General features: G+C 42.9%; 3 protein-coding genes and 1 pseudogene across 4 annotated transcripts; 3 read left to right on the top strand and 1 right to left on the bottom strand.

The window, feature by feature from the left end:
* Positions 1–1,373: 1,373 nt before the first annotated feature.
* LOC133898925 (uncharacterized protein At4g37920) lies at positions 1,374–6,715 on the top strand. Of its 2 annotated transcripts, none has more exons than XM_062339743.1 (6): positions 1,374–1,660; positions 2,567–2,838; positions 3,046–3,211; positions 3,633–3,874; positions 4,974–5,161; positions 6,141–6,715. In XM_062339743.1, exons 1-6 carry the CDS (start codon positions 1,468–1,470, stop codon positions 6,355–6,357), a joined length of 1,278 nt encoding a protein of 425 aa, XP_062195727.1. In that variant the 5' UTR covers positions 1,374–1,467; the 3' UTR covers positions 6,358–6,715. The 2 variants fall into 2 exon arrangements, with proteins under 2 accessions (XP_062195727.1, XP_062195728.1); XM_062339744.1 differs by lacking the exon at positions 1,374–1,660 and adding an exon at positions 1,678–2,030.
* An 847-nt stretch (positions 6,716–7,562) lies between these two features.
* LOC133898360 (proline-rich receptor-like protein kinase PERK2) lies at positions 7,563–8,013 on the top strand. The gene has a single exon (XM_062339029.1). The coding sequence runs from the start codon at positions 7,579–7,581 to the stop codon at positions 8,011–8,013; it is 435 nt and encodes a 144-aa protein (XP_062195013.1). The 5' UTR covers positions 7,563–7,578.
* Positions 8,014–29,504: 21,491 nt separating this feature from the next.
* Positions 29,505–30,035, bottom strand: LOC133898540 (uncharacterized). Its single transcript, XM_062339254.1, has one exon. It carries the CDS (start codon positions 30,033–30,035, stop codon positions 29,505–29,507), a length of 531 nt encoding a protein of 176 aa, XP_062195238.1.
* Positions 30,036–30,968: 933 nt separating this feature from the next.
* On the top strand, positions 30,969–38,737 carry LOC133899332 (protein phosphatase PP2A regulatory subunit A-like; annotated as a pseudogene).
* The last annotated feature ends 33,352 nt before the right edge of the window (positions 38,738–72,089 follow it).

The raw sequence follows: 72,089 nt of genomic DNA on the forward strand, positions 1-72,089 counted from the left end.
TACCGGTCAATTGCATCAATTGTTATGCTAATTAGGTTCACTCGAGTTGATCGAATGATTACTGTGCAAAGTTAGATCTCATTCCTCCATGTGACCGTCCAGGACGACGTCGGCTTCATGGCGCACATTAGCCCTGGCCTCCTCTCGCCGCCGCACACCACAAATGTGGACTCCTCACCAAATGATCTTCTAATTGAGTGTTCAATTGTTACTTAGGATAAAATATTTCCCACACGGTCATCGCTAGTGCAAATTCATTGGTGGACAAGTCAGTTCAGCGGCTCGTAGTTGTCTATGTCGGTGGCGGTCGTGATCGTTGACGGCATCGACCCTTCACCCTCATAAATGTGGAACACCATCCAAGTACACCAACCAGGTGTGAGGTGACCAGTGCGGCGAGGTGCCTATGATATTAACAGAATATGGGAGACACAACACATATTCAATGCAAGCTTGATTTCCTGAGATCGCCTTGGAGCCGATGGCGGCGTTACCAAAATCCAGTCTTCATAATACTGACTTGAAGTATTCCACTTGCTTTCTATTTGCTTTTTTGTCGTATCTTTAGGTGCTACAATATACTAATGTTTTAATTTAGGTAGAAGTAACTGATTAGCTACAAAAAGTTGAGCGTTGGTCATAAAAACCCAAGTTCTTTCATTAGGCGAGTTCGTGTTTTCCTCTTCTTTCACTTCTCAGAGGTTTTTGTAGTAGTATGTAAACAAAGCATCTATGCCATAAAATTTTTACATCCCTAGATGGTTCTCTGAAGCCTCTCTCATCCGATTGATTTTGTTCCTTTGTAGAAAAAGGTGAAAGGTCAAAGGATTTTAATATGAAGAATGACAACTGGGATCTTATAAGTAGTCACTACTTGTACGTGCTCATCCTGTTCATCCAATTGATGCTGCTTGTTTAGTATTTGAGGCTAACGAGCTGAGCAATCACGGTGGCCGTGTGATGGATCAGAAGAAGTATGAGCAGACATGAGGTGTATGGATGCTAACTGGTATAAGCTCACACAGGCAGTAATACGTTTTGTCAGTAGCAGTATAACAGACATACTTTGCCTTTACATGTGTATAGCACAAGTGCATGGTTACTTAGTAATTGACCAACAACATCACTAGATTTGTCACGTAAAGTACTTTAAACATGTTATACACTTATAATTATTTTCACATGTATTTGCTAAATATTAAGGTCCCTTTAGTTCACGGGAATTTCAAAGGAAAAGCAGAGGAATCATCGATCCTATGGAATGGACACTGTAGCACCCTTTGGCTCCTAGGACTCGATCACAGGAAAAGGAGGTAGTATAGACAGTCATCGGCTCCTAAACCCGCCCGCTGCATCCCTGCCGTTAACCGTGTACCACGTTGCCCTTAGATTCCTGTTTGCTTCTATCCTTGCGATAAACATCCCAAACCCGCAGTCCCCACCGCTCGTTCTACCGCGCTGCCGCCGATGGGGAGCCCAGCCATCCTCCTCTGCCGCGCGCCGCGCCCCCCGCCCGCGCCTACCGCCGCCGCCCTCTCGCAACCCCTCTCCTCCTCCTTCTCCGCCACCCCTTCGTGCCCCGCTTCCACGGCTTGTAATGCGACCCGCCTCGGCACGTCGGGCCGCCGCTGCCTCGTCGCAGCAGTGCAACCACCAACAAGTAAGGCACGACTCCTTTTCCTTTTTTCCTTGTTTTAAGTGGGTCTCTTCGGTGGGCTAGGAACCCCGGGTGGGTTCCGTTTTGGGAGGTATTTGCGCCTGCACGTGAGGTGTTCAATGGATTGCGCTTGTGCTTTGCTTTTGTGGGGAGATAGAGGCAGCCTGGGGTGAAGAGCTAGGAAGCGACTATTCGGTAGGATGCAGGCCGTTGCATTTCTTGGACAATTAATGTTCAGTTCCTGGGGCTAGGCCAATTGTTGATGTAGGTTCTCGAGAGGAGTTTGTGTTGCCTTACAGGTGCTCGATGAATTGCCGTAACGTGGCCTTTGGATGTTGCGGAGCAGGGCATGCCGTCGGATTTCGCCTACGAGGTGCATATTTCCGGAGGCTGATTGTCATAATCCTTTAAGTTATATTCGGAATGTTTGAAGGCCTGTTTGAATTCACTGGACAATCAGACCCCTTGGAAATTTGAACCGCTGCCCAAATCTGGTAACAGTAAGAAAGGACCAGAACCTTCCATAGATTACCTAACTGGCTTTATTTCTTGGAACTTATTTTCCTAGATTACCTAAGTGTGGCTTGAGGTCATGTAGTTCTAACTAGAATGAGAAAGTTCAAAATAATCAGGGTACATGCTTTACTAAGAAAATACTTTATATGGACTGAGCTGTATACGATTCTATCGGTAATTTTTTTCTTATGATAAATTAATGTTTTTTAAAGGGACCTTTGTTAAAATGAACTCTTTCTTTTGTATCACTTATAATTGATGTCTTCTTTTGCAATAACAATTTTGATCTGCTAGGGTCACGTACCTTGTACGTGCCCATACTTTCGGATGCTCACGCTAACATTGTATAACATAAAAAATGTGTCTTACATCGTGAGCTACATGTAATTGCAGGCTTAGCTAGTCCAACTATTGCTAATGCGAAAGACCAAACTGAGAGTGAAGTTGCAATGGGGTACACAATGACCAAAATTTGTGACAAGTTCATTGAGTTCTTCATGCATAAGAAACCTGAAACAAAGGACTGGAGAAAAGTGTTGGTGTTTAGAGAGGAGTGGAGAAGATATAGAGAACACTTCTACAAGCGTTGTCAAGTGCGCATAGATATGGAGACTGATTCTTCAATGAAGCAAAAGTTGGTTGTACTTGCTAGGAAAGTTAAGAAGGTATGTCCTGATTTTGATATGCAGTATCACCTTTTAAAGTAGGTTTTGTCAATATAGTCTTTGTTACAAGCAATCTAAGGAACTTCAGATATTTTGATTACACAATATTATTACGGATTAGGTGCACTATAATCAAACAATAGAAGTGTCCAGATGCATTATGTTATAAATTTGCGAATATTCTTCATGTTTTTATTATTTTCTCAGATCGATGATGAAATAGAGAAGCACATGGGACTCTTCACAGAACTCAGGGAGAATCCTACTGATATTAATGCTGTTGTTGCAAGACGACGAAAGGATTTTACTGGGGAGTTCTTCCGCCATCTTAATTTCCTTTTAAATGCGTATAATGGCCTTGATGAGCGAGATGGTAATTATTTACCTTATATCATTTTTGACACACAAGTTACACTTTATTACTTGATTCATGTCGAGGTGATTAACTACTAACATATATCCACACTATGATAAGGATATAGAACTTGATTCATTGTTTCCTGAGAATATGGAGAATGTTTCTAGTTTCCAATAGTACGAAAAGGAGAACAAAAAGTTACACGTAGAACATAGAAGTTATGGCCAGTTTGTCTTTATTTAGTCTATGTTTATTGCTTCAGCTGGCTGGTTTGTTGACCAGGTCAGCATATTCTATTGAGCATGTGAGTCTAGTTAGAACTTAGTACCAACTTCTTGTGGCTTGAATTGGCAAACAAATGTGTCTATTTCACTATACCTTTGTTCTGAATATTACATTTTATTTCGTGGGCTGATTAGATCTCAACATTATGCAGGAGTAGTCAGACTTGGGGCTAAATGCCTATCTGCAATTCGTGCATATGATTGCACATTGGAACAATTGGACATCGAATATGCTCAGTCGAAGTTTGATGATATACTGAATTCTTCTTCGCTGGATGATGCCTGTGACAAGATCAAAAGCTTAGCTAAAGCGAAAGAACTTGATTCATCTTTAATTCTTCTCATTAACAGAGCTTGGGCTGCTGCAAAAGACTCTAAAACTATGAAGGATAAGGTTGGTCTCAATGAAATATAAACAAAGTTGTATAAGTTTTCCATTGTTTAATCTTGATTTGTTGCTGCATTCTTGCCCATCCATACTGTTAGTACAGTAGATCAATCAACACATTCTGTGACGATTGCGCCATTACGCTATCAAACAACGTAGATCATTGAGGCTAGAAATATAATCCTCAGGTTGGTTTGTGCTTCAGCAGAAGTGAGATAGCAAGTAATGAAAAATATAGGATATGGTATTTATGTATAAGAAAGATAAAATAGCAGTTTGGCCTCTTGAGATAGTATGTTAATACACCAGGTTTAATTGTTTAGTAAGTTTACATGAAGTTTCATTTTCATTCTTTCATTATTTCCTTAATGCATTCTTATTTTTAGTTCTATGTAAATCTTGAATATTAGCAAATGTTCAATGATTTCCCTGTGGTGAAACAATGTAATTTATCATTATGCAAATTCAGATTTAGTGTGGCAGGACTTGGGTTTCCTTGGCTAATATTACCTGACGAAAAATGTAGACGAGATTTGGAGCTGAAAAAACTAGCTTCCCCTGATTCACTTTCCCAATAGAATCACTTTTAGCTACAGAATCATTTTCACTAGAGAATCACTTCCCCAGAAAATTTGGATCAGGAGGAGTTATACCAAACAGGCCCTTAGACTAGATGGCTCAATTAGTTCCACACATCTCCCTTTTAAACTACATAAAATTGTTGTCTGTGCTGTCAGGATCCAGTACCTATACAAAGTTTTACCTTGAATCATTGTAATATATATGTACCAGACCAGTACTATTCATATAATGTACAAAGTAGGATAATGTGATTAAATAAAGCATTCCTTTTAACAAATTAACATGCATGAATACGCGGTACAGGATAAGATTTCCGAACTCATGTTAGGCGTGTTCTATTTGCAATTTAATATTTGACTTCTGGATCACCAAGATATTATAAACCACGGACTAAATTGGCACTTACTAATTGTATGGTGTAATAAGTGTTGGTTAAGATTTTGAATAGGCAAATGAGTACTGTTACAGAATTAGTGGCTAAATAATTGTAGATAATGTTTGCTTATGCATATTCATGTCGTAGGTCAAGGACATAATGTACCATATTTATACATCTACAAAGCAAAGCCTCAAGAGCATCTCACCTCCAGAAATGAAGCTTCTGAAGTATCTGCTGAATATTGAAGATCCTGAGAAGAGATTTGGTGCTCTTGCAACTGCTTTCTCTCCAGGAGATGAGCGTGAAGCTAAGGATGAAGATGCTCTTTACACGTAAGAATTTATTGATAAAGATATTTATGCGGCAGTTCTATTGATTTCATTACCTGCAAAAAGATTTCATAATATGACATATCAATTTCGTTGCGGACATATGGTTTTATTTTAGTTGATTGGATCGATCCATCGGTAATGTTAATTCCTTTATTCTTAAAATTAAGGATTATCTGGTGTTAACATGCTCCACTGAACTATCACTTAGTGTTATGCCAGTGTTAAGCTGACTTGTCTCATCATTACCCCATCTGGTCGGAAAAAATACTCCCATGTAATAGTCAATTTTTTTAATGTATCTGTACAATATTAAGATTGGCTGCATGAATCTGTACTAGTAAATCTGTTATCTAAACACTTCCATATATCATAGTTTATCAGGTTTTTAAATCTGTTATCTAAGCACTTGCATGAATCTTGAGAACTGAAAATAAAAAAAATTGTCATTTTTTCTTTTTGCAAATGAGGAGGAAATTCTTATGTTTCACTTAAACAAATGACAATTCACAGTTATTGGTGGCCTTTCCTCTTTTGTTTTGCTGAAATAGTTATTGTTCAGGACTGCTTAAGTGCTTAATTGTTTTTCTGGATTCCTGTCTATCCAGGAAAAGTGAAGAATCCAGCACTGCATACACTATGCATGGTAAATGGTTTAGGGAGACATCTTTTATGCTCTAGATTTGCAAAAGAAAATAAATAGTGCTATCACATCATATGACATTCACACTTCGAACCGAGATTGAAATTTGAAGCTCCTGAATAAAGTGAATCCGTTATGTTAGAAAACAAGCTGTTGAGCAAGGCTATCACATGGGAGCTTTTATATTAATGAAATGGTACTCCATATGTTCAATAAATGGGTACCATTTTATTTTTGAACAGATCTTATTTGTTTGAGCTAAGGTGACAGTTCTTGTGTGATAACATATTTCTATGCATTGGCATAGCTTATTAGGCATGACCTGTTCTTTGCATGCAGAACTCCAAATGAACTCCACAAATGGATCAAAATGATGCTAGATTCATACCATCTCAATAAGGAGGAGACAGATTTTATGGATGCCAGAAAGATGAGCGACCCAGTAATCATCCAGAGATTAGTTTTGCTAAAAGAGACGATTGAGGAAGAATACATGAAGCAGTACATACATCCTGATGAGCAAGAATCCATGGACGACGAAGAATCAGAAGAATGAGCCTGCATATGTAATCTATGATTTTGAAGGAACCCATCCGGTCAAGATTCAGAGGACGTAATTCGTTCTGGTTGCTGATACTGCTGACGATCCACAGAAGTAGATAGCTGATGCCCTGCTGCTTTTAACGAAAGATGGATCATAATTTGTAGTATCATACTAGTATGCTAGTGGCATTATTTTACAGGTATCTTCTGTTAAAGTACACATTTATTTCTATTTTCAGGCTTAATTCTGCCGTGTGAAATGAAACTGTTCAGTAGAGCGATAACTGTAAGTGAGGCAAGTGTTAATTTTTGTTCATACATAAAGGTAACAAGGTTCCTTCATCTTGGTATATATTGCAATTTGCAAGTCATCACAAGGTTGCTGATGTATGTATATATAGGGGTGTAATTAGAACGGATACAGACGGATATAGCTTATTTTTTATTTTATCTTATATTTTTTCTTGAGTCGGATACAGATAGTATCGGATAATTATTTTTTTATTCTGTATTTTATCATTTTTTTTCGGAGTTAGAGTCTAGATGAAAAGTGCTGGAAGTTTTTGTCAGTCGAATAGATAAAAAAATTTCACTTTATTTATATCTTCATGTAGCACATTAAATAATATAAGTGTGCAATTAAATTGAGCATAAAGAGAATGATTGTTGAGATATGAAAATAAAAAGTATTTAGTATTATCTGTCTACAGATATGTGATAATATCTATTTATATGTTATTATGTTTTTAAGTGAAATTACATAAGAATTTCTTGTAACACCTAATATATAGATATTTTGAACGGATATTAGTTATCTTGTATCTTATATTTATTTTTTTTAGTTTAAAGTCTAATATTGAATAGTATTAGATAGCTGTTATTGCAGATATTTGCTTGTCAGGCTTTTAGACAGGCGAGCGGACGGAAAATATTCGTTTTGTTTTAACTCCTATGTATACACGGCCAGAACTTTCCCCTCTGGAAACACTGCTCGCGTCTATCCTGAAGGCTTGACCACGAGACGGGAACAAAGCGGCGAGAGTGTATCATCTTCCCTAGCGTGGCAAGCCTCCAACACATGGCTCCCCATGTGTCATGCTGCATGCACACCTTGCATTTACTCGGAGACGACCATATATATACTCCATCGTCCCAACGTCATGACATCTCCATCTCTCTGCCCCCCCCCCCCCTCTCTCTCTAGTTACCTCTCACACACAGAAGAGGCAGCGCCATGGCGCTTCTCTTGCTCCACGCCTTGCTGTTGGCAAACGCAACTGCGGCAATAGCCGCGGACAACGCAACAGGCGACGGCGGCAACTCCACCACGTCTCCGGTTCTGTGCGACGGCGCGGAGTGCGAGCCGCCGGCGCAGCCGCTGCCGATCTACGGCTACCCTCCGCCTGCGCCGTCGCTGCCGTCTGCACCACCGGCACCGCCATCGGCCCCAGGCTCGCAGACGCCGTGCCCGCCGGTGGCCGTTGTCTGCTGCGGCGGCGCCGGGGCCACTGGGGGGCAATACATGCCCCAGCAACCGAACTACGCGCCTCCGACCGGCTACCTGCCTTACTACAACCCCTCTGCTTCGGCGCATGTGCTACTTTCTCCTGTTACTGCTGGTTACTACGTGACGGTAGCTTGTCTCGTGTTCCTATGGGTTGTGGTGTAGTAGTTGCTAGACTAGATATTGAAGAGAAAATCATTTCCCTTGGGCTGGCATATAGCAATTAAATGAATATATATACTTGAAATCAATATGTCATGGAGAAGTGTGTTCGCGTACTTGTATTTGGTGGTAACTACCGTGTCGTGTATGTGGATATCTTGGCATCTTCTCTGGTAACTGATGATCAAGTTGCATGTCCTCGTAATTGAGAAACTGGTTGCCAGTATGAACAAAGATTATGGGATTAATATTATTGGCGCAAAAGTTATCTCATACCAAGAAGTACGACGAGAGCTCATAGGAGTGATTTAAGCTTAAGAGAAGAAGTAGAGGGAGGAATAGAGGGAGGAATATCAAATATGTTGATGGTAAAAGTATCGGTCTTTAGTCTGATGGCAATCTGTTATAGGGTGTAAAATTGTATAAGTATATCCCTGCAGAGAATCACCTAGCATAGGTGTAGGTATACTCCTGATCGGAAGATATTCTTCTAATACAGTAACATAGTGGTGCATAGCCGGTCGTCTATTGCGGCACTGTATTGTTAAGATGTTAGGATGGTCTTGCACGGGATGTCAGTATATGCTCCACTTGTGTTGTATTAAATGTTGGTCATTTTCTTATAGGAGGAGGACGACTAGTAGAGCCTCTCTGATTGATCTCTTTTGAAGGTCTGACGACTCACCTCAGGGTTTCGGGAAGCCTGTCCAGATTCCGAAGAGCAGGGGCTCCAAAATGCCAGGGCTTTGAAGGGTTTCGGAGCTTGTTGATCCGCAAAGCCTCCAAAAATCCATTTGTCCGCAAGCACGGGTTGATAGGGCCAGAAACATCAGGTCCTTAATAACAACCACTACTACAAAACCTATTTTTCGAGACATCTAGGATTGATTTCTACAAGCGGTTCGTAGGAAGAACCGCTTGAGAAAGTGGCTACGGCCCCGTGCGGCCGAGGACCGCCTGTGAAAAGTAATTTTCACAGGCAGTTCCTTACGTGGACCGCCTGTGGAAATAGATCCATTTTCATAGGCGGTCCACTTAAGGAACCGCCTGTGAAAATTAGTTTCCACAGGCAGTTTCTTAAGTCGACCGCCTGTGAAAATACTCCATAAATACTGCTTCTTTTCAGCCAGTTTCATTCAGACAGACTTACTGTTCGAAACAGTAAGCATTTACTATGGCGGTCGATTTGGAAAATAGGAGGGGGGGGGGGGAGGTTTTGTTTTTGATTTCCTTGGAGGAGCCAAATAAGGTATGTATATCTCATCCCTAGCTTGCATTTTTTTGAAGTTTAGATTTAGATTTAAGGCTAAATTAGAGTTTCAATGTGATCTAGAGATGCTCATGGTTCTTGCTATTTTGATCATCAAATTAGCTCAAATTTGTTGCAATATTGATTTAATTGTGTAGATTCACATGATTCTAGTATTATATTTTAAAAATGTAGCTAGAATGTGATGTTTAGCCTTAGGAGGTTCCATCATGAATGGGGATATTTTCTCTAGATCTAGATCTAGATCTAGATCTAGGGGAGAGGGAGAGGGAGAAGGAGAGGGAGAGGGAGAGAGAGAGAGAGAGTAATGAATTCACATTATTTTGAGTCATAAATTTACGTTAATATAGATTCAATTGCGTAGACATATTATAATCATAATAATCTTTTTAATTCTAATTTTCAAATTAATTATTTAATTAATTAATGTATCTAATTTTGTGGTTGAAGTTAAAGATGGATAGAGCATGGATGTATGATGCGCCAAGACATGGAGAAATATACATCAAAGGACTCTCTGTTTTTATTGAAGCCGCAAAGAAGGACGCTTTAACTAAGAAGACAAAGGAAATATACTGTCCATGTTCTGACTGCAAGAACCAGAAATTGTGGGACAAATCAAGTATAATCAAATCGCACTTGATCTTGAGAGGTTTTGTTAAGAATTACAAATGTTGGTCCAATCACGGCGAACAACGTACAAGCAAACCAAACTAGGAAATCGCTGCTGATCAAGTAGATGGTGATGATGAGGGAGCAATCGAAGGCGACACTGATTTTATGATGGATGATGAAGCCGATTTTGATCTGGATGATGATGCTGACTTTGATCTGGAGGAAATGTTGCGCCACGCAGAACCGCATGTTTTAAGGGACACGAGAGGTTTAGATAATTTCGAGGCGTTAAAAAAGGCATCAAAGGAACTTTTGTATGAGGAATCGAAGGGCTGTGATAAGGAGTTTACGGTGTTGCATTCGGTGCTTGAACTTCTAAGGTTGAAGGCTAGCAATGGATGGTCCGACAAGAGTTTCTCGGATCTGTTGAGTCTCTTGGCAAACATGCTTCCGAAGCCTAACTCCTTACCCACCACCACTTATCTGGCGAAGAAGCTTATCTGCCCGTTGTCATTGGATGTGCAAAAAATACACGTGTGTCCGAACCACTCTATCCTCTACCGTAAAGAGTACGAAGCCTTGGATAGATGTCCAGTGTGCAATGCGAGTCGGTACAAGAGGAATGATGATTGTGAGGACAAAGTTGCTTCCGCCAACACGAAGAAGAAGAAAAATAATGCTGGTCGTGACGAAGAAGACACTTCTTCCAACGCGGAGAAGAAGAGAAGAAGTCCTGCGATGGTGATGTGGTACCTACCAGTGATACACCGCTTGCAGTGCCTGTACTCAAACCCTAGGGACTCTGAACTGATGTGTTGGCATTTCGATAAGCGCAATAAGGATGGAACTAAGCTTCGACACCCCGCTGATGCTAGGCAATGGAGAAAGGTCGATGCCATGTATCCAAAGTTCGCTGAAGAACCAAGGAATGTAAGGTTCGCGTTGAGTACGGACGGAATGAATCATTTCGGTGACATGAGCACCTCACATAGCACTTGGCCAGTGGTCCTGGCCATCTACAACCTTCCTCCATGGCTATGCATGAAGCGGAAGTACCTTATGCTGTCCACTCTTATCCATGGACCGAAACAACCAGGCAACGATATAGATGTGTTTCTGGAACCATTGATGGAAGATATGGCGAAACTGTGGAATGAGGGGGTCCGGGTGTGGGATGAATTCCGACAACAATACTTCACGCTGAAAGCAATGATTTTCGTTACCATCAATGATTATCCCGCCCTTTTTAACCTATCAGGACAGGTTAAAGGTAAGTAAGGATGTGCAGTGTGCTTGGATGAAACCGCATCTGTGTACCTTCCGTACTCATAGAAGGTAGTGTACACCTGCCACCGATGGTTCTTACTCAGAACTCACAGATACCGCAATATGAAGAAACATTTTGACAACACGGTTGAGGAAGATACTGACCCGAAACCTCGCAGTGGGGCACGAGTGTTTGAAATGGTCAGTAGCATCAAGGTTGTTTTTAGGAAGCCGCCGAAGGGTAAAAAGAGGAAGAAAAGTGAGACGCCGACCAGCACGCTGTGGAAGAAGATGCCAATTTTCTTTAAGTATTTGCCCTACTGGAAGGACTTGGACGTCCGTCACAGCATCGATGTCATGCACGTTGAGAAGAATGTGTGTGATAGCATCATTGTCCTCTTACTGGACATACCAGGCAAGACAAAGGATGGAATCAAGTCACGTAAGGACTTGGTGCATTTTGAAATTAGGCCAGAGCTACACCCTGAAGACAGACCAAATGGGAAACATTATCTTCCGCCGGCTAGCTACTCTTTGACACTTGAGGAGAAAAAGGCAATGTGCAAGTGCTTACATGGGGTGAGAGTCCCGACTGACTACTCATCCAACATTAAGAACCTAGTCTCGATGAAAGATTTGAAGCTAATCGGCATGAAGTCTCACGATTGTCATGTGATGATGACGCAGATGCTCCCTATTGCAATAAGGGGTATCAAGGTGGGATACATAAAGGTGGTCATCACACGGTTGTGTCACTTCTTCAACGCAATTACTCAGAAGGTGATCGATGCTGAAAAACTGGGTGCTCTACATAGTTCGTTGGTAGAGACTTTGTGCCAACTTGAGATGTGCTTCCCTCCATCCTTTTTAGATATCATGGTACACATCTTGGTTCACATCGTGAGTGAGATAATTACGCTGGGCCCTGTATTCTTACATCAGATGTATGCATTTGAGCGGTACATGGGCATTCTGAAGGGCTATGTACGGAATCGTGCTCACCTAGAGGGTTCCATGATCAAGGGCTACAGTACCGAGGAAGTCGTTGAGTGTTGCATCGATTACATAAAAGATTCTAATCCCATTGGTGTACCTGTATCTCGACATGAGGGGAGGTTGTCTGGGAGAGGGACCAAAGGAAAGAAAAGATTCATCGATCATGATTACAAAGCAGTGGAAGAAGCACATTTCACCATATTGCAGCAGATCCAGTTAGTGGCACCGTACGTCGAGCAACACCTAAATGAGCTCTACACAAAAAATCAAGGCCGCTCGTATGATTGGATCTTGAAAGAGCACAAGCGTCGCTTCACCACATGGTTCAAGAACCAAAACCTTCCGGACGATGAATCTCTAGATAAAAAAAATGTTAAAATGTGGGCTTGTGGCCCATCAAGTTTAGTTACGTCATGGCAAGCGTATGACATTAATGGGTACACGTTTTATACCAAAGCAAAAGACAAGAAGAGCACGACCCAAAACAGCGGCGTTCGAACAGAAGCCTATGACACAACAGGGGAAAAGGTCACCTACTATGGGTTCGTAGAAGAAATCTGGGAACTCGATTATGGAGTGAATCTGCAGATCCCCGTCTTTCGGTGCAAATGGGTCAAACACCCAAATGGCGTGGCGGTGGACAACTACGGCTTCACAATTGTCGACCTCAGCATTGTAGGCCACAAAGATGACCCGTGGGTACTCGCTGATCACGTCGCACAAGTTTTCTATATAATCAACCCCGCGAATGAAAAGAAGCATGTAGTTGTTGCCGAAAAATAAAAAATTGTCGGAGTCGAGAATGTGGAGGATGCGGAAGAATACAATCAGTTCGATGACGTGCCGCCTTTTGGAGATCCAGAAAAGATCAAACTTGTAGAAGCAACCCTCGATAGATCTGTGATGCCGTACATGCATCTGGATGGTGTAGGGAAAACAGTTCAAGGCAAATAGTGCAATGTTATGCGAATTATTTTCCAATGTGATAGAACCCTGAAATTTGTATACAATTAGGATAAGCTTTAATTTGTATTATGGACTTGTATGCATTTAAGATGCTTTAGTATCTAATAGAATATTTAAGATGCTTCAATATGTAATAGAATATTTAAGATGCTTTAGTATGTAATAGAATATTTAAGATGCTGTAGTATGTAATAGAATATTTAAGATGCTTTAATATGTAATAGAATTGTATTTCTCAAACAAAAAAAAACATTCCACAGGTTTCCACAGGCGGTTAACTTAAGAAACCGCCTATGGAAATCCATTTCCACAGGCGGTTCCTTACGTGAACCGCCTGTGAAAATCCATTTCCACAGGCGGTTCACCGAAGGAACCGCCTGTGAAAATCCATTTCCACAGGCGGTTCACCTAAGGAACCGCTTGTCCACAAGCGGTTTCTTAAGTCAACCGCTTGTGGAAATCGTTCCTATTTATATAACCGCGCGCAGCCCCGAAAACCCTAGTGCTTTCAGAAAACATCGATCGTGCCGTCAGGCTGTCCTTCCGTCCGCCACCCGCGCTCTCCGTTTCCGCCGAGTGTGACCGCGCCGAGGAGCCGCCGCTGCCGCCGCCGAGTTCGACAGCGCCGAGGAGGAGCTGCCGCTGCCGCCGAGTTCGACAGCGCCGAGGAGGAGCCGCCGCCGCTGAGGTCCACAGCGCCGAGGAGGAGCCGCCGCCGCTGGTGAGTAGTTCCATATCCCCCTCCTAGCCAAGCCGTCGTAGTTGGTTCTCCGACCGGCCGTGTGTCCACCCCCCCTTCTCTGTGATGCCGGCCATCGTGCCGGGGTGCAGCGCCGCCGGTGAGTAGCTCCGTTTCCCCCTCCCGGCCGAGCCGTTGTAGTCGGTTCTCCGGCCGGCTGTGTTTTCCCCTCCCCCCTTCTCTGTGATGTCGTACATGTGCTGATTGTTACACTCAAAAGTTGTTTTTACATGAGATGCCCGGGAGGGAGTAATCAGTAGGTAGTAGCCGGTGGTGGATACAGATGAGATGAAACCCACATCTGGAAACTCCTTTTTTTTCCAAAAAAGAGAATGAAAACCAAACTCTCACTAGATGATCCATACCAGCAGTACTCAACTCTTCTAGGTTCTAGTTTCTAGCTTATTTGAATTTTGGATAACCCTTTTTTGGCCCTTTGCAACCCGGTCTATTTACGTCTTGATATCCATAGAAATTAACGTACGATGAACAAACTAGGAAAATCATAAATGACTTTTTATGGAAATGTAAAAGATATAAAAATGTTTGCGGCAATGTAACCTATTAGAGGACCTGAGTTGCCTTCTTGAACATGACCGGACAGCTAAGGGGAGCTGGCATCCAACATTGGGTTCATTTCAGTAGAATTTTCATCCAACGAGATAATCATCTACAAGCTAGAAAATCACAGCGAAGAACAGCATATAGTGAAAATTGCCAAGTGTATAGTTTATTAGGTAATTAAGGACAACGTGCTCCATGTCGGCAAATGAAGAAGTTAAGATGTTAGGTAATAACCAGTAGAGCTAGTACGTGATTGTTGAGATTCTGGGTTCAAGTCCCAACTTCTTAATATATAATAGGTTGGGGGAAAGTCTCCCTCCGACCTCGTTTTATTTTCTAAACAGAACATACATAACATGATATGTTTACAAACTTTTGTAATGCTCTTAATCTTTCAGCTTATACACATACCTGTATATATCAACTTATACTATCATACCAATAATGCTCTTAATCTTTCAACAACTCTCGAGACCTCTATGTCGATTCTTGAGCTAAAGGCCTGCGGTTAAGAGGAGGGAGAGTGCAATTTTAAGCAAGTTAGAACACTACTGGTTTAGTGAAATTCTTATCAAGATAATAAGATGCATACATATATAAGCTAGAAGGATTACTTATCAAGACCATCCACTCTTCATTATATATATTGAGTTCATGCAAACTAGTTACATCTTAATTTGCAGATAGTAATGGTGTGGTACATATAGACAACAGTGATTTAATTAGTTACTGAAAGTTTTGCCAAGGAAAAGCAAGGATTGGTTGTTTTGATCAACAGAGAGAGACCAAATTAAGTTCGGTAGCCCATTTCCCAGGCTGGTTGTTGCCCATGTAGAATAGCCAAAAGTTAAGTGCATAAAGTGCTATTGTAGCCAATCTTTTCTATAAATGGCACCACCCGTCTCGCAAACTTCACGTAGAAGCTTCCTTTCCCGGGTTATAGAGCAAATCCTTGTTCAAAAGCTTAATCTACCACTATGGTGATCACCAGAAGGAAGACCCTCATTCTTTACTTGTTCTTTCTAGACTTTGACATTGCTCATGGCATCCAATGCAAAATTTTACTCCATAGGGACCACATGCATTAAGACCAGAGCTAACAAGCATATATATAGTTCTTGAGGGCATTAGACCCTGGTACAACTACTTACTGTATAGGACGGTATGCATGAATGCATGCATATAAGCACATACGGCGTTTGAATAATCCAATATTGTCATTCTCTGCTCTCTAATTTCTATGCTTTTCTTGTGTTCTATGATACTCCATTTTGCATTTTACACTACTACTAAATTCCCCTTTTTTTTCATACTAGCATACTTGTTAGATTTTTCTAGACAACAATAATCCAGTGGTCGATTAAGTACTATAGGGCAGAAGAGGACAGTAACCCCTAAGAAACCAGAAGCAAGCAGGATGTCGGATGTTGCAATAGAGGTCTCCCCGGCACAGAGGTTGGATAGGGACCCAAGCCCTCACCAGCCGTCCTCCTCCGACAGCAGCAAAAGCTCGGGCTCGTATCACAGCCCGAGCCCTGTTCCGTGCGAGCGGGAGATCCACCGTCGGGAAAGTGACAACGAGTACAATCCCACCGAAGAGGTATTTAGTTGAGTCAATGCATTTCATACTTGTTAAATGGAGGAATATCTTCTGTTGATGTCAACTCTCATTTGTTTTCTCTCTAGAGGGTGAGGGTGCAAAGATCTTCACGTCGATCATCTGCGCCACAACATTCTACGCCACAACCCACCGCTACATCTGTGCCTGAAACTTCGGGTCCCTCTGGACCGACACTGAAACGAAGAAGGGGCGAGCGTAGCAGAAACAAGTTGCCGTCCAGCATTTATACAATAACACAGGTCGGTGTTGAAGGGGAGCCTATTGCACCTCGTGAGGCCTGCGCCAAATTCCGCAACGATTGTGGATTCCTTGTCAAGGAGTACGTCCCAATCACTGTAACTGATTGGCGATTGGTGTCGGATGAGACAAAGGAGTTCCTATGGGCAACATTGCAGAGAACCATCCGATTCCCCTTGGGAACAGAGGAAGCAGCCAAACAGAATGCATTGAAAACAATGGGAAAAAGCTTCCGGGGTTGGAAGAGTGAGCTCAACAAGGAATTCGTGAAGAAGAATCTGGTACCCTTTAATAAATACGGAAAAATTACACCAGAGCAATGGGCAGAGTTTGTTAGGCAGAAGACCACACCTGATGCGATCAAACTGGGTGAATCGTTCAAGCAACTTGCGAAGAAGAATAAGCACCACCATCACCTGGGCACATCTGGGTACGCCCTCAAAATTCCTAAGTGGAGGAGGCAAGAAGAAGAGGCTGCCCGGGTTGGGAAACCCAACCCTTTAGAAAATTGTGATGAGCGAAGCAGGAACTGGGTCTACGCTCGGTCACAACGAACCGAGTCTGGGGACTTAGCCTTCAATAGCCCCGAGACCATGGAGGTGACCCAGACCATCCAAGGGCTTACTAAGGAAGGGTCTCTAGAGCCTGACAGGGAGAATGACCTGCTTACCAAGGCCCTGGGGAATAAAGAACACCCAGGTCGCACTCGAGGCATCGGATCAAAAGTGGGCTGGAAGCATGGGATCCCAAACGATGCGGGCCAGTACAAGACATGTAATAGATATAAGAAGATCCTATAGGAAGAGATACAAGAACAGGTTAACGTCGAATTCATGAAGATGTGGAATGAAAAGGAGAAGGAAAGGGCGGCATTAATGCTGATAGAGCAACCAACCAGCCCCGGATTTCGGAGCAGCGTCGGGTTCACACATTTCGATAGCCCGAGATATCCTGTGGATGAAATCAAAGAAGCTACCCCTTGCATTCTTCATGTTCCGGTCGGCAAGGGAGACTTCACTGTCGAGGCTGCCACTGGCCAGGCCATTCCAGGCCATGTGTTTCATAGTCAAGATATTCCGGCCGGTTATGCCAAGGTACAAGTGGACTCGGTGCAGCCGATTTTCAGGAAGTACAAGCTTGAAATCAGCGCACCTGAGGGTATTGAGATTCTCAATGAGGCTGTTGGAAACTTCATTTTGTGGCCCAGACGGGATATCATATTAAGCTGTCAGAAGTCACAATCGCCAGCGTTCCGCCTGTCCCAGGGTCCAGCATCTCTGCCTCAGGCACCGTTGCCCCAAAGCCAACCCACTCCGCCTCAGGCACTTCAGCCCCAGAGCCAACCCACTCCGCCTCAGGCACCTCAGCCCCAGTGCCAACCCTCTCCACCTCAGGCACCGTCGCCCCCGCGCCCGGTATCTCCGCCGCAGGCAACTTCGCATCGTGCTTCACCATCTACAACTCAGGCACCTCCGTCTCCAGCGTCTCTGACTCCGGTGTCTCCGCCTCTGGCACATCCATCACCTAAGCATCGGAGAGTTCCTACAATGATTACCCCATATGAGAAGATTGATCTACCTGATCCGATGAAGAGGTGGCTTCTGTCCTCGTCAAAACCAAAGGCATCATCCGCTCAGGAATCTCCAGCGAAGGGCAATCTCACGAAAGAGATCGTCAAAGCATTAAGTACCTCATAGATAGATTTCGTGCATACACTGGATGTTCCTGAAAAATATGAGCATGGCAAGCCATTTCTGCCATCATTTCAACTCCAAGAAGGTCTGTGGGAGATGAGGAAATTCCACGAATGGTACATGAGGGCATGTCGCGCGGGCCTCTCCATAATCACTGCTTTTGTCCCCGCTAACGTTTATCTAAGCGGAGACAACTACCTCATGTTGGATTTCAAGGACATGCACGCTGTGTTCCGCCTCGACAAACTTGACGTCAATCTCATAAGCGTGTGGTGCCTGTAAGTGCCAACAATCTACCTCTACGTTCATATATGTAACAATATATGTTATAGAAGCTAATGACTATTGATTTGTTCTGTAGGATGCAATTTAACGATGCAGATAAGTTAAAGAGGCCTGCCGGATTCCTTGATCCGCAACGAATTTTCCAGCCAAACATGATCGTGAACATAAGGACTGATGACCCTAGGATTAAGGGGAAGAGTAAAAAGGATAAAGCACGGGTCATAAAAGAAACAACCAAAACAAAAAGGCTCGAAATGTCAACCTACGTAGGAAGAGCTATGCTTGAAATGCAGGACAAGGACTGCATCTTCGCTCCCTACAACTTTAAGTAAGTGTGATACGTTATGAATCTAACATAAGTGTTCAACTTAGTTGATCAATCAAGAATCTAACAGAAGTATTCATGTAGCGATCACTATATTTGTATAATGCTGATGCCGAAGTCGAGCAGACTCGTGGTCCTTGACTTTACCGATTTCCAACAAAAATCCTACCAAGATTTCATTGACGTTATACAGAGGTAAAGGAAATCTCCCATACTTAAAATTCTTATACATTATTTATGAATTGATAATTACTTGTTGGTATTTGAATAGGGCCTACAAGTGGTACGTAACGAAAGGTGAGATACATGATATGGACAGGCCGGATGCGATGACAGTCCGTACATATTTTCCGGTACTAACACAACTTCTAATTCTTGTATTCCACTATTAATGACGAAGAGTTTTATTGAACTGACGAATACGTTGCGTGTTTTTAAGTGCCACAAGTAAGGTTTCAATACCGTTCTTTGTGGATACTATATTTGCGAATTTCTTAGGATAAACGGGAGGTACACAACAAACCCTGAGGACGTAAGTCATCATTGCGCCTGCACATTCTTATTTGGTTATGTTTCCGTTGTCAGTAGTGTTTTAACTCTTTTAGTGTGTTTTCAAACCAGGCAAGGATGATCCAATGTGCCAACCAAGCTCTCACCGATAAAGAAATCCAAAACGTCCAACGTGACATGTGCTGGTTTATTATACACGAAGTCATCCAGAAGAACGGTAGATTCTTTGATCGTGGAGGCGAATTAGCTAGCCATCCGAGACTTTATGTGTGGGACAGCGACTCTTAGCTATATAGGCTTGTGATGTTGTAAATATTGTTTTGTAAATATTGCTGTACTTGTGTTAAATGTTAAAATATGTGATGTTATTCATATTGTTATTGAAACTGTGTGAAATCTGGATGGATAAAATATATTTTAATTATTATTTTTAAATAAATATATACCACAGGCGGTTCTCATACGGAACCGCCTGTGGAAATCTTTATATCATAGGCGGCAGCTAATATGGACCGCCTGTGGAAATCAATTTCCACAGACGGTTGATATAAAAGAACCGCTTGTGGAAATCGATTTCCACATGCGGTTCGTTAAGACAACCGTAACGAACCGCATGTGGAAATCGATTTCCACAGGCGGTTAACATTAGGAACCGCATGTGGAAATCGATTTCCCACAGGCCTTCTGTCACATACGGGTGTGCCAAACGCCTGTGAAAAGACGTTTCCACCCACCTGTACAGTATCGTTCTGTACTAGTGAACCTTCAACAAATATGTTATTCCTTTTTTCATGAAAAGAGATATTTATTACTCAGCTTCGAAAAAAGAGAGCTTTATTACTCACCGGTGAAATCACAATCCTGATCAATAATTTACTCAACACAGGGGATCGAACTTGCCCACGTATCGTGACTCGTGAGCTGTGCGAGGTCATGAGCTACTGTGTTCTGCTCTCTCTTCGTATGACAGGGCGACGAACTTTCGAAGCGTGTTCGCCTCTAGAGTCTCTTGGATGATGAGCCGATTTTGCTTTTGGCTAGCAGATTATTATGCTGACATGCTGCTGGCATCATACTGAAAATTTCCTCAATCTAACAGAACTGTGTCTCTACGAAGGACGCAACTTGGTGGCATACGAATGTGGCGTGTGAAATGAATTTCAAGCAAATTCATTAAGTAGTAAAGAACATATTGCAGACTACATAGGAATCAGATAATGCATCCTCCAGGAGCTCTGCCTCGCGAATAATTAGAACGCAGCGACCACCTGGGCATCGAACTAAGTTGTGGAATGCCTAAATCGTACTTATAGATTGACTTTCTATGTACAGACGAAGCTCATTCAACGCGGACTAGCACAAAGCACGGATGCTACGATTGATGGAAAAATTGGTTCACCATACGCTATTGGTGCACCAATAGCCCTCATTCTCATTGAGGTGACCCCGATCCCCTCCCCAGCGGTAGTGACACGCGACCTGGCATGCATATTGCTCCCATTTTGCTGGTGAGATTCTTCAATAGATTGAGTCTCATGGAGTGGCGGCAGCACGAATCAATGAATGTGGAGGCGACAATGCACTTTGATGGCGACAAAATACCAGCTCGGGATAAAAATTCAAGATTCCTCAGTATTTGTTGTGTTTGTCAATAGTTTTTCAGTAGTTTGTAGTTCTTCTCTTGAACCAAATGTTGCTTGGCGGCAGGTCATGTGTATATTTTTGGTGATTGTTGCCTCAGATAGCATATAGTGAGGCTCATCACATGATTCTTCACTGGTGGTTGTAACTTAATACACCTCGTGCGAGCTCAACGAATATTTGATGTGTTAGTAATTGTTGCCTCATCTCACTATGTATTGTGAGTGTTCTATGCCATCTAAATGTGACATTTAGTAATTTGTATTCATGGCACGCCATTCAGTATGTCATCTCCTTGTCAGTAGTTGGATATAAGATCATTTGCCGGTAACGAAGTACTTTTACAGTGTTTTGGAAGCATATGAATTAAGCTAAGTGTGAGATCTTTGCTATGACTTGGAACTATTGAATGATGGAAACCTGATTCAATGTTTTGGTAGTGATCTCTCTTCATCTCTTCATACTTCAGTAGTCCTCAAAACCGACTAACGACATTTCAAATTACTAAAGAGATCAATTAAAGTACCGAAGAAGTTTTTTATAACTTGGATGCCAAAAATTGTACTAAGTATATAAGAATTTGCTATTGCTTGTATCAGTAGCTATTCAGTAGCTCTTTTTTTCTTCAATACCCTTCTCTAACAATTTCACTTTTTCTTTAGTATTTTTTCTTTTCATCACTTTCTTGCTATAATTTGGATAAGTAGTTCTTCAGTAGTCCCTTTTTCTTTAATACCTTTATTCAATAATATTCCTTTTTCTTTAGTATTTTTATATTCTTCAGTAGATACAAAAGCAACTACTGAAAGATTTTTCCTATGATTCGAAAGCAAGCAACTTTCTCATGCAGTAGTTCATCCTTTCTCTAGTTCAGTAGTACACCCTTTATTGGTTTTGTAGTTCTAGCATCCAAGTCAAATGAAAATTGCATCGGTAGTTCATCCTTTCCTTGTTCAGTAATTCCTTCGTTCCAGTAGTTCCATCTCATAGTTAAATTCAAAAGTAACCTTTTCATACTTCATTAGTAGTCGTGAGTACTTCCATCTTCATGATTTAAACTCCAACTCATAGAAACTTTTTATCCAAATTATAGGAAATAAAATTCATGTCAGTAGTCATCAATAGTTCATTCATCCAGGTTTCAGTGATTCATCAGTAGTCGTCAATAGTTTGAAGTCATAGACATTTTTTATCGGTAGCAAATTTCATCAGTAGTTCAATATTTCCAACTGATAGCAATAAATCTTTGGTTAGGATTCAATAGATGAGTTAAGGGGTTAGGATTCAGCAGACAAGAGTTCCTGCAAGATGCCATGCCCTTCCTCTTCCTGCCTGGAGCATCTTCTCCAAAACAACTAGACTTCCGTCCAAATCCCGGGCTTTTAACCCCACAAATGGGCTTCTCTCCACCGGGGCATCAGATTTCTCCCCTTTGTAGCTTTTCTCGTTGAGCAAAGCATCGCGGTTGGAGCTCTGGCATCCATAGCGTGGGGGCAGCTGTAGCTGGTCGGTCTTGGGGTGGGAGGGAGCCTGCGCGACAGTGGGCGGGGCATAGGATGGAGCGGTCAGACGCAGAAGATCTGGATCAGCAGTGGGGGCGCGGTCGTGCAGATCTGGGAGACGGCTTGGCTGGGCTGAAGCGCACAGGGAGTGGAGGCACTATCGGCTATGGTAGGAACCTGCGTTGGGTTAGGTGGAGTCGAGGGGCTTGGTCGATCAGGGGAGGGTGGTTGGTTGGTTCGGTGAGGGGGAGTCTGTTGGTTGGGTTGGGTCAATGAAATAGTCTACATCCTAAATGTATAATAGCACTACTGTATGTGTATATATATATATGTTTATGCGTATATATATATGTATATGTATATAGTCGTTTTACCTATAGTCTTGCTTCAAAATCCGGAGTCAAACACATATCTTACTGATTTTGATTCTTCCTTCGTTTTCTCTGCCCTGAACAAATATCTTTCCCCGTCTGAGTGATTCAAACTTTTCAAAGTTGCTTTCGCTTTTCTAGAAAACCAAGCTGACATTGCATACCCTTATCCACAATATCTAGAAAACCTTTAAAAATGTAGATATCATCAATTTCTTGTTGCAAATTTGCCATTAGCTTCTATTTCAATGCCGTAATATCTATAATTTTTTGCCACTTTCTTGTGACACCACGATCAGCTTGAGACTGTCACCACATTTACATTAACTTGGTGGAAATTACCCACTTCTTACACTAATTTTACCTCTCCATAAATATGTAATTCCTCCATTACTTATCCTTTTCCACTCTGATCACCTCATTACTCTTGCAAAAGTAACTGCGATGTTAATCCCTTTCATCGGCCTTCTAGAAGCCTTTGCCCTTGGAGCCACTACATAAATTCAACCCCATTCTAACGCTCCCGATGAGTTTTATTTCAATCATATATACGGGCAAAACTTCTCCTGAAACATTATATGGCTTTAGATGATTGGTAACATAATTTTAGATCAATGCTAGAGTTGGAGAAATTTTAGATGGGCCTAGATATGAGCCACGATGAACCTCCAGGATTCAGGAATGTAATATCCATGAAATGTTACTGAAGTTCTCTATGCCTAGCTATGAGGCATTGGTCTGTGCTTCTATTCGGATTATAAAAGGTTGTGTTCTTTTCATTTCAAGTCTTCAAGAACAAGATGACGATGATGAAACCATTCAATTCCACAAAAAGTTAAATGTAGAGGACAACAAGTAGCAACTATTATGTGTTACTACTATAACATTTGAATGACATCTCATCACATAATTTTGGTGCATGCTTTTGTCTTGTAGGCTCCAATTGAATTGCTTGGGAAAAAAATATGTATAAGAACTTGGTTAGGAGTAGGCTGTAGACCTGTGGATTGATCTTTGGGTCATTGGTGCAAGCTTTTGTTTGTTAGCATTTTTGTATGCTTGATTGGAGGGTAATTGCAAGAGATCTTTTTGGCATCATTTTTGTGTTGAGTAAAATTGCATTATTTGTTATGTTTTTTTTTAATAAAACTTCTGGCATTCATACCAACAGGACATCAAGATATTAATGATATATATAGCTTGTCGAGGGTAAATCCCTGACAGTGATTCCGGGGTATGTTGGACAGTGTGTGCGTGAATGGTGTTTCAAGGACTGGGTGTGTCTGTGTGTAGATGATGGATTCGGGGACACCAGGGGTTATACAGGTTCGGGTCTCTCGGAGGATAACAATCCTACGTCCTGTGTTTGTGTTATAGTAGATCTCACTTGGTTACAAACAGTGTTCTAGCAGTTTACCAGAATTGATCTCCCTTTGTTACAGACAGGGTTCTCATCCCTTTATATAGTAGGGAGAGGGAGAACTTACATGTGGGTCCTACACAGATGACCTCTGCTCATTCTAATATCTAACTCAACTCATCATTACGGAGTATCGGGCAAGCAAACTTGCTCTGATGGAATTGCATATCGTGCTGCCGTGTGCTGTCTTTGCTTAGCCCGTAGAGCCTTATCTTGCTGCATTTAATGCGACGAGACGGAACGATGCCCTTTTGCACCGTCCCCATTCACTTGCCTCTCTGCGCCATCCCTGTCCACTTGCCTCTACGTCGTCCCCGTCCACTTGCCTCTCAACGCCATCTCCGTCCACTTGCCCTACCGGATGGTTGACAACATCCCATCTATCGTGCGGCGCTGAGCCAACCTGTAGAGTCTCACTCTGTAGCCTTTACAGAAGTGAGACTCTACGGGATGGGAAAATGCCCCTTGCACCGCCCACGACCTTATCCGTTGGGGCTGGTGCTTGGTGAACAGAAGTGCTCGGGCGAGTGTCCAATCCAGCCCCGCTACCAGGGGGCTGGTCGTGGGTTTGTCTGAAGGTGTAGCGAGATTGGTCGCTGGAGGTATTGCACTGGTCGTGGTAGCTCATTGACCGATTAGCGTTTTAGGAGATGTCCCCTGGCTGTTTGCACCCTTCGTGGGGCCTGTTAGCCGGGGTACCCCTTTACTTGATACATCGACAGTAGCCCCCAAGCTCCCTCGTGATCGCGGTTCGGCCTGATCTTACCACTTGGGTCCCAAACCAAACGTAGTTCGCCCCAGGAGTGGTTATTGACACTGTCCATCCTCAAAGTTCAACTTTTGAGTTCCGCATCACGGGGGGAGGTTTCAAGTGCCCTGGGAGAGAAGAAAGGGGGAGGTACATTTATCGCCGTTGGACCTGAAGGACTCTTGGCTCTTTCTATTTGCCCTCTCGAATTTTGAGCAGTTTGAATGCTATGTTGGTTGGGATGCCGTTGTAGTCTGTTTAAAGGATGGGTATTTGAGGGTCCTTCGAGTCATCCTCTCGCATTCTTTCTTTCCTTCAAGGGCTTTTGTGCCCAGAGTCCAAGTTCTTTATCCTGTCTCGCGATTGGCTCCGTAGTGTAGACACACCCGGAGGTCATGGTGCGCTCCCCTCCCTTCTCACCGGAGAGGTTGATGATTTTGGATGAACCAGCGGAGGGGGATTTACCTCCCACCTAGGATCCGCCGGCCGTGGTGCTTCCGGACGAGGCTTTGATCGCGGTCGCGATCGCAAGATTGCAGCTAATACTTGCTTGAATGGTGTCCGTGACCATTAAGCTTACGCTGTTCTACAGAAAGCCGTCCTCTGCAGGGCTATCCTGCGCTCCAGCCCGGGCGGATCCCTCGGCTGATGTCATTGATATTTCTAGGAGAAGGAGATCGATGAAGAGGAAGAGTTGGAGAAGCAGAAGGGAGGTCTTCGGGGCGTGCTGGGGCCGGTCAACAGCTCCAGCAGGGCCTTTGCGTCGGCTGTGCATCCTGGCCCTTACGCTGCTCACCGTTCGATCCCCGGAGTGGTGAGCTGCCGTTCGAGGGAGGAGTATAAGAGGTTCCTTGACTCGTTCAGGGGCAGATAGAGGCGAGGGTCTGGTGGGATTTTTATACCAACCTCGTGCTTATCACTAGAGTTAGGGAGGATAGGGTAGGTAAGTATTGGGATAGTTAGCTCAATTGGGTGTAACTAGTCGGCTTGCAACCTATCCTCCTCATGAATGGAAATTGCCAGGGGATGTCCGTCTTTGTTGCAACATCCTCCCGGACCCTTGCCGATGGTCGGAGGATAAAAATGGAGTCCTGCTGTTTTTTCGGATGGATTGGCCTGGACCACTGCTGGGAGTTTTTCGGGAGAACTTTCCCGGTGTTGATGCGGAGAATTGGCTCAGCTTGTCCCATCCTGCTCGCTAGTGAGGTTTTCGACGGGTAGAACGGCCATAGCTCGACAAGTTTGTCGGTGGCGACCAGCGCTCGGGCTGAGTGAGGACTTGGGGCCTTGTCGTCGTATTTTTGACTACCCGTGCCCATGTTATCACGTGAGTATGCGGGATGGGGTTTCGCCCTGCTCAGGAGTCTATGGCCGCTTTGTTGTTTGTCGCTCTGGTCTCCAGGTTCGGTAGTGGTCATCAAGCGTGGTCGCATGCTGTGGTCGGAGGACCAATTTGCGGGGACTCCGTTGCTGGTCTGGAGGTCCTGCAAAACAAGGAGTCTGGTTTTTTGAATTTGAGAACTTACAGGTCGTATTCCATGCTCGTCCGGAAGGTCCTACAAAATAGAGAAAACATGCCCATTTTCGAGCGACCCTACACATAGAACTTGTGCAATAGGGCAATGTTCCATGAGTTGTGTAATTCACGGCCGTCCTCCATGGCTAACTTGACCGCACCAGGTCGAGTGACATCGACCACTTTGTAGGGTCCCTCCCATTTGGGGGAGAGTTTATTCCGACCAGCCTTATTCTGAATTTTCCTAAGGACGAGGTCACCTACGACCAGTGTTCGTTATCGTACCCTTCGATCGTGGTAGCGTCTGAGGCTCTGCTAATACCGGGCAGCTCGAATCAGAGTACGATCGCGGAACTCTTTGATCATGTTTATGTTGTCCTCTCGTCGTGCCACTTGGTCGTCGTCTGAGTAGTTGTTGACTCGGGGTGACTGGAGGCGATTTCAGAGGGGAGCATGACTTCCGCACTAAAGACCAAGAAGAAAGGGGTTTCCACCGTGGCCCGGCTGGGAGTCGTCCACAGAGACCAGAGTACTGTGGGGAGTTCGTCCATCCAATGTCTTGAATAACTTTTAAGCCGATCAAAGACCCGAGTTTTGATCCCTTGCAGTATCATCCCATTTGCCCTCTCGACTTATCCATTGCTTTGGGGGTGAGCCACAAATGCATAGCAAACCTTGGTCCCAATTTCCTCGCAGTAGTCTTGGAAAGCACTACTAGCGAATTGAGTTCCGTTGTCCATGATTATGCGGTTTGGACTATCAAACTGCACTACCAGCTCTCGTATGAACTTAATCGCTGCTGCTGCGGTGATCTTCCTGACGGGTTTGGCCTCGATACACTTAGTGAACTTGTCGATTGCCACGAACAGGAACTCAAAACCACTTGGGGCTTTAGGGAACCGTCCCACAATATCGAGCCTCCAGACAGCGAAAGGCCAAGAGAGTGGTATGATTGTAGTGCTTAGGCTGGTAGGTTGGTATTTTGGCCATGGCACTGACACGACTCGCACCGTTTCACCAGCTTGCGGGCATCCTGGAGGGCAATGGGCTAATAAAATCTTTGCCAGAATGCTTTTCTGACCAGGGTGTGGTATGAAGCGTGACTACCACATATGTCTCCATGGATATCGAAGAGCACTGTGCTCCTCTCTTCATGAGTGATGCATTTCAGTAAGAGGCCGTTGCTCCATCAGCGGTAGAGGCGTCCCTCTACCAAGGAGTATCTGCAGGCTTGCCGCGATACCTTTTATGCTGACGCATCATCATCAGGGACTGCTCGGTTTTAAAGGTAGTCCAAGATCTGCTCCATCCAGGTCGTACCCAAACTGAGCAGGGCGACCACATGATGGTCGCTCGAGGTCGACGGCACCGAAGGAGGCATTGCCTCCAAAGGTGTTGCTTCGGGTGCTCCATTTTCGAGCGGAGCATCCCCTTCACCTTGGCCTGAGACCGCGGTGGATGGTTGTGAGAGTCTTTCTTCAAAGACTCTGACCGGGACAGATTCTCGAGAAGAAGCTAGACGGGCTAGCTCATCGGCTAGGAAGTTGTCCTTGCGAGGGATGTGCTTGACCTCAAAGCCGATGAAGCATCGTTCTAGTTTTCTCACTTCAGCGAGGTATGCCACTATTGTCGGGTCAGAGCACTGAAAGTCCTTTTGCACCTGGTTTACGACTAGTAGCAAGTCCCCTATTGCTAATAGTCGTTTAATCACAAATGTGGAGGCTGCTCACATTCCGAACAAGAGGCCCTCATATTCAACAGTGTTATTAGTGGCTGGAAAAATACAATTGAATGACGTACCTGAGGATGTCACCAGTGGGTGAGGTCAGAACCACCCTAGCTCCGGCTCCCTTTAGCGTGAATGACTCGTCGAAATGCATGGTCCAATGTTTGTCCGCCTCCAGTCGCTGCACCTACTTGGGCTCGAAGGATGACCATTCGGCTACAAAAACGGCCAGCGCCTGGGACTTGATAGAAGTTTGGGGGATGAATTGGAGGTCGAATCCCCCGAGCTCTACTGCCCACTTTGCTGTTCTCCCTGTTACATCTGTATTATGGAGAATTTCCCTAGATGAGTGCCTCCGTCTAGGGGAGAGCATCATCATTGAGAGCATGAGACGGTTTGTCCGTGTCGTCGTCGAAGTGTTTGGTGATGAGTACCTTCGTTCTCTGAATGATGAGGACACTGCTCGTTTGCTTGCTACCAATGAGCGCAGAGGGTTTCCAGGGATGCTGGGAAGCATTGATTGTACGCATTGGAGGTGGAAGAACTGTCCGACGGTGTGGTCGGGTTCTTTAACCGACCATGTCAACGCTCCGACGATCATTCTCGAGGTGGTTGCATCACAGGACCTTGGGTTTGGGATGCCTTTTTCGGCATGCCAGGTTCGCTAAACGACATTAACGTTCTGCACCGATCATTTCTCCTCGATGACCTTACCACAGGTGAGGCCCCAAAGGTAAAATACCACATAATGGGCACCATTACACCATGGGCTACTACCTTGCAGACGGCATATATCCGGAATGGGCCACGTTTGTGAAGCCCATTCCATCGCCAGTTGGTAGGAAGTGGCAACACTTTGTGCTTCAGCAGGCAGCTGCACGCAAGGATGTGGAGCGCGCATTCGGAGTCTTGCAGTCCCGTTTCCCATAGTTAGGGGGGCTACGAGGTTATGGGATGAGGACACCCTTAGCTCCATCATGACCTCCTGCATTATCATGCACAACATGATAATCGAAGATGAGCGACAAGATGACGAAGTCAAATACGTGTATGAGGGTGCTGCTGAGGACGTGCAGCCATTGCACGACTTAACCCCTCCCTTGGTGGCATTGAGCCAACGATATGATGCTATACGAAGCAGGCATAGCCATCAGCACCTCCTGGACGACCTAGTTGAACATCTTTGGCAAATACACGGGGGTGAGTACTAGCAGTCTCCTCTAGTTCTATGTTAGAAAGGGTATCCTTAACATAAGCATTGCGTGTTTTGTGGAGTGCGTTCCAGATTGTAACAATGTTGTATCCTCGGTGCGTATCATGTAAGGATGGCAACGAATGCAAAAATTATGAACTGGCCGAGTTCGGTTTGCTGGAAAAATGTCCCCGTGAGGGCTTAACGTCCCAAATTTTCAAACCAACGTACATCGCCACATAATATAAGATCCAAATTGTCAACCAAATTCACAATGCAATAATCATACATTAGACGGATGGACAAGAAGAGGTGCGCCTAGCTGCAATAATACTCTGCCTAAGGCTTTTATAGTATTCTTTCTGCTCGTCATCCATTTGAGAAAGATCCATGTTCATTATGACCATCTCCTCCTTTACCTTCTCCAGTTGCATTCGCTCCTCCTCCAGCCGGAGCCTCTGGCGCTCGACATTCATTATCTCAGCGAACCTCTCAGCCCTATCCTTCTCAATCTTTTCTTTCAAGGAGAACAATCGGTCAAATATCTCCTTCATGGGGGCAGAAGCTGAGTTGGACAATGTTGAACCACAAGCAACCTCCTTGGATCGAGCCCTCCCAGGAGGCCGTTTCGGTCGTGGAGTGGCATTGGACGCAGGTGCATCTGCTCCTTCTGCTCCGGGCGATGACTCGACGTTCTGCGTGGACGCGGGGCTAGCGGCGCCGGACGTCTTCTGCTTCTTGCGCGAGGACTCCGATTGCCACTTCGGATGATGTCTCAACTCTCGCCAACATGGAAGCAACGTGAACTCTTTGTGCTCCATGGCCTGGAACATCTTGCAAGCCTCCACGATATGCCATAAGTTAACAACGATTGTCATGAAAATATCACAAAGCAAGATCCCCTATAAATCACAACCATAAAAACATCATACTGTCTCGCCCTCGGTCGTCCCACTCCTCCTAGAACGCATGGCCCTAGCATAGTGACCGCAGAACTTCTGCACCATACCGTTGATGAAGGTCCACCTCCCCTGCAGCGACTTCTTATTGCGGGTAGATGGGAAGTCTTTGTTCTCGTGGAAGTACGACTCGATCCTCTGTCAGAAAGCTCCTAAACTCTGGTTCGACCCCACCACGGGATCCATGCTCACGTTCAGCCATGATGCCACAAGTAGTAGATCTTCCTTCATGGTGTAGCTTTGTCCACGACCACCCCCAGTTGCCATCTCTGCCGGTGCTTCTTGAGATTGCACCTCAGCCAAAGGAGGCTATGTGCTGATGATGCCTTCTTGGGTGTTCGGCACAATGTCGTCCCAAGGGATTGCATCATCGTCACCACGAAGGAAGTCGGCATACTCCATAGAGTCCTTGCACACTAGCAAAGAAGCACTAAAATACAAAATGTACTGAATAACTTCAACATGTTTCCTTCCTGTTAAATAAAAGGCCTTCCACCACATGTCTTATCAAACATTATTGAAAAACCCATAGACAGTTCACACAAGTGGAGGATAATCGTGAACATATAGGGTCCAGCTTAGTCACCTCGCTAATTCACAAACAACTATCTATTAAACCTACCTGACTACAACCTCCATGAACGATCCGATTCAATGGATATGGCATCATCCGAATCAGCAATCCAACATATTCTTTCATGTGTCAAGGTTCATTTGTGTTGTACGCAAGCTATTTGAGTTTTGTACTGTTAATTTTCAGTGGGTTAACTTGTGCCGATTGTACTTGTAGGAATTATCATCAGATTCATCGCAGCATGTCCATTCAGTATTGGCTTCAGTTATTATGGGAATGGCCCCTGTATTGGGAAAGGTGTGAGCTATATCAGTGAATAATAGTGTATTTCTTTGAAAAAGAGCTGCACAGCAAGCTATATCAATGATTTCTCGTTGCTTTGTTAGCTGCAAATTAGTTGGTGGGGTTTTGTGCAAGGAACACAACAAGGTATTTGCCCCTTTGTGTTGCTAGTCTTGAGTTGATGTTGAATTTTTAACTTGGTCCTTTTGAGTACGCTTTTCTACTTTATTGGATTCTTCTCCTAGGTGTACCTATAACCTCGAATCCATACATTACTGACCTATCAACTCTCTTCATGAGGAAATGCATGCTTTTTGTAGGGAATTTATTTTTGTGTGAATCAGTGTGTGTTGTTTCAAATTTATGTTTTTGTGGCATACTGTCCTAGTCAATTCAAATAAATCTCTAAGTCAACCATTAGTTGGCCATTTCTCTTAATTTTGCTAATATTATTTACATATAGATCCTTCCTATAATGGTGGTTAATTATTTGGAGCGAGGAGAGGAGGGGAATGGCGACCATGGAGTTTGTCGGCGGCTATGGTGGGCGATGGCTAGGGTTTGGGCGCAGGGAGGCGGCGGCGTGAGAGAGAGAGAGAGAGAGAGAGAGAGAGAGAGAGAGAGAGAAAGCGAGGGTCAGCCAGACGCTAGGTGCCTGGACAGTAAGAAGAAGGATTTTTCTTCTAATTCTTGCTTATTTCTTTATTGATGATTTGCCTCTCATTATATAGAGAGGCTAACTTGACCCCTAAGTAATCTATTACAATTTGGAAAGTTATGGAAAACCCTAATCTACTTAACCCGCGAGTTTGTTTTTGGGTCGATGGTCTTATTTGGCCATGGGCTGGATCTTGACCCATGACATCTCTTCCTCCATTCACTTGCAGCTTGTCCTCGACCTGTTAATTGGGGAAAGCTCCGCATGCTGCAAGGTGGGGGCCATGGTTGAAGCCCGAGGAAGCCCCATGCTGAAGAACGAGTTCTGCTCCCATGTGATTCCCTGGCATGACGGGGCAGTGCCAGAGATGGTTGATGAACTCCATTCGCCTTGCTTTGATGTTGACGTCTGTGGCCTTGAGTCGAAGGAGCACGTAGATGATTGCATCGCCATTGATGTAGGTGAAAGAGGTAGATTAGGTAATGAGTGTGATGAAGATGTGGATCAAGATGACAACGTTGTTTCTGGTGTTGGAGATGTCGTTGAAATCCACGTACATTGTTGTTGTGCCCGTTGTTGAATTCCTACATGACAGAGTTAAGGTGTACCTTCTGGATGTTGATATCTGTCATGCACTGGAAGTCCATCAAATGCTGGGCAGGGGAATTGGAGATCATGCATGTAGCATACGATCGTCCTGGTTCCCATGGGGAACAAGGCAAACAGGTAGGCGATGGGGACCATCTCAAGAGCTACGAAGGTCCTGGAGAGGAAGCATGGTGTGGTGGTGAGCATCTGGGCTTCGACGATTGGTACACGATGGATGTAGCCAAGGTAGCTGGTGGAATAATAGTCTCTGAAGCATGTTGTGTGATGATGTGGATGGCCTTGTTGGAGACGGTGTGGGCAGGAAGGGTTGACGCACGTTCCTCCTGAACGCTGATGGCTATTAGATGCAATGGTGGTCGAGCAACCGTTGTTGATGTAGAACACCCGAAGTTGAAGTTGTTGACAACCAGATGGGCGCGATCATTGATCTTAGTCAATTGCAGTAGAAGATGACAATTGATCGACCCAACACAAAGGACACGTGTTGTCCAGGCTGTCAAAAAAAGCACACTTGGGGGACACCCGGTGTTGTTGGGGTGGTTCGTGGTCGCTCTACCGTTGTTGAAGTAGAAGCGGCAGTGTCGTGGAACATGGAGACTACTGCGACCTTAAGCCTTCTCTCACCATTGAAGGCAAGGTAGTCGGGGAGGGGTACCGCACATAGCCATTATAGAAGGACGCGAACAACGATGTACAGGATGGCGAACCTGAGGGCGTAGAGGACTCATCGTTGAAGGAGATGGTTGATGAGCGGAGGCAAGTAGTCGCTGTCAAAGAGATGTAGGGGGCGGCATGAGAATTGACCCGGCCACTTGGGGTGGAGGAGGTTGGATCAGACGGCCAGTCTGCGCCACTGAGTACGGAATCCATCGTTGGATCAGTGTCACTGTAGGGTCATTTGGTGCCAAGCTCGAAGGTTTCCCACCGAAGGACTTGTAGATCGGCAGTGGTTCAGTGGCATCAAATGCCTTGGGGCCTCCTGCCCTAGGCGTGAACTCCAGATCGGCCATGGATGGCGAACGAGAGTCCACGGCTATTGAAGTGCCAGAACCCTCGGTCCTAATGAAGGTGCTAGTGACAGCCACATCAATTGGTCCACCAGGATCAATCAGTTACACACATGCCGCATCGTGACAACAACCATGTCTACTCATGAAAGAAAAGCAAGCATCAGGGAATTGGTAGTTCCCATCGCCATAACATTGTAGACTGTTGTAGCTAGACCCTGGAACACCATGCCATGGAGTGGGGCATCATTGGCCTTGCCTGCAGCAATGTCACGGCTTGCTGCTGGTGGTGGTGCTGTGTAGTGTGGATTATCATTAATGAAGTCGCGATCAACCACAATGAAGAAGAGGTGCAATCATGATTGTCGCTAACCCTCTCATTGCACTGAGGGCAAAGATTGAGATGCCATCTCTCCATAATCTCCTTTTTAGTGAGACACTTGAGCGGCGACAGTCCAGTGGGGTCAGCATTTGGAGATGCTCTAGGGCCTCTTACCCCAGGTGTGATCTACAAGTTAGCCGTAGGTGGCAAATGATAGTCCACGGCTGCTGAACTGCCATAATCCTCAGTGAGGGACTCCATGACCGTGGACACTGCAAAATCCTGTGTAGCGGCTGTGTGTTCCTCCTGAACACTAGGGGCTGCCATAATAACATGTTATGCATTGTGCGTGATCTGATCATCTGCAGAGAAATTTTTTGGGTCATGGGAGAGTAGATGATATGGCAGAACCTACGGAAAAGAAGTCTCTGGTCACATCCTTCACAGATTCGGGAGAAGCATATGAGACGGCATCGTGCGTGTCGGAGAAGATGTTGTGGAGGACAACGTCGATGCCAGCGGAGGAGTCATCATCAGGAACTCCTAGGGACATATGGGCAGCACCACCTGGCATAGAAATAGGGTGGAAGACCGGCGTAGAGGGAACGCCGATGTTCGATGTGTAGGCGATGTTGCGGGAGTGTTCATCCGCCAGTGGTCATCGAGAAGTGTTGGTCATGACTTCTGATGAAGTTGCTGATGATGGGACGATGGCATCTGGCAGGATGATGGTTGTCGACGGTGAAGCAGCCTGTTGAGATCATCCTTGTTGGTACATGCATCTGAGGCTGGCGGTCGGTGTGGTAAGGAGGAAGAAAGCTTAGGTGCCTCCTTTGGATCCCGAGGAATGTTGAGCACGATGAACAACTCATCGACACATTGTTGGCATTCACAACGAAATTCTTCAAATTGCCTGCAAAGATCCACCCATAATGGTGCAGGATCGGATCCGAGTGGAGCATGAAGACCTACATTTGTCGTTGTCGAGGTTGATGCAGTCCTTCACGATTGGATCTGCGCATGTAGATCTTGAGTTGACTGCAGGATCGATCCCTCCGACAAAATCCATGACGTCAGAGTGGTCTCTGACACCAGATGTAATGATGGTTGATTATTTGGAGGGAGGAGAGGAGGGGAATGGCGACCATAGAGCTCGCCGGTGGCTATTGAAGACCTGCATTTGTCGTTGTCGAGGTCAATGCAATCCTTCACGATTGGATCTGCGCATGTAGATCTTGAGTTAACTGCAGGATCGATCCCTCCGACAAAATCCATGACGTTAGAGTGGTCTCTGATACCAGATGTAATGATGGTTGATTATTTGGAGGGAGGAGAGGAGGGGAATGGCGACCATAGAGCTCACCGGTGGCTATGGAGGGCGGTGGCTAGGGTTTGGGCGCAGGGTGGCGACAACGTGAGAGAGAGAGAAAGCGAGGGTTGGCCAGACGCTAGGCGCCTGAATAACAAGAAGAAGGATTTTTCTTCTAATTCTTGCTTATCTTTTTATTGATGATTTGCCTATCTTTATATAGAGAGGCTAACTTGACCCCTAAGTAATATATTACAATTTGGGAAGTTCTGGAAAACTCTAATCTACTTAACTCGCGAGTGGGTTTTTGGGCCAGCCGGTCTTATTGGGCCATGGGCTGGATCTTGACCCATGGCACTTCCATTCCGTTAAGAAATTCAGATATTACTGCTAATTGTTTGTTAGTATTTGTTCTCATACTGCTAAGCATTCATTCATGTTTACTGTCTAGTTATTGTTGGTATATGTCAAATATTTTTACTGTTGATTTATGTGTGCACTGATGGTGTTGACTAATTCCAGTTTTAACCTTTCACAAGATGCCACGATTGAGCAACTTCTTCCCATTTTTCTCTCTTTGCTGGAGGATGAATTCCCTGATGTTCGACTTTACATAATAAGGAAACTTGATCAAGTTAATCAGGTTGGTGTTTTGCTACTGCTTTGAGCTCTATGTATTTAAAAATATAACCCAGTTTTTTCTGCTTCGTCCGTCTTTTGTTGGGGTTTCATTTGGAGTGATTTTGTTCAGGGTTTATATTCTCACTTGCAGATTGTGTACCTGGCCAGTTATTGGCATGAATCAGCAAAAAATGGATACGATAAGAATTTAAATATCACAAATTGGATGTGAAATGGTAAGAAGCTGAGTAGTGCTTGGTTTATATGAAATTTTAGCAGCAACTAGCTCATTTTTTTTTTGGCAAAACCAGAAACTTCAAGGTGTCAAATATTTGGTTATGTAGTTGTAGGTCAGGGGGCTAAGTGTTTTTTTAGGGAGTAAAATGGATCCATTCCTTTATTTATAGAAATATTTTTTTTTGTATTAGATAGGTTTCCTTAAGTTTAGAGATTGTATGTAGGGTTCTAAGGGAAGCTGTCCCTACAAGAAGGGATATAATCCATAATTCATTACCATTTATCAATCAAGCAAGAATGATGAATTAGCATCCCTTCTCAGCCCAAAAGCTCTTTCATCTTTCAGTATGTAGCCTTTCTCCCTTTCCAATACCTAATCCACTTCAAAACATGTCGTTTTGCCGTCCACTGTACTGCAATTATCCCAGTTGTGAAATGTGAACAGCTGCCCTAAACGTTCATTTTGCTGATTGACTGCCATTTCTTTTGTCCTCTAGTTTATGTGTATCAAATGTTCAAATCTTAAATTCAGGATAATTAAGTCTGCTGATCTTATTAATTATAAGTATTTAACGAGTTGATATCAAATGCTACGCTTTGTGCTGAACATCCCGTGTTCTTGAGTGAGTTGACTATTGACCAGCATTGACTACCTGGTTAACAATAACACTACATCCTGTGTTCCGAGTAGTTGAACAAGTTACCATTACTCTGCTTGAATAGCATATGTTGCGAAGTACATCCGGCTTCATGTAATGAAGTAGGCATCGTAGCAAATGATTTTGACTAACAAATCAGTCAGGTCAACATGGTTCAATCAGACCTGAATAGGCTTTTGTTTATTATGTTACAGTTGCTTCCTGGTTCGCTTGTTCATTCATGCTTCATATAATGAAGTAGGCATTGTAGCAAATGATTTTGACTAACAAATCAGTCAGCAGACCAGAATAGGCTTTTGTTTGTTATGTTTCGGCTGCTTCCTGGTTTGCTTGTTCATTCATTTCAATTTTGAAGCTGCATTGATAAGCTCTCTCCTGCAATTCTTTCAGGTTATTGGAATCGACTTGCTGTCGCAATCACTTCTACCAGCCATTGTACATACCTTTGTTGGCAAGTCAGTTAGGTGTTGGATTTTTTGATAAGTTAGGGGCACTTTGCATGCAGTGGTTGGAAGATAAGTATAGAGACTTTTTTCCTTAATCGTGCACAAATATTACTATGTACTCTCTTATGATTAGTAAGGTAGTCTATAAATTTGATGCTTTGGTTTGATCTGATGTAATGTGACTAGATTCTTATGAACATTTGCTTCTAGGTTTCCTCAATCAGAGATGCTGCTGCCAACAACTTGAAGCATTTGGCGGAATAATTCGGCCCTGAGTGGGCAATGCAGCATATAATTGCTCAGGTTAAAGTTACTACTAACTGGAAAGTAGATGTCATTTGCCTGTTAAGCTAAGTTGCTTATTTTGATTTTCTTGGCTTCCTTCCTTTCCTTTATAAGACATGATTTACTACATTGTGGTAAATAATAGCTGATGGGAACAAAATCTGCAAAGTAATTTTTTTGCACAAGGCAAATTTTGCTGCAGAACACTCCAGACTGTGTGGTTTTGGAACCACTTTTGAGGAGTGTCCGGCAGCAAAGATAAAAAAATCAGTGTCCTGCGGCCAAATCCATGTAGTCAGAATGTCATGTATTAAAATTTGCCTTTGCACAATGCTAACAAGGGAGCCTCATTTTCGCCTCTTCCCATCCTTTTGTGCGCTGCTCGTATAGAAGTCTAGAGAATACTTTTACCAAGTGGAGAAGTCAGAAGCAGATATAAAATGGAGACAAAAAGGATTTGTGCTGAATAAAATTGTAAATAATACTCCAACTATTTTAAGTCTGGGCTTACAACATGCATAGAACAATTAAGTTTCCAAATGTAAAAAAATAGGTTGCTGACATTGGACCTTACATACCTTTAATTCTAAAGAATATCATACCACATTGGCCAACATATTTTATATCATTGAAACTGGGTAGAGTGGAAATATTGCAGTAAATTGGCCAACATAGTTTATATCATTGAAACTGGGTAGAGTGGAAATATTGCAGTAATCCTTTCACTCTTGATTTCCTCAATGGAATTGTATGGTAGATTAAATAGAGCCTTATAGCCATAGATCCTTCTTTCCCCTTTTTTAGGTTCTGGAGAAGATAAACAACCCACATTATCTATATCGAATGACCACTTTGCAAGCTATTTCTTTGTTGGCCCCCGTCATGGGTGCTGACATTACAAGCCAACAGTTGCTCCCTGTTGTCATCGTATCCTCGAAGGACAGGTGAGTTCTAATTAGCAAATATACATGATAGAACCATAATCTCTATGAGATCTTAAGCCTTAACTGATGCAATCTTTAATTCTAGGGTGCCAAACATGAAATTCAATGTTGCCAAGTCCTGCAGTCACTCGTACCCATCCTTGATCAATCTGTAAGTTACAACCCCGCACTTCATTTGCTGTGATCCGGTATTCTTCATCGTTAGGCTTTTTGGTCATTTCATGAAATGCTGGTTTGCAGGTTGTGGAGAAAACAGTGAAGCCATGCCTTGTTGAGCTCAGTGAGGACCCAGATGTAGATGTAAGGTACTATGCAAACCAGGCCCTCCAGGCATGTGACCAATGATGATTTCAAGCTAACTAGCCTTTATCCAGTATTTAGTAAATGATTCCCCTAGTCCATTATTTGTATACTTTAAAGTGCTCTTTAGTCTTGATAATTTATTCTAGCACCACTGACCTTGACACTAATAATTGACAGTTTGTGTTAAATATGTTTTTTTTTGGTTTAGGCTTCGTAAGCTCTTGGATTCAATCGACTTTAGGGAAAGTAGTTTTTGTACACTGGACATTTTGTGTGATGGAACTGTGTTACCATCTTGTTACTTGCTACGTCACTTTTGATAACTGTGATTTGGCAAGCGTGCGACCAATGTTTAGAGAACACTTCGCGTTGCATCGTTGTGCAACATATTTCGCTCAATTTTTTTTCGCGGTTTGCGAAATTCGAAAGGAAATTGTTCAAAGGCCGTATTACAAGTCAGGTCATGCTAAATGGTATCTTGCCCGAGTCCATGTGCAAGCGAAATAGATCTAAACAACTAGATTGCTCTAGAGCTACTCGCCATAATCAAGAGCATGCACATGCTTTTGATCAAGAGCCAATTTGGTTCTCTTTCTTTAGTGAAGACAAAGGATCGAGCCAATTTCAAAAGAAAAATATTTAGTTGCGGACTTACATGAGGGCACATGTTAATGCTTCGCGTTGTCTCATGACAGCCAGATGCTTGAGGTAGATGCACTAGACAGGCTTACATATCACATAATAGAGTGTGAACTAGAAAATTCATATAAAAGGCTTGTCATGTATAATTGAATTGCTTCTGAAACTACATAATTGATAAGAAAGACATACTTATAAAATTTATATAAAAGACTTGTCATGTATAAATAAATTGCTTCTGAAACTGCATAATTGATAAGAAAGATATGCTTATAAAATTTGTATAAAAGGCTTGTTATGTATAGATGAAATGCTTCTGAAACTGCATAATGGATAAGCAAGATATGTCTATGAAATTCATATAAAAGACTTGTCATGTATAAATGAATTGCTTCTAAACAATCATCCAATATGCTTATTAAACTTCTGGGTGTTGAGCTTATTCATTGTAGAAGATAACTAAGTCAATATGTGCTAAAGTTGCACACACAATAGTGTATATGTGCCTATAGGATATAATACGTCTGTCTGCACACAACCATTAATTTGCTTATATAATATATTTAGATTTGTTTGCCTACACTAAAATGAAATAACAGTTCATCATCATGAGAAAAAGAGAGAAGCATGAAGTACATTGCTCTCTCAAATTAACAAGCGCATAAGCTATGACAGTATACCACACTAAGCCTTCATTCAATCAATTATGTGAACAAACACAAAAAAGTCAGATCATTTGAAGGGGACAAAATTCATATAAGTTCATTGTCATGCTTGAAGACAATTGCCCAAAAATAATGATCCTTAGAAAGGAAAAAAATCATATATGTTGTTCTGTGATTTGAGAGGTACATTAGAACTGAAATCAAGCCTTTCCATTCCTAATCAAGGCATGCACTGAGAGAAAGGAGGGAAGCAACACTGAAAAGCAATGCATGAAGCGAGGCGCGTTCGTGTGGATGGGAATACCATCTGTTCTTCCCCTATTCAACAAGAAAACATAAAAACAATTTTGTTGAAATGTGCAAGCAATTAGACTAGATTTAGAAAGAAAAATAGAAATGATGAGAAGGAAAATTAGATAAATCTGATCAATGTTTTGAACAAAAACATAAGAAATTTGTGTGGAACAAAATCTGGAAAACGATGAACCAGTGAACAAATCATCAGAGCTAAAAATCCAATGTAGTAAATTAGTATGCACTGTGTAATTCCTAAACACAAATAAATATTAGGACAGAAGCAATATTTTGGTATAATCTTCGAAGAAATTGGTGCAATCTGAAAAGCAAATCAATTATGCAAATTTCAAAAGCAAATCCATGTTAATATTAAGGCAATTTGATTGAAACATCTTCTAGGCTAATTGGCACATCAGAAAAGCAAATGATGATGTGCGACACACTGGCCTCCACTATCAGCTTGCTGCACTGCCCCTCGCCCTATACTGCCACCGACATGATGAATCCACAGTACTGGTGAGTTGGTGAAGTCACCACTTCCCCTAGGGCTATATTCTGGCGTGCCTCCCTGGCTGAGGGGATGGGCTGTGGTGAGGTCGATGGCGAAATTGCCACCCTTATATGTGGGGATGGAGGTCTCGGCCAAGGGGACGACGTGGTCCACGTTGGGGATGAGGAGATCAAAGTTGTAGCCTAGGTTGTCGGACGCGCCAGCGATGCTGCGCTCGTGCCATCACTCGAGGCGAGCCCATGGGCTCCCAAGCACCGTCGCTGGCTGGGCGGAGGACGAGCCACGCACCAAGGTTGGAGTGGCTCACGTGGTCCGTCCCCGGTGAGGGCACGAATGGTGTGACCATGGATGCCATCGCCACAGGGGAGCCCGACAGGTCGTGCACCGTCACCGACACCCCTTCCACTCCTCCCCCACTACCTTATGCTCCAACAGAGGTGGAGGGACGCGCCATCCAGAGCCCGTGCCAGCGGAGGTGGCAGCTCAACACCACGCGAAAAATGCACAATCGAATTGATTTGGGGATGGGAACAGAGGGGAAAATGCAAATCGAATCAATTTGAGGATGCGAACAAAGGGGAAAAGAAAAATCCACTCCCCGCTTCAGACTCCTCAATCCACTGCAACAAAACCGCATCGTATAAATCCACCTCCAAATCCAAAAATCGAAATCGTATCGGGGAAACATGTGAAGAGATAAGGCCAATGTGGGACCCACCTTTTGGTGGCTTCCCCAAGCGTTATCAGATGGGTCACACGGCTGAACAACCTAAACCGGTGTGGGAGCAGAGAAGCCATCGCAATCTGACAGCCATCGTAGTGTGCGTGCCGTCTGTCGAACGGACGCACGCTCGAAAACAAATCTTTGCCTTTTTTTATAGATCTTATAAAATAGGTTCCCCGAAATTAATTACTTCGAGGTCAGTTGCACGCGATTGCAACTAAGCGCCTAGACTTTAAAGTCATGTTGTTGAGTCCTTCAATTATCCATCTGTCATTTAGGTCCATTCGGAGTACTAAACAGTAGAATTTAATGATGGTGAGTGCTTTGTACAACTCCTTAATAACTAGGAAATCAAATGATTCAATTCTTGGGTGGCGCATCACTTATAAATCAAAATTGTAAAAATAAGTTGTACGTGAAGTATTTTCCTTAATGATGTGCTGGACATAATTTGGTTTGCTTGTCATTTGAAGGAAACTAGCAAGATAAATTTGAAGTTTTAGATTTTGAAGAATCTTCGTGTGAGTTGAGGGATGACAGTGCTATTTACGAGTGAGTTAAGAGAACCGTAAGTCAAAATCCAGGCAACACACTAGTAAGGGTGCATCAATAATGTTGTGATGAGAACCGAAAATTTATATGAGATAGTAATTGTGCACGTGTAATACACATCTAGTTAAACAAAACTAATTACAAGCACATGAATGTTTTCCAAGAAAGAAAATTTTTATAGTACTATAATGTCTGTCGGAGACTAGTTGATTTATCCAAATAACATATTTCATGGAGTTCCAATAAATGGTAAAACAAAATACGTAAAAACCTATAAATTAAAGCATGATGCCTCATGTATATTGTTCGGGGAATGGTACCACATGGGCCTCTATTCATTGACTTCAGTCACAATGGTCAAATCCCAAAAACCAAAACAGAGAGGCTAACGTCAATGTAGAGATAATGCTCTTTATGCTCTGCAGGAGTTAGGCTTTAGAAGACATAGTAAAACCCAATGAATGAAGCTCGAAAGTGAAGCCCAAAGCTCGAAGAGTGCAACAAAGCTCTGAGGCTAAATGGTTGTGACGAAGCCCGAAGGACGAAGGGTTTAGCGAAGCCCTAAGGCCGAGGGAGCGTAGCACGAGGACCTTCAGTGACAGAGCGAAGGCTAACCTAAAGAGGAACTCGCAAATTAGCTGGAACCCGATAATGAAATGGCTGAAGGAAGATAGCTAGTAACCCAGGACAAAGGGTCTAGTGCGTGTCCCTCAAGACATGTGTCAAGATTGGGTTGCTCAGGGCAATATAGGTAGACAATGACCGTAATACCCTTGAGATATTCTAGAATTATTCCCTAGTGTTAGCCAGAATATTCGTGTGAATAAGGGGTAAAGATGTAATGACGACAGGAGTGATCACTACTACAAAATCCCATATCACTGCAGGCTCCAAAACCCACTTCACTACCGATTTTGGAGCCAGCAATGGATAACAAGCAGTGATAGTCGCCAACTATCACTGTCGGGAATGACGGCAGTGAAGGGGTTATCACTACCGGCTGATGGTTTTGGCTGGCAGTGTTTTACCTATCTCTCGCCTCTCCTCTTTGTCCCCTCTCTCTGTCTCTCTCTCTCTCAATATCTCCCTCCCTCTCTCCTCTCTCCTCCCTCTCCCTCTCCTCTCTCCCTCTCAATATATGCATACAATGAGGCCATATTTAATGTAAATCAATAATAAAGACATCTTCATTAATACATAGTAATTCATGTCCTTTATTAATACATAGTAATTCATGTCATTCATTTATATGGTGTCATTTGATGATATATATGCTGTCAAGCCCTTTAGTAGACTTCCTCCTTGTCTCATACTCTCTACTAGAAGGTATGGTGTTATTTGAAGATCTCTCACACATCAATGACACAATCGGTTCATAAAACTCGCCGTTTGGGTTGATAACATGTTCGATGAAAAATCCGACGATTTGTTCTTGAATGGCATGTATTTCTGCAAGTTGTATCGCACTTGTGTATTGTTTGAAGCGTTACGTTTGAAGAATCAAAAGAATTAGTCCTTGAACACATATAGAAATTGAAAAGAAGCATCGATATGTAATTTCATATCTTAACATCATTGAACCTGACAGCGTCTCTATCTCCACTGAATACGTGCATGAATATAGAACCCGCAGAGATTGTTGTCAGATGGCTATCTCATACACTTCAAGAGGAAATGATTCGTCGATGGAATGAATTGAACCTTTTTTATTTAGTAGGAAATGTAAGTCATGAATATTCTCTGTGTACCGAAAAGTCAGTTTTTACATCATACTGCTTTCTTAATAGAAAGTAGATAACACTCTTTTTACAGTATCTTGTGTATGCCATGTACATGAATATGAATACCAATTAAACTTAGATGCAATTGATGAGAAGATTAAATGATCGAGTTTACCTATTTATCATATTGATGAGGTCTTGGTAAGCGGTTTTATCTATCTTTTGTGAGTCTAAGACAATGGTCTTGCTCAAATTTGAGTGGGTGACAAGGAGGATACAATGAAATCTGCAAGAATATATTATCATATCAAATTAGTACTAGAATCAAGTTACCTATAAAAGGAGAACGCCCTGGCACGCAAATACGTACTCAAAACTGTAGGGTAAGAGTATGGATTTCTTATATTGGTGGTGAAGCAGACACTTCAATAAGTAGTTATTCGTGAAGTGTGGACACTTCAATAAGTAGTTCTCTGTGAAGTCTGGACTCTCTCTTACAAGTTCCTCGTTGCTAAGCCTAGAATCAATGAATCCACTTTATTATCTAATTCTTGTCTATATGCGCAGATCTCCATTCTATGAAAGAGAGAAGTTTGCCATACAATTTGAAGTATAAGTTCATATAACATGAATTATATGCATAAGTCACTTACAGAGTCCATGCTCTGACTATAGCAACGTCGAGGGTATCTTACTTGTACAATTCATACGAGTACTTGAATTTTACCTAGAAGGAGCCGTCCACGTTGAGAAAATACATCTCTGCATCTTACAAGGAACGCCTCAAAACTCTGCCTGGACTGCTCTAAGTACTATTGATGAAATCGGTGCATTTGAGTTGTAAGGTTTCTTTCTATATATGATTTGATCAAAGGTTTGCTCAACTGAAATGACCATGTAATATCCAACTTTGGGATATCTACTCCCATAGTAAGGCATGCTAGTTCTTCTATTTTTAATCTTGAATCAGCTAGAAAGTCCCAATGCTTGGAGCATCATAAATGATTGGACCTAATTTGCTCTTAGCTTGCTTCTTACTAATGTGTTCGTAGTCAGTTGGTGGCTTACTTGAAGCCACCCCTGTCTATTTAACTTTGGCTATATTCATGAAAAATTTTATGCTATGTTTAGGCACAACAGGCTTCAGTGGAGATGTTGGAGGATGGAATTGAGCCGTTACACTGGCATCCACGATCATTTTAGTTTCCTCAGGATTAAGTGAATAGACGTTGGTGGGTTCCGCCAACTTCTTAGATGTAAGGAACCGTCCAAACAATATTCTAATTAATCATTAAATGGATCATTTATTTAATCACAACTTTAATAATTAATCGTAATACCACTCCGATAGTCCTGGCATATATTTTATGTCTAATATCGGAACACATGCCTTTCCAACGTATCACATCACAACAAAACTTAACAAATAGCGAGTAATTAAATTATATTACAAGTTCTGAAACATCCATAATTTCTTATAATTTACAGTAAAAGAGAGCTAGAAGGAGACTAAAACTAATCAACTACTAGACACAAGAGAACTATGCAACGAAAGCTAAAACTATAAATAACAAAAGGAGAATGGAGCCATATACCGTTAGGCTCCATGACAAAAGCACGACCAATGAGTAGTTACCTATTCATTCCCGCCACCACCCTTGGCAGGGGTAAAGTAGCCAAAGACCAGCTCCTCCTGGCCGGTAGCACCTGAAAGAGCAGCGTGAGTACAAAGATACTCGTAAAACTTAATCCATATTAGGTACTTATAGATAACCCGACTATAAGGATTATGAATTGCGATGTTAGCAAGAATACAACCACATGGTTAAATAAATTTATATGCGAAAACAAAATTTAACAAAAGTAGCCAAAGACCAGCTCCTCCTGGCCGGTAGCACCTGAAAGAGCAGCGTGAGTACAAAGATACTCGTAAAACTTAATCCATATTAGGTACTTATAGATAACCCGACTATAAGGATTATGAATTGCGATGTTAGCAAGAATACAACCACATGGTTAAATAAATTTATATGCGAAAACAAAATTTAACAAAAATATGTGTGAGAATCTAGACTTAACCAACATAACTATCTAACACATAAACCATCAACTGAACATATATGTAAAACGAACCATAGTAATAGCATATGTAAAGAACCATCTCAACCCATCAACCACTTCAAATGAAACTTTAAATTCTACGATTGCCGCAAATAGAAAAAGCATGCTCATGACAGAGAGCGCGATATTTTAAAATATTTTTACACCCTGCAAGGGTTACAACTTTACCCACAAGACTCGAGGACTATACGGCTTGAGTGACCATACAGGTCCACTCAAGGAGGTACTCGTGTCAACCTTTTTTAATAAGCCTCAACCATTTGAATCAGGCATGCTCAGTGCGGAGACCACTTAGGATAACAACCGGAGCAAACCCTCAAGTGTCTCTTACAAGCACGCCCACTCACAACGTCGATGTCGAGCCCAAATGATCAAAGCTACAGAGGTATTCGGCTTATCTTACCATTAGATCAACATGTGGTAAGTACGATAAGTGCTAGAGCCAACTGCAACAACGATCAATACTTCAGCGACGCAAGCAGTCTACAGTGCCATGTTCCTCCTGACCCACCTCGAGGAACTCTACATCAGGGTAGGCGAAACACCCCTAACACTGCCCACATCTCGCCTCATCCTCACATCTCAACTAACCAACACCATTAACCCAACATTGTTATCAATATGATAGTAACTAAAGCCTATAGATCACGAACGGGGTTGAACCACTTCTCAACTTCTATCGAGAATCTATGCATGGTTAAACATTTATGTTAACTTTTAAACTAGACCATCATCAAGTTAAACCCTGGTTAAAGGAGATGGATCACCAATACATCAAGTCGGGGTGTAATGCATTAACATAGGTTCTATCTATACAAGACCCGACGTCGACTCAACAACATGCATAACGTATATAAAGCATATTTTATCACATTAGACACATATGATCCAAATTAATAGGAGAAATATGCATAGATGCTTATCTTGCTGCTCAGGCGGTTGCCTGATGCTGCTCACACAGAATTCACAGAACCCGTGTGGGTCTGTGTCACCTTCAACCACACTTGCGTCACGCTTTGGATCCTCCTTTACTAAAGAAGAATGTGTACAATGGTGAGTATGAATGAAATGCAACAATGTATACTATAATATGCATAACAACAAGCTAAAAGTCCAAGACATGGAAAATAATAGCAAACTTTGTGATCTAAATGACTTCGAAAATCTAACAGGAGGCTGAAGACTCCGGGTTGAACTCGAAACCTCTGGGTTCCTAAACCTCCAGGTTGTACTCCGGACAAGGGTTAGCTGCTAATCTAAGCCAAATTAATCCGAACTCTCCGGGTTTAACCCGGACTGTCCGGGTTGGGTGGATTATCCAGGTGGTGCTTCGGGTGAGGGTACTTGGTTAAAAGCACCACGAATTACTCGGACCCCCGGGTTTAACACGGACTATCCGAGTTAGGAAGACTTGCACTTCTCGATGATCTCTCTCGATCGATTCGACTCGCAAGCTAAATCTATCATTCATAAACATACATATACACTATACAAAGGGTTCTAGACTCAACTTGCACCCTAAACCATAATGATTTTTGAGCATAATTCATCGAGGTTTCACTGGGCTACCGGACTATCCGGGTTGTCCAGAGAGATAGCTTCGAGGGGAAAAACTTGGCCAATTTGATTTGCGAGTCTGTCCAAATCAAAGAGAACATGTTTGAAATAGTTCATAGAGTATAGAACTAACTCACCAACCTAGCAACACAATTCCTAGCACAAATCTCATATGAACCCTCTCTTTTTCCTCCAAAGCTCAAGAACTCAAGAACTCCGCAAACTTAGCTCCTAACTCGAAATCAACCCACCAATTCACAAATTATTGCTAAGGGAAGCCTAAGAGACTTACCCACAATGCTTGTACAGGTTGGTGACCATCAGGTGATGAATGAAACAAAGAAATTGCTTGGAAAGAGGAGTCCAACCACGGTTCCTTATGCTTCAAGCAAAAACACCAAGAACGGCTCAAATCCTTCAGGAAAATGAAAATGAATTGATGGATGAGGAGCTTAGGAGCTGGTGATCGCGTGAATACCACATGCGTACCTCGATTCGGCTTCTAGAAAGAGGAATCGAGGGAGAAAGAGAGAGAGAGAGAGATTGAGAGAGGGGGGCTGCTCCCTTTGCCTTTTATTGATCAGATGCTTGAGAGGGGGCTGCACGGTGGGAGAGTGAGCTGAGAGAGTGAGGGAGAGAGGGAGTTGGTGGGGGGGGGGTGCTGGACCAAGAGGAGATGGGGTGGTTGGCCACCCATGTGGGCCTCACATGCTACAGAAAGAAGCTCATTTCAACTGCAAATTTATTTCTTTCTCTCCCGAATTTATTTCCCTCATACAATGGACTTAAAACCAAGTGCTCTAATGCTCCGAAACAAAGTTACTCAAAATTAAACCTAATGCTTATAAAGTATGATTAGGCTTAATTATGTAATTATAGCTTTGGGATGTGACAAACCTCTCCCCTTAAAAGAATCTCGTCTTGAGATTCGGTACGATACAGGGAAAGAGTCTGGTGACTTGAGAGATGTCTTGATTTGCGCAGCAGCGAAAGGATTCGAGGAACATCAATATGCCACACTGTGAGGAAATAATACTAAAGTAACACTTACAGGTTGGGGAAGAACTTCAGATAATCGACATGAAATTGGTCTTCTCGTTCCCACGTCGCTTCATCTTTGGAGTGATTTCTTCATTGAACCTTGAGGAACTTAATTGATTGACAGCGCGTCTTCTGTTCGCTGTCATCAAGAATACGAATTGGATGCTCACAATAAGATAGATCCAATTGCAATTCTTGAACTGCTACTTCAATAACTTCGGTTGGGACTCAAAGACATTTCTTCAATTGTGAGGCATGGAAAATGTTATGCATGGCGGAGAGGGATGGAGGTAGCTCTAGCTGATAAGCCACTACACCACGTCAGCCAATAATCCAAAAAGGGCCAACATAATGGGGAGCTAATTTTCGCTTCATCTGGAAGCGTTAGTTCCTCAGAGAGGAGAGACCTTAAGATAGACAAAATCTCCAATTTTGAAATTCAGCTCATGCCAACGACGATCGACATAGCTCTTCTGACGAGACTGAGCTGTGAGTAGATGCTGGCTAATGGTTAAGATATGCTCTTCTACTTCTTTGACCAAATCCAAACCTAGGAAAGCTCTTTCACCGGACTCAGACCAATTCAATAGCGCTCGGCACCTTTGGTCATAGAGAGTTTCAAACGGTGATATCTTAATGCTCGTATGATAACTGTTATTGTAGAAGAATTCTATGAACGGCAAGCAAATCTCCCACTTCTTCCCATATGTGAGAATACAAGTCCGCAACAGTCTTCGAGGATTTGGTTTACCCTCTTGGTTTGACCATCGGGTGGGGATGGTATGCGGTGCTATGAAAAAGCTCGGTTCCCATAGCTTCATGCAGGCTCTTCCAGAAATGAGTGGTGAATTGAGTGCATCAATCGGAGATGATCTTTTTTGGAATTTCATGAAAGCAAACAATTTGAGTGAGGTACAACTCCGCATATTGCATGAATGAGTATGTGGTATTGACGAGCAAGAAATGGGCTGACTTGGTCAACTAGTCCACAATGACCCAAATTGAGTCACACCCGTGAGATATTTTAGGCAAACTAGTAATGAAGTCCATATCGATCTCCTCCCACTTCCAGAAGGGGACTGGTAAAGGCTAGAGCGTACTAGCTGGCTTGAAGTGTTTATCCTTCACTCTTCGGCAAACATCGCATTCAACAACATATCAGGCGATTTCAGGCTTCATGCGAGTCCACTAGAATCTGAACTTCAGGTCATGGTACATCTTAGTACTCCTGGATGGATACACAACAAAGAATCATGAGATTCCTCTAGAATCTTCCTTCCTAACTTCGGGACCTTAAGGACCACTAGCCTTTTCTTGAACCATAAGATACCTTTATCATCCAAAGCGAAGCAATTGGCTTGCCCCTCCTTGATCTTGTCACGGATCTTCTCCATGTCTTTGTTTGTCTTCTAAGCGTCCTTAATTTGGTCGAAGAGGGTGGATTTGATCTCCAAGTTAGCAAAAAATCCATCTGCAACCATCTCGAGTCCAAGCCTCCTGAAATCATCACAAAGTGTGGTGACTCTAAGCTGGAGCGAGAGAAAATTGCATCGAGCCTTTCAACTCAGTGCATCAACGACAACATTTGCCTCTCCGGGATTATAATGAACTTCCAGTTCATAATCTTTGATCAGCTCGGGCCATCTTCACTGCCTCATATTCAGATTATCCTAAGTGAAAATGTATTTGAGGCTCTTGTGATCCATATAAATACGGCAATGATTTCCTAGCAGATAAGGTTGCCAAATCTTCAAGATCTATACCACTACCGCAAATTTTAAATCGTGAGTTGGATAATTCTCTTCATGTCGCTTCAATTGGCGTGAGTCATACACGACAACCCTACCCTCTTGCATGAGGACACATCCGAGGCCTATGTGGGAAGCATCGCAACAGATGTCCAAACCCTTATCCACCTCGGGTTGAGCTAGAATGGGAGCGATCGTGAGCATGCTCTTCAAGGTCTGGAAGGCTGACTCATATTCACTTGACCATTCGAATACAATCCCCTGCTTCAATAGCTCCGACATAGCCTTAGAAATATTAGAGAAATTCTCGATGAATCGACAGTAATAACCCGCGAGTCTAAAAAAACTCTGAATGTCGATGACACTTCTAGGCTACACCCAATTGAGCACATCTCGTACCTTGCTCAGGTCAATAGAGACTCTGTTCTCCAATAAGGCATGACCTAGGAAGGCGACTTCTTTGATCCAGAACTCACATTTGTTGAACTTGGCATAGAGTTGGTGATATCAAAGTCAGCCAAGAATAACTCATAGATGATATGCATGTTCTTCTTCAGTCTTGGAGTAGATGAGGATATCATCGATAAACACCACAATAAAATTGTTGAGTTCCTGCATGAAGACTGATGAGGACATCACTCCCTCGGATACATACAATGATCCTCCATTGAACTTTCAAGGTCCAATCACAAGAGCTCGCGCACGACAATTAAATTTAGAGGTGAGCTCGTTCCTAAGCAACTCTTTATATAATTTTGAGAATAGATTACTACCTAATGATTATGTGTTGGTTAGGAATCATGGAGAGGACAAGGAGACACATAGAGGAAGGCTTGGAGGCGTGGAGGAGTAGCTTGGACATCCAACAACAGCAGGAGGTCCAGTCCAACTCGAGTCCGAATCAGCCTCGACCTCCAGGACCAGCGAGCAGTAAAACGGACGCCCAGGACGCATCCGGACTCCGTTTTCGACGATTCACATATGGTTGGAAACATAATTTCATAAGGAAACCAATGGCGTTGGTTTGAGGTCCAAATTCCTTCTGAGTCAACGGGAAACGTCGAAACAAGTCAGCGTCCAGAATCTGTCCTGGTGCTGCGTCACCGTTTTTGGTCCGTTGGGCCGTGTATCGTCGTTGAGCCCATTAGGGGGGCGTGACCAGGGGGTGTGACGACCCTTAGAACCTTATTATCAGCTGCCGCCGCTCTCGTTAGGGGGGTTTTGCTTAGATTATTCTGTCAAGAATAGTTTCACCGTTTCGTCGGTTTGTGAGACCCCAACTCGTGAGATTAATCATTCATCTGCAATTTGGTTGCATTCTTCCTTGTTCTTGCTTGTGTTCTTCGATTCGCAGGCAAGGATTTTAGCCTTCTTAGCGAGGTCAACCGTGCAACGCCGGTTGATAACCAGAGGAGACGTGGTGCTGCGATTGCGGGGTTTCGGATCGTGTTGTTCGGAAGCCGGATCGACTTGTGTCTCGTTTCCACCAAATCGAGAGTTACCAGAACCTTTCGGAAGATCGGGAACCCTTGTTCATATTAAGTGGTATTCAGAGCTTCAGGTATACCGTCAGGTTCATATCTACCCTTAGTTTCGAGTGTTTTCGCCTTCGTTCCATAGTCCACTGCCATATCGTTTTTTTTTCCTGTCCTACAACCCTTCCGCGCCTTTAGCTTTTGCATATTTCAGTTTCAGAGTTCGTCGTGTTGAGTTTGTGTCCTGGTCAAGGTCTTGTTGCTGGTTAGGTCGTGTTAGAGTCCAGTTCGTGTGTTTTCCCCCTCTGTTTCCATGAAACCCTAGCCTCCGTCGCATATTTTCCCCACTTTCTTCCCGTTTTGTCCTCTAATTCGGAGTCGTTTCTCAAATCGGGCATAACTTTCGCGTACGAACTCCGTTTTCAGAAAAGTCACAGAGTTTTTCGCATCGAAACGGCGTTTTGGATCCGTTCGTCCCCGCTTTATCGGGTTCGGCGAAATCAGAATTCCCAAATTCGCCTCCGAAGTTTGAGTTTTCAATTTCCAAATATTTTTCTCATTTTCCGGCTGAACTTCAGAAAATTCTACAGGCCACGTCTTTCACTTGTTTAAGCTCAAATTTTCTGTGGTTCCCTCTTGTGTGCTCCTAAGTGAAAAAAAATATCAAAAAAATAAAAAGAAAAAGTCGAATTTTCCCAAAAAAACAACGATAGCCCAAAAAAATAGAAAAAAGAGAGGGGCAAAAGAGGAACAATATCTAGAGGAGCACATAGAGAAGGGCAAAGTGAGCTGTGTTAGCGTGTGCTGTTTAGTTCTTTGTTTCTGTTGCTCTTGCTATCCATCATACTTGTTTCTCCACCTTGTTTATCACACATACTTGGTACTTGCAACACTTTAGGCCAGCAACGAGAACAAGTACTTGGGACTATAATTCAGCATTACTATCTGTTTCTGATTTGTGTTCCACAAATACATATTTGTTCTCTTTGTGTGCCTTCCAAGCTCCACAGATTCTTCTGGACAGCACTGGTTTGCATCCCTGCAATCGCTCGCACGCCTTCCAGGTATCCTTTGCTTTGCTGGTAAGAACCCTGGTAAGAGCTTGGTAAGGTGTCTACCTTTGCTGATCTTGATTGAGAGGCACCACTCCACCTTTGTAGTATGATTATTAGGGATAACCTTCACTGTTTGTTGTTGTGTTTGTTTCCACAATGTCAGTTGAAGGAGATAAAATGCCAAAGGACTTCAAGGAGTGTGTCAGCCAAGAGCAGCTACAAGCTGTTGTAGACAATGCTCAGAAGGAGATGAAGGAGACAGTCATCAAGGCTGTCACTGAAGCGATAATTGAGATGAAACTCGCAAACACGGTTGAGCGGGTGGACAAACGGTTATCCGAGCTCACCGACAGGGTAAATGCTTTGGAAAACCGTCCTGTGCACAACGAAGATGTGAATGGAAGCAACACCGGTGATGAGTTGTATGATGACGATGTTAATGTTGATCCAGCGGCGACATTGCAAAACAGATTACGGCGTCGTCTTCGCACTAACACCACAGGTATGGGTGGCGTTCCACATCACCACCACCATCGAGGTATGTATAATCGAGCTCCTGAAGATCCTTATGCTAAGGTTAAATTTACTATACCTTCTTTTTCGGGACATTATGATGCTGAGGGATATCTTGATTGGGAGATGACAGTAGAGCAAAAATTTAGTGCCCACCAAGTACCTGAACAACATAGAGTTAGACAAGCCACTAGTGAGTTTAAAGATTTTGCTATTATTTGGTGGACTGGTTTAGCTGCAGATGGTGCCACACCTCGTACATGGGAAGAGCTTAAGGTTGCTATGCGTGATAGATTTGTTCCCCCATCTTATCATAGAGACCTGCGTAAGAAATTGATGCACTTAGAACAGGGAGATAAATCTGTGCAGGATTATTATGGTGAGCTTCAAAAGGGCTTGATGCGTTGTGGCATAGTAGAGGGAAACGAAGATTCTATTTGTCGATTTTATTCGGGTTTGAGACGTGAAATCCAGGATATTATTGATTATAAAGAATTTAACAATGTCAACCAGTTGTTTCAGTTTGCTATGCTTGTAGAGAAGGAGTTGCAGGGGCGTGAGCAGCAGGGCAAGTACAAGGCCAGCACCACATACACGCCGCGCACAGGACCATCCTTTGGGCTGTCCAAACCATCCACTTACAGGGCTCCCTCACCAGCGAGCAAGCAACAAGCAGCTACGGCACCAAATCCGGTCACTACACGACCTTCAGGCTCAGGTAAAAATTCTGTTTTGCAGGGACCTTGCAAGAGTGCTTCCTCTGTTGCATCAACGGGACGCACCTCTGGCATTCAGTGCCGTCGCTGCCATGGATTCGGTCATGTGCAGAAGGATTGCCCAAGTCAGCGGGCATACATTGCAACGGAAGATGGGTACATCAGCGCCTCTGACATTGAGGAAGAAGAAGAAGAAGAACCAGTTGTTGAGGAGAGCAACGAAATCTTGGGCAGTGATGACACAGCGACCTATAGGAGCATCATTGTGCAGCGGGCGCTCAGCACAAAGGTACAACAACCAGAGAAGCTGCAACGCCATAACTTGTTCCAGATTTTCTTCGTCATCCAAAATCGGCGAGCACGTGTCATCATCGATGGAGGTAGTTGTAATAATTTGGTGAGTTCAGATTTGGTCAAGAAGCTTGGCTTGACCACACGCCAACACCCCCATCCATATAACCTTCAGTGGTTTAATGATGCTGGAAAAGCTAAGGTAACACAAACTTGCAGAGTTTCTTTTTCCATTGGTTCCTATGCTGATTATGTTGACTGTGATGTGGTACCTATGGAAGCTTGCTCACTTTTATTGGGTCGACCTTGGGAATTTGATAATGATGCTATACACCATGGTAGAAGTAATACATATACTTTTATGCATAAAGGAAAGAAAATTACTTTGGTTCCTATGACCCCTGCTGAAATTGTACAAGCTGATAAAGAACGAGCTGCTAATTTGCGTGATACTAAATCTGAAAAACAGCAAGTTGCTAATTCTCTTTACCCACCTAAAAAGGATAAGACTGCACCTAGTTCTAAGGTAGAGGGCATAAAATTGAAGGGTGGTGTTATGCTTGCACTAAAAAGTGACCTTGCTGAAATTTCTAATAATGATATTTGCTACACCTTGGTTTGCAAACGAGTTTTGTATTCGCTTGATGATGTTATTAGTTCGATACCTCCTGCTGCCACTAACCTTTTGCAGGAGTATGAGGATGTTTTCCCAGCTGAGATACCCCCGGGACTGCCACCTATGAGAGGGATAGAGCATCAAATCGATTTGATCCCGGGAGCAACATTGCCAAATCGTGCTGCGTATCGAACCAATTTCGAGGAGACTAAGGAAATTCAGCGGCAAGTCCAAGAGCTTTTGGACCGCGGGTATGTACGTGAGAGCCTTAGTCCTTGTGTTGTTCCTGTGATTTTGGTTCCTAAGAAAGATGGTACTTGGCGTATGTGTGTTGATTGTAGAGCCATCAATAACATTACTATTCGATATCGCGATCCCATTCCTAGACTTGATGATATGCTTGATGAGTTGTGTGGCTCTGTAATTTTTACAAAGATCGACTTGCGTAGTGGTTACCACCAAATTAGAATGAAACTTGGAGATGAATGGAAAACAGCTTTCAAAACTAAATTCGAATTATATGAGTGGTTAGTAATGCCTTTTGGTTTAACTAATGCACCTAGCACTTTCATGCGTTTGATGAATGAGGTTTTAAGAGCTTTTATTGTACGATTTGTGGTGGTTTACTTTGATGACATATTGATTTATAGCAAGTCTTTGGATGAACATATGGATCACTTACGTGCTGTTTTTAATGCTTTACGTGATGCACGTTTATTTGGTAACCTTGAGAAGTGCATCTTTTGCACGGATCGAGTCTCTTTTCTTGGCTATGTTATTACTCCACAGGGAATTGAGGTGGATGAGATGAAAATTGAAGCCATAAAGAGTTGGCCGGTGCCCCAAACTATCAAACAGGTGAGAAGTTTTCTTGGACTTGTAGGTTTTTATCGTCGTTTCGTGAAGGATTTCAGCGCCATTGCTGCCCCCTTACACGAGTTGACAAAGAAAGGTGTGGTGTTCTATTGGGGTAAGGCACAAGAGGAGTCCTTTGACACTTTGAAGGACAAGCTTACGCACGCGCCATTGCTGCAACTTCCAAATTTTGGTAAGACCTTTGAGCTAGAATGTGATGCTAGTGGAGTTGGCATTGGAGGTGTTTTGATGCAAGAAGGTAAGCCCGTTGCATACTTTAGCGAAAAATTGCATGGCCCTGTTCTTAATTACTCTACGTATGATAAGGAATTGTATGCACTTGTACGTTCTTTAGAGACGTGGCGTCATTATTTGTGGCCTAAAGAATTTGTTATACATTCAGATCATGAATCGCTTAAGTATCTTCGTTCTCAAAATAATCTGAATCGTAGACATGCTAAGTGGGTTGAATTTATTGAATCTTTTCCTTATGTTATCAAACACAAGAAAGGGAAGGATAATATAATTGCTGATGCTTTGTCTAGACGATATGCTTTGTTGTCCCAACTTGATTATAGAATTTTTGGACTTGACTCAATAAAAGAACAATATGTGCTTGATCCTGATTTTAAAGATGTATTGCTGAACTGTAAAGAGGGACGTACGTGGAACAAGTTTGTGATCAATGATGGATTTGTGTTTAGAGCTAACCGTCTATGCATTCCAGTTGGTTCCGTTCGTCTTTTGTTGTTGCAGGAAGCACATGGAGGAGGATTGATGGGACATTTTGGTGCTAAGAAGACGGAAGATATGTTGGCCACACATTTCTTTTGGCCAAAGATGAGGAGAGATGTTGAGCGGTTCGTGGCACGCTGTACCACATGTCAAAAGGCTAAGTCTCGCTTGAATCCACATGGTTTGTATATGCCTCTTCCTGTTCCTTCTATTCCTTGGGCAGATATTTCGATGGACTTTGTTTTGGGATTGCCTAGGACTAAGAGGGGGAGGGATAGTATTTTTCTTGTTGTGGATCGTTTTTCTAAGATGGCACATTTTATACCTTGTCATAAAAGTGATGATGCCGTTTATATTGCTGACCTCTTTTTCAAAGAGATTGTTCGCTTGCATGGTATGCCTTCTACTATTGTTTCAGATCGCGACGCTAAATTTTTGAGTCACTTTTGGCGCACTCTATGGAATAAGTTGGGTACAAAACTATTGTTTTCTACTACTTGCCACCCACAAACTGATGGCCAAACGGAGGTAGTGAACCGCACTTTGGGTACCATGTTGAGAGCTATTTTGAAGAAAAATTTGAAGATGTGGGAAGAATGTTTGCCCCACGTGGAGTTTGCTTATAATCGGGTAACACATTCTACCACCAAGGTAAGTCCTTTTCAGGTAGTGTATGGTTTTAACCCTCGCGCTCCTATTGATCTTTTGCCTTTACCTACCACTGAAAGAACACATAGTGATGCTAGTGCACGTGCTGATTTTATTCGTAAGTTGCATGAAACAACTAAAATAAATATCGAAAAGATGAATGAAAAGTATAGAATTGCTAGTAGTGAAGGTAGGAAAGAAGTCAAACTTGAACCGGGTGATTTAGTGTGGTTACATTTAAGAAAAGATAGGTTTCCAGAGCTGCGTAAGTCTAAATTAATGCCAAGAGCTGCTGGTCCTTATAAGATAATTGAGAAAATAAATGATAATGCATATAAACTTGAGTTGCCACCCGAGTTCGGGGTTAGTCCTTCTTTTAACATTGCAGATTTGAAACCTTACTTGGGAGCCGATGATGAGCTTGAGTCGAGGACGACTCCAATTCAAGAGGGGGAGGATGATGAGGACATCACTCTCTCGGATACATACAATGATCCTCCATTGAACTTTCAAGGTCCAATCACAAGAGCTCGCGCACGACAATTAAATTTAGAGGTGAACTCGTTCCTAAGCAACTCTTTATATAATTTTGAGAATAGATTACTACCTAATGATTATGTGTTGCTTAGGAATCATGGAGAGGACAAGGAGACACATAGAGGAAGGCTTGGAGGCGTGGAGGAGCAGCTAGGACGTCCAACAACAGCAGGAGGTCCAGTCCAACTCGAGTCCGAATCAGCCTCGACCTCCAGGACCAGCGAGCAGTAAAACGGACGCCCAGGATGCATCCGGACTCCGTTTTCGACGATTCACATATGGTTGGAAAGATAATTTCATAAGGAAACCAATGGAGTTGGTTTGAGGTCCAAATTCCTTCTGAGTCAACGGGAAACGTCGAAACAAGTTAGCATCCAGAATCTGTCCCGGTGCTGCGTCACCGTTTTTGGTCCGTTGGGCCGTGTATCGTCGTTGAGCCCATTAGGGGGGCGTGACCAGGGGGTGTGACGACCCTTAGACCCTTATTATCAGCCACCGCCGCTCTCGTTAGGGGGGTTTTGCTTAGATTATTCTGTCAAGAACAGTTTCGCCGTTTCGTCGGTTTGTGAGACTCCAACTCGTGAGATTAATCATTCATCTGCAATTTGGTTGCATTCTTCCTTGTTCTTGCTTGTGTTCTTCGATTCGCAGGCAAGGATTTGAGCCTTCTTGGCGAGGTCAACCGTGCAACGCCGGTTGATAACCAGAGGAGACGTGGTGCTGCGATTGCGGGGTTTCGGATCGTGTTGTTCGGAAGCCGGATCGACTTGTGTCTCGTTTCCACCAAATCGAGAGTTACCAGAACCTTTCGGAAGATCGGGAACCCTTGTTCATATTAAAGACCATGTTCATCAAGTCTATGAAGAATGCCGGTGCATTTGTCAAACCGAAAGACATGACGGTAAACTCATAAAGCCCGTAACAGGTGGAGAATGCTATCTTTGGAATATCTTTCGGTTGAATTTTTATCTAGTGATAGCACAGCCTCAAGTAAATCTTAGAGAAAACCTGGGCACCGGTCAGTTGATTGAACAAAATATCAATGCAAAGGAATGGATACTTGTTCTTGATTGTGACAGCATTGAGCGGACGATAATCAACATGCATCCGCAAAGTGTTGTCTTTCTTCTTTACAAAAAGTGCCGAGCATCCCCAAGATGAGGAGCCCGGACGAATGAAACCCTTTGCAAGCAGCTCCTGAATTTGCTTCTTCAACTCTGCCAATTCATTTGGCGGCATCCGATAAGACCACTTTAAAATTAGGGCCATACCGGGCAAAAGATGAATAGAGAATTCCACCGCTCGATCGGGTGACATTCCTAGCAATTCTTCTGGGAAGACATCTGGAAACTCGCATACCATCGGAATATCCAGAAGATCCATGGTGGCCACAACCTTCAGGGTATAAAGACAAGGATCAACATCCTTAAGCTTCAAATGGACTTGAGTGCTAGATAGATCATTGAGAGTGATAGTCCTCTGAGCACAATCAATGACGACATTATTCTTGGTGAGCCAATTCATTCCCAGAATGATATCTATTCCTTTGGAGTTGGTCACTAGCAGATTTACGAGAAAGGGCATCTCATTGATGATGATTGATGCATTGGACACATATTTATCGCTAAGGATGTTGGCTCCAGGTGCTTCTATAACATAAGGTGCACAGGCAGTGCTAATCTTCAGCTTATGACGCCAAGTGTAACTCCTCGTTATAAAAGAATGGAAAGCTCCCAAATAAAAAAGAACAACAGCAGGAATGACGGCAGAACTAGAATTCACAAACAACGTACCGATCAACACATTGGCACCCTCACGAGCGGCAGAGCAGAGAGAGAGGACAAAATACATCAAATGGAGTAACCAAAACAGTTCTCTCCTCATCCTCTACCCCTATACTAATTTGGTGATTCCCCGAATAGGCATCTAGAAAATACAGCAAGGCATAACCCGCTGTAGAATCGACTATCTGGTCGATGCGATGAAGAGGAAAAGGATCCTTGAGACAGGCTTTGTTGAGGTCGGTAAATTCGACACACAGTCTCCACTTGCCATTGGGTTTCTTGACAAGAACAGGATTTGTGAGCCACATAGGAAGCCGAACCTCTCGAATGAAGCCCACTTTTAGAAGTTTGTCGACCTCCTCCTGGATAGCTTGCCTCCTATCCTCTGCAAACTTTCGTTGTTTCTACACCATGAGTTTGGTGTCAGGTTTCATAGCTAGTTGATGCTCAATCACCTCCCTAGCAGATGGGGTTGCCAAGCAAATACATCTTGGTTCGCTCAGAGGAAAGTGATGAGCTCAAGTTCCAATTTGGGATTAAGGATAACCCCTATCTTGACCATCTTGGCTGATTCAGAAGGGTCGAGGGGTATTTCCTTGACACCACCATCAATCTTCTTGTCCCTGGCACTATCGTTGTAATCTCCTTTGGCGGCCTCGTTGGATTTGGATGTGCCAGCAGGACTTATGAACTTGGAATCCTCAACCTCAACAACGGCTTGATGATTCTAGCGCCTAGACTCCACACCTTTTGAACTAGTTTCTGTCCGACAGAAGTGCTCGACCATATCCAAGCTCTGCTTATCGCATTTGAACATTCCACGTTGATCTCCTTTGACAGTTATGACCCTTTGTGGCCTTGGATCTTGAGTGTTTGATACACGTAGTGCAGCACGGCTATGAACTTGCCTAGCATTGTGCAGTCTAGAATCACATTGTAAGCAGCCTCAAAGTCCGCATCATGAAAGGTCAACTTCTCTGTACGGAAGTTGTTAGGCTCTCCGAAAGTGACTAACAGCTCGATCTGGCCAAGGGGTACATTGGACGAATTTTGGGTTATACCATGAAAAGGCTCAGCTCCTGCCTTGAGCTTCGACCTTGAAATTCCCATCTTGTCTAACGTCTTGGCAAAGATGAGATTAAGCGAACTACCCCATCAACCAATGTTTGATGTATCTTGATGTTAAGGATAATAGGCTGGACCACGACTGGGTATCAACTAGGGTGTGAAACAGCAGTTGGGTGGTCAACTTGATTGAAGGTGATCGGGACCTCTGACCACTTGAGGTATCAAGTAGGCCCTATTAGAGCTAGGTTGATCTCTCTTGACCGCTTTGTACTATCTCTTGGACTCGTACATGGCAGATCCTTCGAAGATGTGTACCCAACTCTGATTGAACCTGCAAAATTTGGGTTTGTTGTCTTTAGCATTTGGCTTGGCTTATTTTCTATGATACTCAACAACAGTGGCCTTGAGCTTGTCATCGACCTTCTTTTTAATGATGTGGCATTCGTCGAAGTCATGTTGGTTGGTCCGATAGACAGGACACAACTTTTCACCACCTTGGCTCAAGCATTTGTTATCCCTAGTGTTGTGCGACTTACTCCTATCAACCGCAGCTATAGTCATGTCTGGACTTTTGCGCTTGTTACCAGGTTTATTCTTCTTGCCCCTATTCTTTGAGGACTCGGGATTGTCCTTGATAGGCTAAGAGTTTTTGGCATGTGCTTGAGCTTCAGCATGCTTTACAGACTTATCAGCCAACTCAAAAAGCTCTTTGACCATTTGGATCCTTCTAGTGGCTAACTTGCCGACCAGATCTGCATCCTTGACGCCTCGCTTAAAGGCGATGATAACTAACTCGTCAAAGATGTGTATGTATTCTCTCAAGTACAATTAATGTGTCTAGACCTCTTACAGGGAATAGATTGTATCTAAACTAAACTAATGATGACATCACCGAGTATTTCCTATGATCTTGGTGCTTAAGTCAAGTTGCAAATTCTATCCAGTCGTAGTTGATAGGGAGTCCTTAATCTTGTCTACAACGACAAAACAGATGGATCCAACTTGGAGAATGTTATATCAGGTACCGCAGATTTGGTTCCATAGTATCCGGAGTTGTTATACATGTGCATGACATACCCTGTCCATATACAATGTACTATTTATACGTATATACCCCATAGTTAGATATTCGATAGTAGGCATCTTGACACACGGGGGCAACACATGGCAAACGGATATGGAACAACCAAATTGGTCACCATAATGGTCTCGAGAGCACCAGCACCATCAGAAAACGCCACAATGGTGTACAATGCATGCGTTGAGACACGTAGGCTCCCATGGGAAATCACAACAATCGCCACTTAACCACAAGTGATGTGTGACTACTCACACACTAAAACTGGCCCAATTCGTTGCATATAAATATGGAACTTACTGCCGTGAACCTCACATAACTCCACGCCTAGCCAGCATTACCGCCAAAGAGTTAGCGAAGTCCTAACAAGACAGTTATGGGGTGGGCAAACCTTCGTGCCATCACCAACTACTTCGATGAGCCGAGGGACAGTGTCCTTCAGGACGGTTTGCTTTGGATGACGCAACAACATCCGTCGTGAAGAGCACTCGCAATTCGTCCCTTGGTCCTCTGGATCGACGAAGTCCATGAGTTAGGCGATGTGTCATTATACTCGCTCGTTGACTTGTTGTGCAAGTCCCTTCATTCGTAGGACACATAACATGAATCAGGAACTTCAAGAGGAGCTACTTGATGTGCACGGCCAAGGTCGTGGCGGGCTCTGGCGGAGTTGGGGGTGGGATGCGCCTGCGAGGGCTACAATGGACGTGGTCGTGGTGGCGTCGGCGTCGTTGACCACGTAGTCGAGGGTGGCGGAGAATACGTGATGAAGCAAATTGAGAGCAGGAACATGTGGAACCAAAATATTTCTCCACCACTAGATCCAGAATCCAAACAACAATCAAATGGACCGCTAATTTTATCTATGAAACAATTAAAGTAGAAGATGAAAAACTAAGTCTAGATGTACTTGATTTATATGTGATAAATCATTAATAATGTCTAAATTGGGTTGAATTAGGTTTCTATGAGTTTATTTATGTATGATTTTTTATTATGTCTAAAATCATTGGGGCTAAACGGCGTGTTTGATGTCAAACAATTAAGGAGACCGAGCGGAGTCAAGCATGATCCTAGCTGTACACGTGAAGGACAAGCAAGACATGAGATAGTGGATGAAAACGGCGTGTTGACAAAGTGAAATGAAAGGGATTCCGAAGAAAGTGACAAGACGGCCCGATGGATCAGGAGTGGAAGAGACTTACCGGTAATCAAGATCGCAAAGATGGCGTACATGCGTTGAGTTATGCTTTGAGAAGCGTGCGAGGCAGTTTCGTGGTTTGGCCTCAAAACTATAGGAAAGTGTGAAGTACACGTGACATCATCACGAAGCTGGTGTTGAGATGAAGCTAAGTCATGAAGGCGTCACCACCGTTTGATGGACGAGGAAAAAGATGGACGAAAATATCCTCATTTGTAGGTAGGAGTGTATTGGAAGAGAGAGAGACATTTTAGGAACAATCTAGAAAACTTAGGGATCAAGAAACCTATACTACAAATAGAGCGGAGGGCTCGTTGAGCCCTTTTGAGCCACCTATTTGAGAGTTGTGTCCTAGGGTTTTAGAAGCCAGAGAGATGAGTGATTATCCTATTTATTAGGTGAGAGCTTTTGTACGCAAAAACACTTTGTAATCTTTCAAAAATAGGGCGTTTCTCTGCTCATAATGAAGTTGTTTGTTTCTTCTGTGCTTGTGTTCATCTCGTCCTAATTTTCGTCTATTCGCTCCCTTGCTTTGTTAAGTTCTTCAGTGTTTTTGATGATTTTTGTTTTTATTGTTGAGCTGAAATTTTTCACCTTGTTGAAGTTATTTTTCTTGTTGCTAGAGGGATAAATATCACATATGAGTTGGTTTGAAATCATCCTCATCCTCTAGATCTATCAACTTGGAGACTTTCTTCATCCAATTCTTATTTCTTTAGATTTAAGTGTTTTTCAGTCAAGTTGCAAGATTTAGTGAGCGATGATACTTGGATTGGTTTCACAGGAATCTAGTGTCCAGATCCATTTAGTGAAGCCATGATCTTTTCATGATCAATATGAGTTTCTCTTATTTCTCTAGGTTTCTTGCTTCCACTCTTTGTTTTGAGATGTGTTGGGTGAGAAAATAGGAAATGGCTATTGAAGAATTTGGTGAGGCGCCTATTCACCCCCCTCTAATCGCCGTTCTCAGTCTTACCAGCTTTGTGATCTGTAGACGACAATGGAGAGACATGAGAAGATCCCTTTCTTTGAAGGTCATGATTTTTCTTTCTAGAAGGTGCGCATGGAAGCTTATCTCTTAAGCCAAGGAAGTACTATATGGGAGATTGTAGACTCCAACTGTGACATTCATATTGCTCACACTTCTCAGGACCAAATTGAACAATATGAAGCCAACAAGGCTAGAAATATATTGTTCGATAGTCGGAGTTATAATGAGTTTGATATAGTTCAGCACTTTCGTACTGCTAGAGAGATATGGTCCGCTCTTAGTGTCTTTCAAGAGGGCACCAATCAGATCAAGGCTCGATGCTAGAGCACATACAATTAGGAATATCAGATATTAGTGCAAAGTACTGGAGAGTTTTTTGGTGTCATGTTTGCTCAATTTAATAGGATTGTTAGCAATCTTAGATCCATTAGGGTAAAATCTTACTCTGATCATGAGAGGGTGATCAAGCTTCTCTACGCTCTTGACCATAGCGTATGAGAAGTAAAGATCTGTAGCATTGAGGAGTTATCCAGTTATGATACATTGACTTATGATAAACTCTTCAGCAAGCTAAAATCCATAGAAATAGCCAAGGCAGCTAAGATAGGTCTAGGAAACCTCCTATCTCAGAACATAGCTTTGGTTTCAGGACATAGTGGTGGTAGTCAGGCTAGAGTTGGTCTTTCTTGTGCTAACACTTTATCTAGTGGATTTGCTTTATCTTCCTTGGTTTGTATCACAAAAGAACAGGTAGACGCACTTGATGATGAAGATTTGGCATTGATTGTGAAGAAGTTCACCCATTTCTACAGTAACTGTCGAGACTAGAGGAGGGTGGATCATGTGCTTGTTTATGAGTGTGGTGACACTACTCATTTCAAGGCAAACTGCCCCAAGCTCAAGAAGAAGAAAGACTGCAACTACAACCACGACAAGCACATGAAGAATAAGAAGCCCTTCTTTAAGAAATGCGATAAGATGTCCAAGAAAGCAGCCAAAGCGGCTTCACGAGTTTTTGTGGTGGCACTCAACGACATCGACACTTTCTTAAGTGATGATGAAAGATCGGAGGAGGAGGAGTAACTCTTGAAGAGTAAGAAGAAGAAGAAGAACTTCACCAGCCTTTACTTCGTGGCAGACGATAGCAACAATGACCCCGAGCTTGACCCCTTTGAGGTATTGCCCTCCTATGACTAGCTTTTTATTTAGGTTGATACCTTGAATGATGCTCTTATTAGTCACGATAAATTTCTTAAGAAAGTGTTTTGTGAGATTAAGGAACTCAAGTCTAAGCTAGAATGCTTTTTATGTAAGCTTGAGTTACTTAGGTTTAGGGCCAAGGCTGAGTAGTGTGATAGTTTTCTTGTGGTTATGAGTGAGCTTGCTGAGCTTCAAACTTTGCATGCTCAAAGTTACCAGTCGGTTTGAGACTGCTAAGAAAAATCTTTTTGAGGAGGAGTCTAAACCTACTCTCTTAGACGCTTGCAAGATTTGCCCTTTGCTCACAAAGGATTTTGAAGTGAAAGTGAAGTGCATTAAGGAGCTATAGTCTAGATTGGAGAGAGTGCTGAGTGTTCTGAGGATATGCAGCGAACTGTTTCACCTGCATCGCCTTTAAGGACAAACTCGGCTAGGTTAGAAGGCAAGTTCAGAAGCCCATGACTGAGTATGAGTATCACCTTTCTCTTGTGGAGAAGTGCTCAGAAGGCAAGGGTAGAATTTATTTGATCTTGGCCAAGACCAAGATATGTGCGGATAAGACAAGATTAGCTCTAGGGTTGAGCTTTGAGAGAGTAGCCTATAATGGGCCAAGTAAGACTGTGTTCACCACATCCACTACTCTAGAGTCTGAAAAATTAAAAATCAATGCCACACAGCCTATGCCAGAAAAGAACAATCACACACCACAAATCAAAAAGAGAGAGCTTCCAAAGATACAACCCAAGAGAGCTTCTCAGCCTAAAATGAAAACCCGTGTAACAGAACCTAGAGTGATTGGTAGGACAATTCATGAGAGGTGCTATGTGTACACTTACTGCTAGAGAGAGGGTCACCTAGTGGAGTTCTATTTTCGCTGTATGAGAGATGAGCAACGTGAGTGGGAGTGGAGCACTCAGGACATGAACCACCCCTATTTGGTGTACATGAGCCTTTTCCTCGCTCTTAGTCACAAGTTTCAGACACTTTTCAGTTCTCTTCTAGAGGCAGTGCCAGGCATAGGTCATACCATGGTTCATATGGTTTTGATCTGCACGGCAGATGCTTTGAGTCATAGCTCTTTGGCAGACCACATTTTTATCATCGTGGTACATGCTCCTAGCATGCTAGGACTGATTCACATACATTTGTTTTCACCTCTTCACGTCAAGCGACTCGGTGCTAGATCTCCAAGAAAGTCCCTTATTTACCCCAGCACTGAGTACCCGCTCTTCCTACTTGATGTAGATGGTAGGTGGAGGCTTGGAGAACAAGTGGCTCATTGACTCTGGTTGTTCGCGTTATATAACTGGAGATGCATCATGATTCTTCAACCTCACCCCGATGAAGTGACATGAGTACATCACTTTTAGGGATGACAAAAAAGGTAGAGTGAAGGCTAAAGGTATGGTAGAAGTGAGTGAGAGTTTTACTCTCAAAGATGTGACTTTGGTGGAGCATCTGTGATATAACTTGCTTTCTATATCTCAATTGTTGGATGATGAATTGGAAGTGTGCTTCAAGTGCAATGCTTCTCGAGTTCTTGATTCTTTGGGCACTTTGGTTTGTCGAATGTGTCAAGTTGGGAGAGTTTTCGGAGCCGATTTTTCTGAGTTTTATGGTTCTTCTTGGTGTTTAATTGCACAACCTTGTTCTAAGCTTTGGATATGGCATATGAGGCTAGGGAACATGAGTTTTGAATTGCTCTCGCGTTTGAGTGCCTTTGGCTTGATTCGAGGATTGCCCCAGCTCAAGTTTGAGAAGAACCTTGTTTGCGCTCCTTGTTGGTATGGCAAGATGGTTGCCACCTCTCACCCACCAGTCAATCTGGTGATGACTGAACGACCAGGAGAACTTCTCCATATGGACAATGTTGGTCCTTCTTGACTCTCGCTATTCTTTGGTATTCTTTCTTGTGAGCAAGGATGAGGTGATTTCACACTTTCAGAATTTAGTTTTAATATTGTTGAAGGAACTCCCTGGTGCATTGAAAGCAATTCGCAGTGATAATGGCACCGAGTTCAAGAACTATCCATTTGATGCTTTCTGTCTTGAACATGGAATTGAACATCAATTTTCTGCCACACGTGTTCCTTAGCAGAATGTCGTGGTTGAAAGGAAGAACAAAACTATGTTTGAGATGGCTAGGATGATGCTTGATGAGCATAGAACTCTTAGGAAGTGTTGGGTAGAGGCTATTAGCACAACTTGTTATATCTCAAATTGGATTTTCTTGCACTCAATTTTGAATTTGACTTCCTATGAGTTGCGCTTTGGGAGGAAGCCGGAGGTTTCGTATCTGAGAGTCTTTAGCTGTTGTTGCTTCATCCTAAAGCATGGCAATTTTGATAAGTTTGTGTCACGTTCTTCTGATGAGATTCTCTTCATGTTCATGCTTACAAGGTTTATAATCTTAGCACTAACACCATTATGGAGTCCTATGCATTTGATGAATCAACCCCTTGTGCTAGCCCTGTTCTTGAGTGTGCAGGTGATCAAGATATGAGTGAAAGCATCTTTGTAGATAATGACCTTCCAGCTCTCGGTAATGATGAGGATGATCCACTACTTCCTGCTATCACACCTGCTCCTGAGCTAGTTTCTGCTTCTTTGACATCAGCAGAGGGTCCTCCAACCTCTACTTTCACCTCAACAGCTTTCGAGTCTACACCAGCAGTGTATGAGGGGGAGATCATCTCATAACGTGAGGCTCCTTAACATATTCAGCGGAGACATCCTCCATAGCTGATGATTGGCGAACTTAGTGAAAGAGTAACAAGGTCAAAATCTACTCAACATGCTCAGGTCACTGATTCTGCATTTATTGATTCTTTTGAGTCCCATGATATTGGACACGCTCTTTCTGATTCAAATTGGGTCAATGCCATGCATGAAGAACTAGAAGACTTTGAGAGAAACCAAGTTTGAATCCTTGTAGAACCACCCTCAAATATTTATACCATAGACACAAAATGGGTTTTTTAAGAACAAACAATGGGAGGATGGGTCTATAGTTATTAACAAAGCTAGACTTATGGCCTATGATTTCACTCAAATAAAGGGATAGACTTTAGAGAGACCTTTGCACCAGTAGCTAGATACTATGAGCAGAGAATTCGAGATGTCGATGATGGACGAGCTCATCTTCCTTGGGCTTCAAATCAAGCAATGCAAGTAAGGTACATTCATCTATCAGACGAAGTATACCAAGGATCTGCTGAAGAAGTTCAATATGAGTAGAAACCCTTGGCGACACTGAGGGCTACCTCGATCGCACTTGATCCAGATGAAGATGGCTAGGCGGTAGATCAGTGGGAGTACAGGAGCATGCATGGATCCCTATTGTATCTGATGCCAACAAGACCTAACATCAACTTTACCATCTGCTTATGTGCTTGTTTCCAAACATCACCAAGGACATCTCATCGCCAAGTGGTGAAGCGCATGTTGAGGTATCTTAAACACACCCATAAGTATTGTCTTTGGTTTTTTGCATCTTCTTTGCTTTTCCCTTCAAGGTTTTTCGGATGGGGACTATGTTGGCTATAGGATTGATAGGAAGAGTACCTCGGTACTTATAATTTTTTAGGTAACTTTCTTGTTTGTTGGTCTCTCGCAAGTAGTCTAGTGTTGCACAGTCTACTGCTAAAGCTGAATATGTTGCTGTCACTAGCTATTGTTCTTAGATTTTATGATTGGTTGCTACCTTGAGGGATTTTACGTTAGACTTCCAGAGTGTGCCACTTTTGTGTGACAAGACCAGTGATATAAGCTTAGCCAATAACCCAGTCCAACACTCTGGAATCAAACACGTATATGTGATATTTCACTTCTTACGAGATCATAATGAGAAGGGACACTGACTTGAGATACATAGATACCCAATACTAGCTTGCCGATATCTTACAAAGCCTCTAGATACAACAAGGTTTGCTTTTCTGAGAGGAAAGCTTGGAGTGTATCTTCCCAATGGCATTGTGTGAGGGGAGTTACAGTTGTACATACTCTATCTTACTTTTTGTTGCCTTTGCATTGCATCGTATTGTGTAAGGTAATTATATCAATTGAGCTTGGACTTGTATGTATTTCGCATTTTCAGTTGCTAGTCTTGAATTTGGACTACGTTGAGTAGTTGAGCGGAGTAATCTTTTAATCTTAGGCTCCTCTTGATGCTTTGATATGAAATATTTCAAGCAATCCAGCTTTTCTAAAGATGACATTTGGCAAATTTATGAACCATATAGATTATAAAATGCTACATTCTTGATCATCATGTTCGTAATTACTTTGGCTTAGTCAATACTTGTGTTAAAGCTAGGTTGATGAATATCGTGCTCTAAGCTTCTTGGTTCAAGACAGTGGATTGGGGAACATTACACTATATTTTCTATCTTTGTCAAATGTTTAGCTCATGATAGGAACCTTGGAGGAGCTTGTGTTCCTTGTATTGCAAAGACACTACTTGACTTGATCTCGTGAAAACTCGATAATATGTGAAAATGGAATAATCTTGAGCAATCAAATTTCATGTGCTAAGATGTGATCCAATATGGTTGTCTTGATGCCTCGAGGTGTTTGTTGTATCCAGTCGTGTGACACTTCGCTTGGATAAGATGCAACTTGAGGACAAAATAAATTACAAAGTACTATGCCTAAATGTTGAACTTCTAATCACTTGATCTAACTAAGTCTTAGTTTTATATGTGAGTGTTTGCAAATCCTACTGTCATGAATGCTTGTTTGCCTAGTTTGAGATTTAAGTTTTCTAGTCCTTAATGCTTGTCTTGCTCAATACAAGTGGATGCTTATGTGGTGGTCACGTTTACTATGATTCGGCTATGCGAACTTAAATACACCAACAATCCTTTAGGTTTAGCTTATAAAGTTTCATGCTATTGTGATACTGTATCTTTTTGAGCCTTTGTGCGATTGTGAGTTTCACCTTCTACTCTGCATAGCCATTTGACGTTTTTAGCATTTGCAAATGCTTTGTGATATACTTAAGGAAGGTCATGAGTATTGCATGTTCATACATTGCATGGTGTTTGTTCTTGATGTTTCCATTGCCAAAGGGGGAGAAATTATGTACTAAACTACAAAGAAGAATCTTGTTCATTGTTGAAGAATGTTCTAATTTTTGTTTGGCTTTGGCTTTGGGCTTTTGCATTCCATCTTATTCTAAGTGATCATGTTCTTGCTTTTTTTTCGGTTTTTTATTACTTAGATATGTCAATTGGTTTCTATGCTTCAACTTATTCTTTGTTTTTCATGTGTGTTGTCAATAGACTCATCAAATGGAAGATTGAGAAACCAAGTGGATATATACCTTGGTTTATATGTGATGAGTCATTGACAATATCTAAATTGAGTTGAGTTTGGTTTGCATGAACTTGTTTATGCATGATTTTTTTTATTATGACTAATTAGAGATGGAATTGGAGAAATGTGTGTGCTTATCTTGTCATGTGTAGGTGATCAATGCAACTTGACGGTCGACAACAGGATGATCGGGGCTAAGCGAGGTGCTTGGTGTCGAACGACCAAGGAGGCTAGATGAAATCAAGGGTGATCCTAGCTTTATACGTGGAGGGCAAGCAAGGCATGAGATGGTGGATGAAGATGACATGTTGACAAAGTCAAGCGAAAGGGATGCCGGTGCAAGTGACAAGATGGCTTGCTTAAGGTGTAAGCAAGTAGTGGTGAGTCACGCTTTGAGAGGAGTGTTATGCAGTTTCGTGGTTTGGTCTCAAACCATGGGAAAGTGGGAAGTGCACGTGGCATCATCGTCAAGCTTGTGTCTAGACGAAGCTAAATCATGAATACGCCACGACCGGTCGATGGACAAGGAAAAGATGGACGAAAATATCCTCGGTGGTAAGTAGGAGTGTATTGGAATAGGGGTATTTTGGGAACATTCTGGGAAATTTATGAGTCAAGAAACCTAGGCTATAAATAGAGGGGGAGGACTGGCTATAAATAGCATCCGGTTCTCATTTCTTTGTATTAAGTATTTTTCAATCAAGTTGCAAGATTTAGTGAGCGATGATACTCGGATTGGTTTCACATGGTAGCTACTGTTCAGATCTATTCAGTGGAGCCATGGCATTTTCATGATCAATATGATTCTCTCTTGTTTCTCTAGATTTCTTGCTTCCGCTCTTCATTTGAGGTGCGTTGAGTGTGAAAAGAGGAAAAAGCTATCCAAGAATTTTGTGAGGTGACTATTCACTCCCCCTCTAGTCGCTGTTCTTGGTCCTAGAGAAGGAGATGAATTACCAAATAAAAGGAGGTGTATAGTATGAAAGGCAAATAATGGGTGATCAATAGCATTTTGGGAAGGAAAACGAGATCTAACTTTGTACAGTGACCGTTTAATCAACTAGAATGGACAGTGGAAATCATCCGGATCTATCACAACTGGTGAATTATATAGGAGTATAGATAAACATCTCTTGTATAAGACTATTACAAAAACTATTTTTTAGGACATACATGGGTCATTTCCATAAGTGGCTCAAATGACAAACCACGTGAGCAGACCGTTGCGGTTTTGGGCCTGCTTATGACAGCCGCCTGTGCAATTGGATGATTACCATAGGGGGTTTCTTATGTGAACTATCTGTGTAAATGGTTATTTTTAGATGTGGTTTCTTATTTGAACCGCCTACAGAAATAGGATAATTACCAAAGACGATTCAATAAGGAACCATCTGTGGTAGTAGGTTACAAAAATTCATAAATTTTACATACGAAGCTGGATATTGACAAACTTTATATGAAAATTGTAGCCCTCGATGAGATATATAAATTTGTAGTTGAAAACTTTTTCATTTGAAGTCATTAAATGTCTAAATAATCGTTTGAAGTTTCAGATAGAAGAGATCAAAGGATTGCAGATGCTATTAGTACCACTAACACTTATGTAGTGGGATGGTAAGAACCTCACGCGAGCTGAGAGGTCTTGGTCAGGCCTACAAATTTTTTTCGCTTTTTTCAAGCAAAAAAATGTCAATTATTACTACAAGCGGTTCCTTAAGTGAACCACCTGTGATAATCGTTTTTCATAGCCCGTTCCTGTGGTAATCTGTTTCCATAGGTGGTCTCTTTTGTGCATGTGAAAATTGTCCATTTTCATAGGCCTTCGACCAAAACAAGTCGCTAAACACCTGTGCAAATAGGTTACCACCAATCTACAAAAATAGTTTTTGTAGCAGTGTAATGGGTAAAAAGAATAGTTAGTCAAAATCCTTGTGAAGTTTTTGATTTTTAAGACAATTCATACGGGCTGAGGGATGGCTGTGAAATCACCTTTCTTTATCTTTAT

Source organism: Phragmites australis, chromosome 18, assembly GCF_958298935.1.
Source record: "Phragmites australis chromosome 18, lpPhrAust1.1, whole genome shotgun sequence".
NCBI lineage: Eukaryota > Viridiplantae > Streptophyta > Magnoliopsida > Poales > Poaceae > Phragmites > Phragmites australis.

Coding starts and splice junctions, on each gene's coding strand:
- LOC133898540 (XM_062339254.1), bottom strand. CDS start 30,035: ATGGAGCACAAAGAGTTCACGTTGCTTCCATGTTGGCGAGAGTTGAGA.
- LOC133898925 (XM_062339743.1), top strand. CDS start 1,468: ATGGGGAGCCCAGCCATCCTCCTCTGCCGCGCGCCGCGCCCCCCGCCC. Junction 3,212..3,632: donor TGGCCTTGATGAGCGAGATG/GTAATTATTTAC, acceptor AACATTATGCAG/GAGTAGTCAGACTTGGGGCT. Junction 5,162..6,140: donor GATGAAGATGCTCTTTACAC/GTAAGAATTTAT, acceptor CTTTGCATGCAG/AACTCCAAATGAACTCCACA.
- LOC133898360 (XM_062339029.1), top strand. CDS start 7,579: ATGGCGCTTCTCTTGCTCCACGCCTTGCTGTTGGCAAACGCAACTGCG.